Here is a 72089-nt window from a genome sequence, read left to right as displayed (position 1 = left end):
TTTGCTTTTTTGTATTTTTCTCTTGCTCTAACTTTTGCCTGGGCCGCCCTTCCGGGTTTTCGGCCCAGCGAGCCTCTCAAGGGGTAAAAGTGTAACAAGTCCATGCCAAATGGTTTTTGAAGTTGAAGCCTCTCTGTGTCTGGGAGAACGGCTGTTGCAATGATTTGTGGGAGAATCCATCATGGTTGCTCCATGAGCTTCTTCTGGCGAGATCTGATCTTCTTGATTCAATTTCGGCGCCTCTTGGTCGAGGGCTGCTCCTGATCTGGCCATACAGGCCTTGCATGACGTTTGATCGTTGAACTTTCTGAACGTTCTGAACGGGTTCAAAGTTTGAAAACGAACGGGTTGAATCTTGAGGCTGAGAGCGATCCTAGGCTGCGCAATCTCAAGAGCGGTTCCACACAGGTCTTCACAGGGCCGCGTAAAACATTTGTTTTTGAAAGTTTTTAAGAAAGCGACAAATCGCTCGCACCGAAGATAGTGTGGAACCAATCTGGATCAAGCCAGGATCCTTCTCAGTACTCACGCCGACAAGCATGGTTTCATTCATTAAAAGGCTTAGCACGCCTCTCTTTCTCTCAAAATGATCAAAGTTTTGCAAAACCCGAGGAATTCCTTCCTTTTCGTTTTTATCACCGCAGTGTTCAAAAGAGGTTTTTGAAAAGCTTAGGTTAATGCAATGAGCTTGGCGCGCGGGAGAGTAGGCGAGATGTTCTGTCAGCCCATTCAAATTCTCTGGCACTTATACTGAAAGCAAGCAGAAAAGTGAGGTAGCAACAGCTGTTTCATTCAGATTTGTTGGTGTAACTGGCCCCTTGGCAGAAACAGACTCAAAAACAAAAACAGGTAATTACAAGACAAAACGGTGTTCGAGGCAACAACCCCAGAATCACCTGGTATTCTATACAAAAGGGACTGACTCGCTACAACAAGACAGACCCTTAAGCAAAAAGACTGACTCAAGACAAAGAGATAGACTCAGAACAAAAGACTGACTCGATACCCAAGCCAGGATTTACAAAGCTAGCGTTCACAGCCACTCAAAAATGCGTGCCAGACGCCACATTCAAAATACATCCAGATGCCGCCCGCAGGTGGTTTACCTTCTGATTACATACTTGCAGTATCTGTGTCCTCAAAATCCAGTAGCTGGGTAGTAACGGACTTGGCTGAGGTAGGTGGGAGGATAACCTCGTTGTCAATCAAATCTTGGACCTCATGACGGAGGCGAAAGCAATTATCGGTTGCATGGCCTGTCTGCTGGTGGTACGCACAGTACTGAGCAGCATCATGCGTGGCAGGGAGATTCTTCGGGAGAGGCCGAGGCTCCAAGGGTTTAAGGTGCCCCCTCTCGGCAAGGATCTAAAGTGCCTTGGACAAAGGCATGTAGAGAGCATGAAAGGTCCTGCGCCCTCGGGGCAGGTACTTTGGAGTCTGAGCGCTCTTAGTAGCCGCACAAGCAAAAGGGTCGGCAGGCGCCACCTTAGCTTTTTTATCTTTCCCAAGTGCAGGGGCGGGAACAGGAGGAACTATTCTGGCATGACGGGGCCTATCCCGATTTTCTGACTGGCTTGAACTACCCTCGGGTGGAGTGGGGAAAGCATCCTCCACAGTTTTTGCCACAACTGCGGATATCTGTTGCTTGTTCATCCCTCCGGCTTTCAAAGCCTCGACTGCCCACAACAGTTGTTCAATAGGATCGGCATCTGCCTTCATTTTATCTTTTCCTCTGGCCTCAGCTTGATCGAGGGTTTGAGTTGATGTTGATACGTCATTACCATAGCTGGAGGTCATCTCCGGTTGGCTAAGTTCAATCACAATTCGCCCCAACAGCGGGGGCTCCTGGGGTACAAAACTCCCGGCATACGGTGCGGCTGGAGGTGAAGCTGACATTCCGTAGGCGAGATCCGCCACAGACCTTTGGAGATCACCTATCATCCCCATCAGTTCAAATGTAGTAGGCTCGCGAGCCTGGTATAACTGGGGAGCCCAAACCGGGTGCACAACAGGCGACCTAGGTAGATGTGACTCATCAATGCTGGCCTCACCTTGCAGGGTGATCCCCTGCTCTAATGCAGTTGTCATAACTACGATCTCTTCTGAATTCTGCGTCGTCATAAGCCTTGCCGCGGCAAGAGGGACACTGGCTATTCTGTACTGGTTCTGGACACTCTGAACTGAAAGGAGAAACAAACAGCATTTCAGCCCAAACAGATCAAACACTGGTGTAGCTAAACAACTGTACTCTACTGCTGATCACTGTTCGCAGAAATCACTGTCCCAAAAACTGAACCCGATACCCGCAGATAACTGATTCTCATAACTGACACTGATACCGGTGTCCTCAGGTCTGATACTCAAACTTGCAAACTGATATGTACTTTCCCTGTAGAAATACATTCTAAAAAGCACATAGCAAGTAAAGAGAGCCAAAACACCCCTATGTTGGGGTAGGATTTCCCTGTGCTATTTTGTCAGGAGCTAGGGTTTCACTATGCACACTGCGGTTTTCAAACAACCTAATCATCGGGTAAGCAACCTGTCTTAGTTTGGAATGGTCACTATGGATCCGAATATGCACTAGGTCGAATGGTCAAAAGGGTGCCCCGGTGAAAAACCGGGGTTTGTATTCCCATGTTGTCAGAGCCCATAACCGGTCAGCCTTATGGTCATGCCTTGACAAGACAAGCCTCCGGCAAACCATTCAGGAATGGCAGATGGCAAACACTGTGTTCCTAGGCGCACCAATGCACATGCAATGCAAAGAGACACATAAATGAAATCAAAATAGGATATCACAAGTTCGAGTCAAGCTCTCTAAATCCCTAGCGGAGTCGCCAGAAACTGTAGCCGTGAGGGGCCTTCGCTACAGTTCGGACTCGATTTGTGTCACGGTTCTTAATCTGAACCAAAGAGTCCAAATCCGGCAAATCGTTTTGAGAAAACAGATTTTTAGAAAAAGGAGTGCCAAACATGGACTGCTTTGCCAGATACAGAGTCGCCACCTAAATTTTTTTTATGGGGGAATTTAGGAAACCCTGACTCGGTGTCGAAGTCCGTCATCACCAGAGTTGCCTCAGCTCGGGAGCTAGGGTACGATTGGGGAAGGTCAGCTATGAGCACCCCCTCTCGCCCGATCCGAAGATCGGCCTCTACTAACCGTCATATCCGTTTTTGAAAACGTTATGTGTTCTTAAACCAATTATTAGCCTAGCGTTACTATGTTATGCGCGCAGCAAACAAGTATAGACTAGATTGCCTAATTTGGAAATAAGCATTGCATATCCGTTTGTCTAAAAAAAAAAGTACTTTGGAATTTGTTACTCGCAAGTAGGCTAAAACACGGATTTCAACGAGTGTTTCCAACTCAAACAATCCAACCTTCACCCACAGGCATTCAAACAGTAATATCACGTGAGCATTTAGCCGCATGGCAAACATACTGTCATGGCAACATTCACACGCATGCGAGATGCTAAAGCATAAATACTTACATAGTACTCCGAGCTAAAAACAGGAACATGTTAGTAATCAATGCATGATCCAAGTCCATGTTAAATGCCTAATGCATCGCATACAAAATGTCACTAGAGTAGGCTCGGCTATTCTATGAATGACATGTGAAAATGCACAATCAACATGTATTCAATTTGGAATTTGAAATACAGATGTAGTTAGCATGATGCGCCGAGCCCGGTGCATGCAAAACAAATGTATGAATGCACGCATGCATTACATGAGGTATGCTAATTTAGACGTGCCCTAATACTAACCATCAAAGCAGGTAAATAAAAGGGAAGAAAGAAGTGGGGATTGGAAGACATACACACTACTCACCCACACTTATTACAGATTTGCCCTCGCTCGGAGGGACCAAATAAATAATACAAATTAATTAACTACGCAAGCTAATTAATATTACAAATTGCCTAATTAATTAACAAATTAAATAAGATAAGAAAGGCAATAAACCGCCTCGGGAGGAGGGCCAGATGCAGCGCGTGCTTGGGTCTTGCTGGGAAGTGCACCGCCATGCATAAGCTGCCTCCATTTTCCTTCCTTTACTCCTCTGGAGGCTGCCAAAACCTCAGGACTGCTTCCTTGGACATTGGGGAATACCACAGGCTGAATGAAATTGCCACCGGCAGTGGGATGTAGCCACCGGCCATTGGTGAAGCTATCGGCAGAGAAGGAATTTCCGGTCGGCAATACATACTGCCGGTCGGCAGAGTATTCCTGCAGAATCTGCAATTGACAGCAACAGAGGGCAAGGCAGAGCATGGCAATACAATTCACGGCATATATGCACCAATCATGTCCCCTATCATGTTTGTGACTCAAAGGGACATGTGTCTCGATTCTCGGACCACCAACCACGCATTTCCATGCATGATGGCCCAAAGAATCAAGTATGCAACTTTCATGTCAAATGAAATGCAAGCCAAACACACAAATCAAGGCCCAATTCCTATCACCAAGTCAAGGAACAAGGCATGCATGCAAGATGCAAGGCAACCTAAGCATGCAAGCTAAGGATGTAACATGGCATGGCAAGGCACTTCTGCAAGCATACAAGCAAACATGAGGCAATGCAAACCGATAAAAAGATGGACTTATACATGATTTAGACAGCTCTAATTAGGCCTAAAACAGCGGCCAAAGTGCTATAATATGGGGGACCAAATACATACACACATGCACATAATTGAGAGCCAACACTTAAGCACAAATGGGGGCAACTCTCAAACACAATTGAAAGAGGCATAATGTGGACTAATGTCATGCAAAGTAAGCATTGTAAATCATGTTAGGATGATGTCAAACCAAGCAACAAGATGGGCTAAACATTAGCATGCAAATGGTCCAAGTACTTGAAGCAAGTCAAAGGGGCTTGAACCATGACCAAGCTAACCAAGCCTCACAAGGCTAAGGGGGCTTAGAATAGGTTCAAGGCAGACCTAGACCATGCAAAGGGGACCCCCTAGATGGCATCTAAGTGACTCAAAATCAAAAGCATATGCAATGGCCAAAACATGGAGCATACTACACAAGCTTCCAAAGCATTAAAGATGCATCCAAGGTAAACATCTAGGCATGCAAATGGGACTGAAATGACATGGTGGATGATTCCAAAACACCAAATCAATGCAAAAATGTCATGCTATACATTCACATACTTAAGGCCAACAAGTCGGAATACAAAGGGGCTATATGATGCATGCCAAATCCGACCCAAACAACCATGGACAGACCTAAAACATGGCACAATATGCACAAAACCTTCACAAGACTAAGCCTAAAACATGCTCTAACAAGGGCTAACAACCTAAGGCACATTGAGGCAATAACATGGCATTACATGGTAGGTATGCTAAGCATGCATGGTGTACCAAAACCAAGTAAAAACAGAGGCATATTATGACATATTAAGCACAAAAAACAACTAAGGCATGGTCAACATGAAGCTTAGCTAGATACTCCCTCAAGAGGCCAAAATGGTCCATTTTAAGGACAACAAGGAGAAGGGATGGCCCTCTCCTTTTGGAGACTTCAAGGCACCATCTCCACCACTGAAATCCCTCAAGATTTCAGTGGTGAAGAGGCCCAAACACCAAAGTCTTGAAACTTGCTCAAAATGGCTCAAAATAGGGCCTTTCAAGGCCTAAGAGGGGTCAAACACCCCCAAACCAAAAAACACTCTTAATAAACAATCAAGAGGACTAAAAAACATAACTTTTTTGTATTATACACCAAGCTCAAAAACGAATTTAAGACAGGTAAAAATACAATGCAAGATTGGGGTAAAAAGGGGTAAGATTCTTACCCTTGAAGACCTCTTCAACAATGGTGCTCCAATGGCCCTCCTTAGCTTGAATCCAACACCAAAACACTAAAACCAGTCCCTTAGAACCTCAGGAGGCAAAGGAAGGTGAAACACTATGTGTTTGTGTGCAACAATATGGACTAAAACACAATTTAACACACACAAGGGTAAAAAGAGAGATAGAAAGTGTATGGTTTCTAACCCTAGAACTCAAAACCCTAAGAATGGCTGTCTAAAAATATCCTAAGTCTCTCAAGTGTCTAACCCTAAGGCCAAGAGACAAGGCTCTCTCTTATAGAGCTTATTGTCTTGTAAAGCTTACAAGACAAGCTTCCAAGAGAGAGATCCCTCCATACACGTGTATAGAGGGGAGCCAAAAGCAAGACAGCTGTCTTAAAATATCTGCAAAAGCAGATGCACAGTAGTCGGCCGGCCAAAAATGCCATTTTGACAAAATTGAGTGCCGACCGGCAACAAATAGTGCCGACCGGCAATATACATTGCCGATGGCAGCAAAAACCAGCCGGTGGCCTCTAGCCACTGCCGGTGGTGTATGGGGATGCCTCACAAGGCATTCCCTGCCCCTCCAAGGCAAAACACAAGTGTTTGGTGCAAAACCAGACACTAAACAGTCAAGTTCGGAGATCTTGAGGCAAGGCGCGCGAGCCGAGACCTCCGGGAACTCCAAACGAACACAAACATGGATGATCACCGAGTGTTCAAACGGTGACGTCCAAGTCTTGAGGACGGTCAAAAATGGGTTGTCTACAGATCCTAACTATGTGAAAGATGCCTAATGCAACACATGCAAAAATGCAATTAATAGGCTCAACTGCTAATTATGGCATGTAAATCAATTTGATAGCAAGCAGTTTAAAACATGTATTCAACGAAGTAATAAACAACAATGCTTTGTTAGAATAATGAACCAAGCCTCGATTCACGCAAGACAAGTGGATGCAAATCATGAAAAATGCTAAACGAAACATGATATTCTAAGCTAACCATCATAAGCAAATAAATAAAAGGGAAAAAGACGAGGGGTTGGAAGACATACACAAATATTACACATTGGCCCTCGCTTAATAGGGTTCGAATAGATGCCCTTGCTAATTAAGCTAATTTCACAAGCTATTACAAACCAAATAACCAAACGAAATTAAGCAACTATACTAGCCAATTATTTACAAATTCAAATTAACTAACTATTACAAGCTCAACGGAGTCAACTAATTTAATTAACAAATTAATTAAGTGCATGTTGAATTCAAGCTGGAGCAATGAATTGAGCACACCAATGCAAATATCCTCCTGGAAACACCTCTGTTCTGCTGCCAGGACTGTTCTGCCTGCAGAAAAAGCTCCTGTTTTGCCACTGCTTTTGCTTTTCCTTGCAAGAAAACAACACTGTCTACTGACACAAAAGTGGCCAGCTGGCCAGAAGTAGTGGACGGCTGGGTAGTATTGGTGGCTGGCCGGTCACTAATGTAAACATGGCCATGCTGCAACAGAAGATGAAAAGAGCAGAAATAGAGTGTTTCCAGGGGATATTCATTCTCTCTGCCTCTCCTTATCATAAAATTCCTCAAAGGAGGGATAGAGTCGAGTCGCAAATTATCTACAATGCAAAGTTATTGCATGATGATCTATGGCTTGATTGAACAAAAGCTCAATGTGGGAAAATAGATAACCAACAAAGCCTTCTCCCTATCATGAGATTGATCAAGAGAAGTGGTTGACTTGGAATCTTGAACCATTTTTATCACCAATTAATATGAAATGCTTCAAGACTCAACGGGTTCAATTAATGTCCGATTGAACCCCAAACCATTTTATTATCTTATTCCATTTTAGCCCCAATTTTATTACTCCATTTTAATTACATTTCCATTCATTAGTCGATTAAGTCCAATAATGAAGATTAAGTCCACTGATGGAGAGAAGTATCAAACAAAGGGCTGTTTTGGGCATGAGAGAGATGTCATGGCATTGGTAATGAACCTCTGAGGAGATTAAACCATTAAGCACAATGATCTCTATCTCAAGCTTAAACAATTGATTTGTTGAAACAACTCTCAAGGTAACGAAAAGCCAAGAAATGAGAGAAGTGTAGAGGTGATTAAAGATGATCACAAGTATGGAAAGCACTAAATAATTGTTATCAATGCAAATAGGTTGGTGTCTAATGCCTAAACCACCAAACCTATGAGGACCATTACACTACAAGCATGCTATACAAAGCGTAAATGAAATTAACAACCAAAAATAGTCCTAAGATAGGTTCAAACAGTGCTGGAATTGAAGTCAAAAGAGCTAAAGGAGTAAGCTACAATAATGAAGAATTTAAGCTAGTAAACAAGCCAAGAGAGTGGTGGCTAACCCCTATATTTTTTGGACTTTAAAACATGATTTTTAGCCTCTAAAAAACTCTGAAAATCAGTGGGAAAAAGTCCAAAAAATGTTGATTAGAGGAAGGGAAACACGAGGGCAAAAGGCTAGGAACCAAGCTTCAAAGAAGGGTGGCCCACCCCTCTACCTTTAATGGCTTTTAACCATAAGTTTCAGCCCGAAAATACAGGTGAAAAATAGCCCAAAAATAGTAATAATACAGTAGATAAATAAGGGAAACAAAGCTAGGAATTATACCTTTTGAAGATGGGCATCCTTTTTTAATCATTAACCACTAATCCAACACCCTCAAGAGCTAAGATGCAAGCTTAAACACCTCAACAAAGAACCCTCCAAGTTTGGTTTAGAGAGTATAGGTAAAGAGTATGTAAGGTGCAAGAAAGAGAGAGAGAGAGAGAGAGAGAGAGAGAGAGAGAGAGAGAGAGAGAGAGAGATGTAGAAAGAGAAATATTTTCCAAACTTTGCTCCACAAATTTTTGTAAATTTTTCTAACCTCTATAACATAAGAGAGGGTCATCTATATATAGAAATATATGAAAGACCCTTGGAAATATCCAAACAAAATAGCTGGAATGATACATGCATCTGTGAAGACAACTAGCCAAAAAAATATATGGTTTTGCACAAGTGGCCGGCCGGCCACTAATAGGGGTCGGCCGTACACCATTAGTGGCCAGCCGGCCACTAGTGAGCTTGTAGGCCTCAGATGGTTAGTCTTGAAAAGCTACTGTTTTGGTCTAAAAAATGATGCAAAGTTGGCAAGTTTTTGAGGCTCAATGCTGAGGCTTCCTTGCTGAGGAATTCGAGCATTTGACAAGCATTTACAAATTCATCATCGTGTGATCAAATCAGTGGCACCCAAGTCTTAGGGTGGTAAAAAATGGGGTGTCTATAGCGAGCCACCACCGTGTCAAAATATCGCCAGAGGTAAACGAATGTCATGTCATAGCGACGCCGACGTCGGCATCTGCCATCATACCGCCATACGTAGGGCACAGCTGGTGATACCTCCTCCACCGGCACTGGGGTGAGGACCAAGAAATAAGCATAGACCTAAAGTGGTAAGGAAAAGATAAAGTGTGAATCATTATGTACGAACAGATAGTAAATAGAAAGCGCACAGTAGAAGGCACAATGTGTGATTAGTGATAAAAATAGAAAGGGCAAAACAAAAAGCACAATGCATGGACAGATAAAAAGAAAATGTTGTGCGTACCTCCCTGGCTTTCCAATAGCCTCCAACCTTGTTCCCCGTCTTGTAGAAACTGAAGCTCATGTAGCGGTAGAGAGTGGCAAGGCTAGCTCCATCCCAGTCATAAAACTGGACCCGAGCCAAGGTTACAAGGGTGCTCAATAGATACAAGCCCATGTTATTCCACCTATTCTCAAACAAGGTGTTACCAAGAAGGAATATCGAGAAGCCTTGGGTGTACTGCTCTACCTCCTCCTGAGTCTCGGGCTGACTCTTATAGAAGTGCTCGAGGAACCAACTATATCTGACCATAGCTAGCCTATCTAAAGGTGGGCTCGCTCCAAGCAGGTAGATCCAGGTCTCCTCACACTGGCCCATAGCCATATCCAACGGGATTGGATCACCCCTACTCCCAAGCCGGTGATCATCGAGAAATCATAGGGGGTCATTGTCATCTCCCCGGTGGAAGAGAAGTGCAAGGAGTTGGTGGTATCCCACCACCTCTCCACCAAAGCCCCGAGTACGGCCCAGCTGGCCATGTGGTATGAGAGCTCGGTGTAGAGTAAGCCAAAACCCGCCTCGTTGACAAGGTCTCAGATCGGAGGGGGCAGCTCGTGATACCAGTCCTTGGCCATCACCATCTCGTAACCTCTCCAGGAGCAAGAGTCCTCCTGTGACAAGAAAAGAGTGAGTCAAACAAAACACAGTCAGATGAAAGTGCATGAAAGCAAGTTTGTACCTCAGAAGCACCTTGAGAAAGGTGGGAGGTCTGCTCTCTCAGCAAAACATCCTCTGGTACGCCACTGACAAAATTATCAAACCGCAGCATGTCGCCTGAGGCCATCACATGCGTCTGTGGGTGGTAAGTGGCTAGATCAAATGGCCTCAGGCTCAGTGGCAGCAGCTCAGGCTCAGGCCCTGGTGGAAAGGTTGCCTCTACCTCGGCATCAAAATCAGTGGCGATATCCTCCGCCGCCTCACCGGCCTCAGCAATTGTTGGCTCCTCTACCTTGGTTATATGTAGAAGCACAAGTACCTCGGGAGGAGGGGCACCGTCATGTGGGACATGATCTGCCATCTGGAAAGTGGGTGAAAAATAGTGAAAGATGGAGAAAATGAGGAAAAAACTAAAAAACTTAAAAAGGTCAACCCTAGAAGAGAGAAAATATAACAGAAAGTCAAAACCCAGGGAAGTCTGCAAAACCCAAGAAAAACCTAGGGCAAATGAGCCCAAAGTGATGAAAACCTGAAAAAATCAATGAAAACAAAATCTGATCGGTTCAAAGTGTAGAGGACCAAAAGTGTTTTACGAATAAAGTTTGCATGGGGCATTGGAAAACGTGTACAAAGCACAAATCTAGAGAGAGGAAGCACCTAAAGAGAGAAGAAGAGTGTTTTTGGTGGTGTGGGTGAGTGGAAAATGATGTTTGGGCTGTGTATTTAAAAGACCCGACCCGAAATACCAAAATTGCCCCCGAATTACCACAAGTGGCCGGCTGTCCACTTGTTGGCCAGCCGGCCCCTTTTGTGGCCCAGTGCTGGTTTTTGTTGTCCACTTGCTCAAGCAGTGTATGGGAGGTCTTGTTTTGGGTTTGGGAAGAAAAATTGAGATATTTGAAGCTAGCACGGTTGTCGAGGATCTCGACATTTGTTCCGGTTGCACCGTTCTAATTTGCGATGTGTCTCCGATGCATGAATATGTCCCGATTTCAAATATGAGCAAGGTGTATCCTTTTTAAGCTCCGTGAAGAGCCTCCAAGTGGTAAGTCGAAGATTGTTGCAGAGTGTCTTTGAACACCGCTTTCTGTTTATTCTTTCAATTTTGCATACCTGTTTGCGTGGAACACAGAGCATGTCTTACTTCTTATTTTTGTTATTTGTTTTAGTGCATGAAGCATGCATTATCATGGTACTCGCATCACTTATATCGCACTGTGTTACGTTCATGTGCGTCTCACGTGAGTGTGATTTGGGTTTTCTTTCTATAACCTCGCCACACGAAAGTGTGGCTTGGTTTGTTTTGTTATCCTCTCTACGCGGAAGTGTAGTTAGGATCACTTTGCTATGCAGAAGTGTGGCTTGGTTTGTTTTGTTATCCTCTCTACACGGAAGTGCAGTTAGGATCACCTCGCTACGCAGAAGTGTGGCTGTTTTGTTTTGTTCTCCTCTCTACGTGGAAGTGTAGTTAGGATCACCTCGCTACGCGCAAATGTGGCTTGGTTTGTTTTGTTATCCTCTCTAAGAAAAAGTGTAGTTAGGATCACCTTGCTGTGCGGAAGTGTGGCTTGGATTGTTTTGTTATCCTCTCTACACGGCAGTGTAGTTAGGATCACCTTGCTCCACGAAAGTGTGGCTTGTTTTGTTTTGTTATCCTCTATATGCGAAAGTGTAGTGAGGATCACTGTGCTACATGGTAGTGTAGCTTGGTTGTCCTTGTTCCTCGTTACGCAGAAGTGTAGCTTGCTTTGTTCTTATACCCCTCTACGCGGTAGTGTAGTTCGGGTTGCTTTGTTCCTCTCTACGTGGAAGTGTAGTTTGGCTTGTTTCTTATTAACCACTCTGCATGGTAGTGTAGTTTGGTTTATTGTTTCTTACCTCTCTACGCGGAAGTGTAGTTGGCTCGTCTTGTTAACCTTTCTGCATGGTAGTGTGTTTTGGATTGTTTCTGATACGCGGAAGCATAGTTTACTCATTTATTATTGTTTATAATTGTTGCATTGCATTGAATTTCATTTTTTGGGCAATATGCTCGTTTGTATTTGCCTTGCATCATATGTATCATGTTGCATTTCTGCCCCTGAACTATGCTTGTTTAATTCCTTGCAAAGGGATATATAGGCAACCCTTGGGTTCAACCAATTAAATTTTATGTCTTGATTGTTTGCCCAAGTCTTACGACCTTGTCAAAATGGGTCATCTCTAGGCTTTGACATGCACTCACATCATTTCATGACTTCGAGCTCTATCAAAGAGGGGTAACTATAGACACCCCTTTTTTTACCACCCTTAAGACTTGGGCACCACCAATTGATCACCCAATGATGAAGTTTCACGCTTGTCAAATGCTCGATTTCCTTAGCAGAAAGGCTTAGTTTTGAGCCTCAGAAACCTACAAACCTTGCATCACTTTTGGACCAAAACAATTTTTTTCAAGCCTGACCACCCAGGCCACTTAGTGGCTGGCTGGCCACAAATAAGTGCACGACCGTCCCCTTAGTGGCCTGCCGGCTGGCCAGCCATCTGTTCCAGCAATACGAATATTTTCTGCCAACTGTGTCAACTGTCTCCATAGGTGCATGCACTGCACCAATTGTTTCTATACTGATATTTCCTAGGGAGTAACATAATTTTCTTTATATATTTGACCCCCTCTCATAAAATTAGGTTAGAAAAATTTTGGTGAAGCAAAATTCTTCAAAAAAAAAAAATCTCTCTCTTCCTTACAACCTATACACACCTCACCTAGGCTTCCTAAACCAAATTTTAAGGGTTCTTTGTTGAGGTTATTTATCTTGAATATTAGCTCTTGAGGGTGAGAAATGGCTGGTTTATAACTCCAAGGGGTTACTCCTCTTCACGAGGTATACTTCTACCTTCTTTCCCTTACTTACTTCCTATCTTTATTTGCTGTTTTTGAACTATTTTTCAACTATTTTTATGGGGTTAAACTTGTGGTTAAAAGCAATCCAAGGTAAAGGGGTGGACCACCTTTCTTTGTACCTTGTATTCCAAGCTTTTACCCTTGTATTTCCCATCTCTTCATCAACTTTTTTTGAGCTTTTTGCAACTGAATTTCAGAGGTTTTCAGAGGCTAAAAATGTGGTTTTAAAATCCCAAAAATTAAGGGGTTAGCCTCCCATCCTTGTGCTTGTTTACTAACTTCATGTCCTTGTTATTTTAGTTAACTTTTCAAGCTTTTCTCCTAGAATTTCAGCACTATTTTTAGCTATTTTAGGGCTGTTTTAGGTTATTCATTTCATTTATGCTTTGTGTAGTATGCTTGTAGTGTAATAGTCCTCATATGTTTGGTGTTTTAGGCATTAGACACCAACCTATTTGAGTCGATAGCCTTTATTTCAAGCTTTCCATACTTGTGTTCACCTCTAATCACCTCTGCAGCCTCCCTCTTTTCTTGGCATTTTCATTTCTTTGAGAGTTGTTTCAAATAAGTATTGTTTAAGTTTGAGAAAGAGAAATACGTGCTTAATGGTTTAATCTCTTTGGAAGTTCATTACCAAAGGCATGACCTCTCTCTCATGCCCAAAACAGTCCTTTGTTTGACACTCCTCTCCATTAGTGGACTTAATCTTCATTATTGGACTAAAATGACTAATGAATATAAAGGTAATTAAAAGAGGTAATAAAATTGAACTAGAGGTAACAAGATAATAAAAGGGTTTGAGGTTCAATTGGACGTTAATTGAACCCATTGAGTTTTGAGCCATTTCATACTCTCTTGTGATGATAATGGTTCAAAATATCAAGTCAACTACTTCACTTGATCAATATCATGATAGGGAGAGGTTTTTGTTGGTCTATTAGCTTTACTTATTAAGCTTTTGTCCCTTGATTCATAGACCATCATGTAATGTGTTTGTGTCAATTGATGGCTTATGAATCAAGCCTACCCCTCCTTTGATCTGTTTGATGATAAGGAGAGGTAGGGTGAACAAACATCCCTTGAAAATACTTTGTCTGTACTCTGTTTCATGTCTGTTGCATTACGGCAGTACCAAGCATTAGTGGCCAGCCGGCCACATTACCGTATGGCCGACCACTTCTTCTAGCCTGCCATCCACCTTTTTTTCAGTCAGGCAGTGTCCTTTTTTCCTGCAGAACAGAGCAGAGGCTGAGGTGAAAAAAAATAGTGCAATTTTCTGACTGCAAAATAGTATAATTTTGGCAGCCAAACAAGGGCATTTTTGGGTAGCAAATCCGCATTTCATGCATGAGCAATTCCTCCTTGTGACTCGTTAATTAGTGTCTTGTAATTATTTAAGTGTAGTTCCTTCGCACTTGTAATAGCTTAGTTAATTAATTTTGTGTTGTAATTAATTAACTGGTTCTAACTTGTAAATAATTAGCTAGAATAGTTGATTCATTTATTTTGGGTATTGTAATAGTTAGTTAATTTGTAGTAATTAGCTAGGACATTTATTCGGACCCTCTTGTGCGAGGGCAAATATGTAGTAATGCATGTATGTCTTCCAAGTGGATAATGTAGGACATCATGTTTCTTTTAGCATTTTCCATGATTTGCATCCATTTGTCTCACATACATAAGGTTCAGTTCATCATTCTAACAACATTGTCATTTATTACTTCGTTGAATACGTGTGCCACCGCATGCTATCAAATTGATTCACATGACATATTAAAAACCGAACCCCTTAGTTGCATTCTTCCATGTATGGTATTAGGCACTTGCATATTAGAGCATGCATTTTTCTAATTGTTTTATTTCTTTTGGCTTGCCTTGGAGTACTTGGTGAGCATTTATTGCTTTAGTATATTGCATGCGTGTGATTCTTGCCATATCAAGCATAATAACCTGAGGCTAAATGGTTAAGTGATATACTTGTTTGAATGTCTGTAGATGAAGGCTAATTGCTTAAACTTTGGATAGTTTGATTAATGTACATACGAGCCCACTTTTTCAAGTGGCACTTTCAAAACTCTTTTCAAAACAAACATGAAATCGAAGTGTTCTGACTTTTGCAAATTAGTCTATACTTGTGTGCATCACATAGTAAATTAGCCTAATAATCGGAACAAGAGCATATAATGTAAATAAAAATCACATCATGATTAGTAGAGGCCGATCTTTGATCGGGTGAATGGGGTGCTCAATTCATGACCTTCCCCTTTTATACCTAAGTTCTCGAGCCAAGACATTTTGGTGATGAAGGATAAGTGGCCTTTGGCATGAGTCACGGGTTTCCTAAAGTTTCCAAAAAACACATTTAGGTGGCGACTCTGTAATCTAGCAAAGCAATCCATTTTTGGCATTTTTGATTCAAAATCAATTTTCCAAAAGATTTGTTGGATTTGGACTCATTTGTGTTTATCTATTTCACATTGCACTTGTGAAATCAAAATCAGAACCACGGGAGTCCGAACTGTAGGACTATCGTATCCAAAAGGAGCACGAAAAGCAAGCTACAATGAGGCATGATATTGTGGTTCATTATCAAGGGTCTGTTGCTCACATTCTAAATGTAGACCCAGACAAGTATAACCATATGGATTTAATTGTTGATAGTTGTGAGGTTGCATTAAGTAATGTCCCCACAAGTCATGCGATTGCATTGGACTTATATGGTTTGGTTCCCAGCTCAAAAGTGAAGATTGAACTGAAATCTGACCAAGATATCCTTAGGATGTTTAGATTGTATATAGGAATTAAGGGGATTCCAATTTATTTTGAAGTTGAACAAACTTCAAGTCCTATAAGCTTGGATGACACAACTGCTATGGGCTTGGATGACACAACTGCTATGGGCTTCGATGAGACCCATAAGACTAATAGGCCTATGCAACATGGGAGTAGTAGTAGGTCTGCTATAGGTTTTCAATCTGGGCATACGATAGTTGATAAATTGTTTAGAGCTTTAGATGATTATACAGATGTGAATTGGAATGCGCTGGGTCATGATGACACTGTTGATTGTAAGGATGGTGAAGAAGAAGTTTATGTCTTTTCTGATTCTGAAAAAGATAAAGAATGGAATGGTGAAGAGGTGGATCAATGTTTGTTTATTATTTTTATTTGTAACAGATGGTAAGGAAAGCTACTATATGCCAACTGAAAATGAACAAGGAATGTCCCAAGACAGGGTATAATTTTTTTGTAAGTAACACGGTATATTTTTGTATAGGAGAACAAATTATATTTTCTATATTGGGTAAATGCCCCTTTATGGTTTTTATCAAGGGGAACAATGTATATTTTCTATATTTGGCAGATGCCCCCTTATGGCTTTTGTCAAGGGGAATAGGATCATTGTATGCTCATTTACTTTTGGCCATATAAGCATTAATTGTTAATTAACTATATGAAGATTATGAAAAACTTTTATATATTATAAATGAAGAAGTATCACCATTCACCCTACACATACACACATATAAAAAAAGGTCTCAGCACCAAATTTACTAAAGTGCTAAAGCCACAAATAGTGTGATAAGACAAAGACACATCATTACAAAGCTACCTAGAAACATAGTTTTTGTCATTTTTATCAATGCCTTTTACTTGTTGGCCTTGAACACTTGGTTGTTGTTACCCTTGCACAGTTGGTTATTGTTGCTCTCCACCAGTAGGTTTTCATTACTCAAAATGTGACACGCCGACCTCCATATTATTATATATATATATATATATATTATTTCATTGAGAAAATTTGCATGATTATGTGCTTAATTGATTCTTATCTATTTGTTTGTAAATTATCTATTAAAATACTGACTTAGAATTTGAAATTGAAAGCCCAAACGGAATCAGAAACCGAAATTGACTAGTTCAATTGCCTAATTGAAATATTTAGAACCATATGGCAAATTTAATTAAAAATTGTTTCGGATCAAAATAATTTGAATAAATTAATTAGACGTGTTTAGAATTAAGCTCAATTGATTAACCTTAATCTCATTTAATTAAATTGGCACTAATCTACCTACATATATGTTATATGAGCCGAACTAACTCATTCTACATCAATTCCTTGCGCTGAAAATTAGAGATAGAGAGAGAGAGAGAGAGAGAGTCAACACTTGTAGAGAGAGAAGAGGAATTCAAGGAATTGAAGAGAATTTGAAGGGATTAAGCTAATTTAATGCCAAATTCAAGTTGTAGGTATGATCCTTAACCATAATTCATGAAGGTAATCCATGTAGGAAGATGTATTCACTTAGTATAGAATCATTTTGCAACAATTTGAAGAGAGAAGAAAAAAAAAAGGAGTAAGAATCACCATGAATATAGTGAGTTTGAGTAAATTAAGTGCATGCATGCATAATTCTTCATCTTTTAATAAAGTTTTCTATAAATTCATACATGCATGGGACTTACACATGTTATTCTTAAGGTTCTTCATGATTTCACACTTAACATTTCATATGATCATGTCTTCTAAAGAAAAGAGTTGAATTTGACACATGCATGGCAAGAATATTGAATTTGGAGTTTTGTTTTGAAGGATTGAAAAAGTATTTGAGATCATGGTTGCATAATTTTCAAGAATCCATGTTTTATGAAGAGTTTCTAAGCTTTTGAGTCTAGCCACTCAGGCTTTGAACATGTAAGGCGTGTTTTTGAACTTCAAACTCAGTTCTGGAAAACCCATAATTCGTCCTGTACGCTCGAGCAAAGGATCAGTGGCTCGAGAAAACTTCGCATGCATCTAGTATTTTTGCAGACCTTGGCAGTTGGCTTCAACGACCAACTGTGCGCTCGAGCGAACTTAACTTTGTTCAGCAATTGGCTCAAGCGGCCATCGAGCCCACAGTGATAGCGTCCAGTACTTTTGCAATCAAGCCACATCGCTCGAGCGAAGAAAGGTGTGCTCAAGCGAAGACCCTATTTTCAACAAATTTTCACCAACACTCTTAGGTGCATAATTGCATCCTCATGCCCTTTTAGGCATTCTTTAGCATCATTTAGACATCTTAGTCATGAAATAAGCTAGACACATACGTAAGCAAATCAATTAAGATATGCCATTTGTTATGAACGTGTGTTTCAATATGTATCTATGTTATGTGTTTTGTGTAGGTAGTCAATCGAGGTCTAACATCAGTACCAGCCCACTATGAGTAGTATATTTGTAAAGATATGTTATTAAAGTGTATTTTGATTTACTGCAAGAACATTATTTTGAAAGGCTATTTTGATAAGAATAAATGATTGCCTCTTTTGAAATGCAGCTATGGCATCCTTAGTGTAGCCCTTACATGGGGGCAACAATACCATGGCCCTTTGCTATAAGACCCTTGCCCGGGGAAAACAATTTTGTGGCTCTTTGTTATATGTGCACAAAGATCTCTGATGCTGACTCAAGTGGTCCCTTCATTTAATCTTTATGGTCCATTCGTTAGACCTATGTGGTCCCTTTGCTATGCCTTCAGGCCTATTGCTGCACTATTGGATGTACCATATATGATTATGATTTGTGAACTTTGATACGACAATTATTCAGTTATGATTTTCTTCAAAACCTGTGTGATATGATTTTGTATTACAATCGACATCATTCATTTTACCTCTTTATACCGAAATTGACTAGTTCTATATATAGGTGAGCACATGGAGTGTCAAGTTTAAAGCAACCTCAGAAGTCCCCCCCTTTGTCAAGCTGCTTTGAAGTGCCTCTGTAATGAGGCGATCTTGGACTCTTGTGGAGCCAAGTTATGTCAACCCTACTGCTTAGTTTTCTTTTATTTTGGAACTTGTTATTTAAGGATATTTTGTATAAGTGTTTCAGATGTTTGAAGTAACTATGTGTTCGTATTTATAAGGAAGGTTAAAGTTCTAATTATGTATGGATTTTCATGTATGCACCGCTTGATGGACATGGTTGTATTTCAATATTGCTTTTGTAGTGCCCCGTTATTATTTTCAATTATTAGATTTGTCTTTGAGGCTACAGATAATCTGGGATTACTGGTCGGTCACAGCTTAAACCTCTAGGGGCGGGTTTGGTTCATGACAGTTTTAGTATTAGAGCACGAGTTATACCGCACTCACTATCTATTGAGCAATAATTTGTCTAGACATGACTTAAGGATTGCATTCCTTTGCATTTGAATATCAAAATGAGGCAACTTTTGAAAACGTGTATATGTATTTGTGTGGATACCATGTATTTGTTATAATACAAGTTTCATATATGTAATAATGAGAACAAGGGTGGATGAATTGGAGGAGTCTATCTCCAACCGACTTGACTGGATGGAAAGAATGATCCACGATATGGCTAAAAGCCTAAGGCTACAACAGCAATCACCACCCCTACCTTCGATGCCCGTACAACCGGTACAGGATCAACAAACAAATAGCCAAACCATTGCCCTCACTAGAGAATTCAAAAAGATGAAGCCACCCTTGTTTCATGGTGGAATTGGTCTATTAAAGGCTGAGGCTTGGGTGTTAGGAATTGAAAAATTATTTAAAGTATTTTCGTGCACAGAGACACAAAAAGTCCTATTGGCTACATTTACTTTAGAAGATGAAACGAGGAGATGATGGGTGTTGGTATGAGATACTAATAGGGGAATTAGTTGGACTCGGTTCTTAGAGATTTTCTATGAGAAATACTTTCTGCAATGTGTTCGGAATAGGAAAGTAACTGAGTTTGAACAGTTAAAGCAAAGGAATAAGTCACTGGCAGAATATGAAGCACAGTTTACTGAACTAGCATGGCTTGCACCGCATATGGTCGATACAGATAACAAAAAGCCCAGAAAGTTTGAAGGTCGTCTCTGCAATGCAATTCTTGACAGAATTAATGTGTTGAAACTACCCAAATATGTTGATGTTTTAGATAGGGCTCTCATGTCAGAGGCAAACCTGGCTACTTGTAATCAGAATTTTGAATAGAGAGGTAAAAGGCAGAATTTGAATGTGAACAAAGGGGCAACGTAACACCATCTACTACAAGGGATAATCAGAGACAAGGAAGGGTTTTTGCCCTTGTTCCAATGGACACCCAAAATGTAGAAACTATAGTCTCTGGTACACTCTCTATTTGTGGACAGTATGCGTATGTATTAATTGATTCAAGGTCTATCCATTCTTTTGTTTCTATGCAATTTGCTCCTAGATCGAATAGACCTTCAGAAACTTTGAGATATATATTATGTATGTCATCACTGTTAGAAAGATCTATGCTATGTTCATCCGTTTACCCAGCATGTGAAATTTTACTTGAGAATGTTGCATTGTATGTTGATTTATTACCCTTAGACGTGACTCACTTTTAAATTATTTTGGGTATGGACTGACTGTCTAAATATTATGCGACTATATATTGTGCTTCTAAACGTGTAATATTCCGACCTCCAGTACAAAACGAGTTTTTCTTTGAGGGGAGAGATGTAGTTCCCCCACCACACTTAATTTCTACAATGAAAGCACGTAAACTAATTAACAAGGGGTGTCAGGGGTATTTGTGTAGTACAATAAAATTTCAAACTTCAAATGCCATTCTAGATGATATACCGACTATGAAAGATTTTTCTGATGTGTTTCTGGAAGAGTTACTTGGGAAATTGGTTGACAGAGAAATTGAATTTGTAATTGATGCGATACTGGGTACTCAACCTATATCCAAAACTTCATACCGTATGTCTATTGCTGAAATAAAAGAATTAAACGTTAAGTTGCAGGAATTTCTTGATAAGGGATTCATCTGGCCAACCACATCACCATGGGGAGCACTTGTGTTGTTTGTAAAGAAAAAGGATGGAACACTTCTCTTATGTGTTGATTACTAAGAACTCAACAAGGTAATTATTAAAAATAAATATTATTTTCCTGGGATTAATGATTTTTCTGATCAATTATAGGAGGCTCATGTATTTTTGAAGATTAATTTGAGATTGGAATACCACCAGTTGAAAGTTTAAGCTGAGGAGATAGAGAAAACTACTTTTTGGACCAGGTATGGACACTATGAATTTTTAGTCATGCCTTTTGGAGTTATCATTGCTTCTGCAGCCTTTATGGATCTAATGAATCAAATCTTTAAACCATTTTTGGATGAATTTGTTATGGTTTTTATTGATGACATTCTAATTTATTCAAAGAGTAAGGAAGAACATGAACAGCACCTTAGAATTATCCTTCAAACACTTAGGGAGAAACAACTATTTGGGAAATTCAAGAAATATGAATTTTGGCTGAATGAAGTAACATTTTTGGGGCATGTCATTAATAAAGAGGGGATATCTACTGACCCACAAAAAATTGAGGCAATTATTAATTGGCCTACTCCAACTAACGTAACAGAAATTCGGAACTTTACGGGGTTTGGCAGGTTACTACCGAAGATTTGTTTGAAACTTTTTTTAGATTGTTGTACCATTGACACAATCGACCCAAAAAGGAGAACCATTCGTGTGGACGGATCAGAGGGAATTTGCATTCCAAGAATTGAAGATGAGATTGACTACAACTCCAATCCTTACCTTACCCTTAAGTATTGAAGGCTTTGTAATTTTTAGTAATGCATCTTATAGAGATTTCGTTTGTATTTAAATGTAGAATGGAAAGGTAATTGCTTACATGTCCCGATAGCTAAAACCTCATAAAAAGAATTTCCAGACGCATGATTTGGAATTTTCCACCGTTGGGTTCGCATTGAAAATCTGGTGCCACTACTTATATAGGGCTAAATTTGAAGTGTATACAGACCACAGAAGCGTGATGTGATAACCCTGGTCCGTATTATGTTAATTAATCTTAATTATGATTGTGATTATGTATTTGATATGATTTTGAGTGCCATTTATATAAATATATGTGGTTTTGAATTTCTATATGTTCACTGTAGGAAAACCTGTTTGATTATCTACTTCAGAATTTAAATTGAAGGCCTTACCAGCCACAAAACCCGAACTTGACCACGCCATTGTGATTGGCATAATTTTTAGACCCTGTGGTGAAAAACAATTAGAAAGTGATTTGGATCAAAACAATTAGATTCAGAATGATTAATTAAGCTCTATTATTTAACTCTAATCAATTTGATTAAAAGAGGGACTATAAAAGGGGGATTATACACCCACCTTCCTTTAGTTTTGAGCTCAAGATCAGATTTTAAACTCTAGAGAGAGAGGGAGAGGCCAACTCTAGAGAGAGAGAGAGAGAGAGAGGGAGAATTGTGTGTTTTGCTCAAAGTTGTGAAATTGGAAGGCTAGACTCAAGATTTAACTACAATTGTGGAAATTGAAGCCCTTAGGTGAGTAAATTCATGGATTTTAGTTTGTAACTTTGTGAATTCAAAGTTGAGTGGTGATCAAGAACATGAATTGAATTGATTATGACGAAATTAAGTTGGTTTTGATGAATTGGAAGTCGATGCACACATGCATGTAAGAAATTGCCATGAATTTGTATGTTGGAGCTTGAAATACATGATCCATGTTGAATTTTGATTGAAGTTCATGTTTTTGGTCATCTCTACATCATGTGAACTAAGAATGGGAGCTATATCTCACATGCATGTACAATTCACAAGAGTATGAGTTTTGGATACATGAAATTGTTATGTTGGAAATAAGTTTGGTGTGATTTGAGGCATGCATGTAATTAATTCATGAGATTGGAGCTTCATAATGAGATGAATTTGGTGTTGTATCGTGTTAGTAAATGTGTATGTGAAGTTCGAGTCATAATATGCAAGATACATGGGTTTGAATGCAAGTTGAGCTTCAAGCAGTTTGATGGAATTTCCAGAATCCAGCATGTCCGCTCGAGCGGGGTAATGGCTGCTTGAGCGTGAAATGCTGGTTCCCAGCACTTTTGCAGACATGGATGTCCACTCGAGTGGGGATATTCACACTCGAGCTGGGAGCCATGTAGTGTGACATTCAGCTTGAGCGTCCGAATTCACGCCCACGTGTAGAAGTGAGGTACCCAGACTATGAGGGTCCGCTCGAGCGTCGAAACCCACGCTCGAACCGGGACCGCTATTTCAGAAAATTTGTAAAGATGTTCTGTGTTTCATTTTTCGTTCTCTTTCACTTCTAAGTACTCTTAGGCATGCATTAAGCGTTATGAATGAATTAAAAGATTAAGAAAAAAGCCTAAGAAGGATGTATGAATTAAGAACAGATTGAATCAATTGTGACCCATATGTGTTATGTAATGTGTAGGGTCGAGCTCCAGGACAAATCCACCGGCAGAACACTGTGAGTAATATTTTAGTAAAGATATTTGAAGTATGTTATTTGTCCAAATGCTTATTTCCATATTAGTCTTATAAGCTTGTTAAATTGAATTGTGGACAAATATTTGTTATGCCATATGGTTGGGCCAAAGGCCGTTTGACATGAATGATTGGGCCAAAGGCCGTGGGACACCGTTTGACATGAATGATTGGGCCAAAGCCCGTTGGACACCGTTTGATATGAATGATCGGGCCAAAGGCCGTTTGACATGGACGATTGGGCCAAAGGCCATTGGACATCAATAATTTTGGCTTGAGGCCGTCTGTTAAGGACGTAGTGGGCCAAAGGCCATTTGATATGTTCAGGCTTGAATCGCCTAATGTGTTAAATAATGCACGAAATAGAATACTAAATGGGCCCAAGGCCGTTTAATATATGTGAATCTCATTCATGTATCTTCTTTGTTTGGTATTATTCACTGGGCTTTTGCTCACGCTCATTCATGTGTATGTAGGTGAACCAAGGGATGCCCAAACCGAGCCTCGGTGAAATATGTGAGAAACAGTTAAGGTTTTGAAGAGTCAGCCCAAACGTCTCACGCACGAGACTTGTCTTTGCCTATTTTGTTCTTTTGATATAGTTTTGTTATATCGGCGAAAACATTGGATTACTTTTGTATATAGAATTTGGATTTGACTAACTTAGACTTGAATGATCCTCTATGTACAGAACTTTGTGTTATTATCCCTTTGATGTGAGTTATTAATAGGTATATATATGGACTGTTATGATGTGCCATATAAGCACAGCTTTATGGACAAAAGTTTTAAATTTGCTTCCGTTGCCCCTTTACTCTGATGAGATATGTCTTGTTTGGTTTGAGGCCATAGGTAATCCCTTGATTACTGGCCGGTTATGTCCTTAACCCATAGGGGTGGGTTCGGGTCATGATAGAGTGGTATCAGAGCACGAGTTAATAACTCACACACTTGTCCAAAAAAGCAATAAGCATCTAGAAAAGATCTAGGATGCATTCATGTGATAAGTAGGAATTTGTAAACATTGAGACTGTGTTTAAATGCTTTGAAATAAATGATTATGTGCTATATGTTTGTGATTTACTTCCATTGCGAATTATGTGACTATGTATGCTCTTTAGTATATTCATACTTGTGAAACTTTTGTATATAGAATAATGCAAGTCTAATCAAATGGTGAGAACAAGAGGTGATGAAATAGAGGAGTCCTCTACTGCCAGAATGGATATGATGGAAAGATTGATTCAGGAAATGGCAGAAACACTGAGGCAACAGCAGCAGTGGCAACAACCACATCCTCCGCCTTCTTCTCCAGTACCACCTATGCAAGATAATCAGAATGATGACCGAATAATAGCCCTCACCAAAGAGTTTAAGAAAATGAAACTACCACAGTTTCATGGGGGATTAGATCCATTGAAGGCCGAGGCATGGGTTCTCGGCATTGAAAAGCTGTTTGAAGTGTTTCCTTGTTCAGAGACACAGAAATTACTTTTAGCCGCCTTTATGCTAGAAGATGAAGCAAGAAGATGGTGGATGTTAATGCGTGAGAATCATAAAGACATTAGTTGGGTGAGATTCCTGGAAGTTTTCTACAATAAGTACTTCCCTCAGTGTGTCCGTGATAGGAAAGTATCAGAGTTCATGGAACTGAAACAAGACAATATGACAGTAGCCGAGTATGAGGCCAAATTCACTGAATTGGCCAGGTTTGCACCACATGTGATCGATACCGACTATAAGAAAGCAAGGCATTTTGAAGGTGGGCTTCGAAGTGACATTTTAGAAAGGATGAATCTCCTCAAGCTGGAAACCTATATTGGGGTGCTAGACCAGGCCATAATATCAGAAGCTAACATAGCTAGACAGGCCAAATCGACAACTGACTGGAAAGGTAATGAAAGACAGGGCTTCTTCTTGAAGAAGAAATTTTCAAAGAAGCAAAATACAGGCTGCTCAAGTACTTCTAACTCTTCCCGAGATACCTCTCCAATGTGCAATATTTGTAGCAGAAGGCACCGTGGAGTTTGTTATCGCGTGTCAGGGGCTTGTTTTAAATGTGGTAAAACGGGGCATATGGCCCGAGATTACAATCAAAATAGTGGAAAGTTAGCTGCTAGCTCGACAGCGTCAATCCCAAAACCAGGGAATACTATGAGATCTACTACTACCGGAGATGCCGTGAGGCAAGGACGAGTTTTTGCGCTTGTTCCAGGCAATACACGGAATGCTGACGCCGTTGTCTCAGGTACTATTCCTATATGCAATCAGGATGCTTTTGTGTTAATTGACTCTGGATCAACGCACTATTTCGTAACTTGTGCATTTGCATCTAGACTGAGTAGACCTCTAGAACCATTACCATATTGCTATGTATGTGTGCTCCGTCCGGGGAATCTGTGTTGTGTGCATCTGTATATCGGTTATGCACATGCGTATTGGGAATGCTATTCCGTGTGTAGACTTATTGCCCTTGAACTTTAGACATTTCAATGTAATTCTGGGCATGGATTGGTTAACTAAATATTGTGCCACCATTGATTGTGTAACAAAACAAGTTGTGTTTAAACCACTGGAACAGGAAGAAATTGTGTTTGTGGGTAACGGGGTAGTGCCTCCACCTTACGTAATATCTGCAATGAAAGCATGTAAATTGATCAGGAAGGGGTGCCAGGGTTACCTGTGTTGTGTGTTATCTGAACAAATTGTGACTAATGAATTGAGTAGCATCCCTATTGTTAGTGAATTCCCAGATGTGTTTCCAAGTGAATTACCAGGAGAATTGGTGGATAGGGAGATAGAGTTTACTATTGAAATTGTGCCAGGCACTCAGCCTATTTCTAAAACTCCCTACAGAATGGCTACTGCTAAAATGAAAGAATTGAAGGAACAATTGCAACATTTGCTAGATAGACGGTTTATTCGACCTAGAACTTCACCATGGGGTGCACCGGTATTATTTGTGAAGAAGAATGATGGAACCTTGCGCTTGTGTATTGACTACTGAGAACTGAATAAGGTGGCAGTAAAGAATAAAAATCCCTTACCTCGTATTGATGACCTGCTTGACCATTTGTAGGGATCACAAGTATTTTCCAAAATTGATTTGAGATTCGGGTATCACCAGCTGAAAGTGAAAGCAGAAGATGTTGAGAAAACTGCATTTCGAACAAGGTATGGCCATTATGAATTTCTTGTTATGCCATTTGGAGTGACTAATGCTCTTGCGGCATTTATGGGCCTAATGAACCGAATATTTAAGACTTACCTTGATTTTGTTGTGGTCTTTATTGATGATATCTTGATATATTCAAAGAATAGACTTGAACATGAACATCATTTGAGAACTCTCTTGCAAACACTTAGAGAAAAGAAATTATTTGCCAAACTAAAGAATGTGAGTTTTGGTTAGATGAAGTTATTTTCTTAGGGCATGTTATCAACAAAGAGGGGATTTCAGTGGACCCACAGAAAATAGAGGCAATTGTGGATTGGCCTACGCTGGCAAACGTTACAGAAGTCCACTGTTTCATGGGCTTAGTTGGGTACTACAGGAGGTTTGTGAAAGACTTTTCGAAAATAGTTGTGCCTCTTACCCAACTGACAGGCAAAGGGCAACCGTTTAAATGGAATGACGAAAGAGAATCTACCTTTCATGAACTGAAAATGAGACTGACCACTGCACCAGTGTTGACATTGCCCACAGGTACGGAAAACTTTGTAATTTTTAGTGATGCATCTTATAAAGGTTTGGGTTGTGTATTAATGCAGAATGGAAGGGTAATGGCTTATGCCTCCCGGCAATTGAGACCACATGAGAAAAACTACCCAACACATGATTTAGAATTGGCCGCAGTTGTATTTGCTCTAAAAATCTAGCGGCATTATTTGTATGGGGCAAAGTGTGAAGTCTACATAGATCACAAAAGTCTGAAATACTTCTTTACACAGAAAGAGTTAAATATGCGATAGAGAAGATGGGTCGAATTGATAAAAGACTATGACCTTGAGATCCAGTATCACCCTGGGAAAGCCAATATAGTTGTTGATGCCTTGAGCAGAAAATCGATGGGGAATTTGGCTTGTTTGCTTACTGAATAGAAAGAAATCTTGCAAGATTTTGAGAAGTCCGAGATTGAGGTAGTATTGTGCGAATAGGGCGGACTGAGAGCCGTAATTTCAGCCGAACCGACAATCATTGATGAGATTAAACTGAAACAAAAAGAGGATGTATTCCTCAAGAAAGTGATTGATGAATTTGAGACAAGTCCGAAAGCAAAATTCAGCATTGAAAGCGAAGTGTTGAGGTTTCGAAACCGAATGTGTGTCCCAGATATTTCGGAACTAAAGAAAAGAGTTCTAGATGAAGCTCACAAGTCAGTGTTTGCTATGCATCCGGGCAATAACAAAATGTATCGGGATTTGAAACAAAGCTATTGGTGGCCTAAAATAAAGAAAGAAATTGCAGAGTATGTGTCCAAATGTCTTCAATGTCAGCTGGTTAAAGCTAAACATCAGAAACCAGGCGGTCTACTTCAACCTCTCCCTATTCCTGAATGGAAGTGGGAGCATGTGACTATGGATTTTGTTGTTCGTCTACCTCGGACTCGTCGGGGTATGGATTCTATTTGGGATGCAGTTGATAGACTGACTAAATCTGCACATTTTCTACTTGTTAGAACTACATTTGATGCTTATAAACTGGCTACTATATATGTTGATGAGATTGTTCGTTTACACGGTGTTCCGGTATCTATATTCTCGGATAGAGATCCAAAACTTGTGTCTAGATTGTGGAATAGTTTGCAAAGGGCTATGGGGACAAAATTGATGTTTAGTACCGCATTTCACCCACAGACAGACGAACAATCAGAACGAACCATACAGACCTTAGAAGACATGCTCAAAATGTGTGCTTTATATTTTCAAGGGAGTTGGAAAGACTATTTGCCACTAGTAGAGTTTGCATACAATAACAGCTTCCACTCCAGCATCGGTATGGCATCATACGAGTTTTGTATGGTCGAAGGTGTAGATCATCAATTTGTTGGACAGAAGTCGGGGATAGAGCTCTTCTTGGGCCCGAAATTGTGCAAGACACTTCTGAGAAAGTCCGAATTATTCAGCAAAGGCTCAAGATAGCACAGAGTCGACAAAAGAATTATGCGGATGTTCGAAGAAGACCTCTTGAATATGAGGTCGGTGATCATGTGTTTATTCGTGTGACGCCGATGAAGGGCTAAGTGGGATTTCGAAAAAAAGGTAAATTGTCGCCCCGTTACATTGGGCCATTTCAGATTCTGGAAAAACTTGGTCCAGTTACTTATAGAGTTGTTTTGCCATCGGGATTCGAGCAAATCCATAATGTGTTTCATGTGTCGATGTTGAGGGGTTATCTCCGAGATCCATTTCTTGTGATTGATTATTACTGGATAGCTCTTGATGAAAATATGGAATACGCAGAATGGACGCGACGAATCATTGACCGGCAAGTGAAATAGTAGAGAAGCAAGTCCATCCCGATGGTGAAAGTGGAATGGAAAGAACAATATGGGACGGATGCCACATTGGAAAAAGTAGACGAAATGTGACTACACGCTATCCAGATTTGTTTCCTAATGGAGGCAAATAAGTTTGGAGGACCAAACTTCCTGAAAGGGGGAAGACTGTGATAACCCTGGTCCGTATTATGCTAATTAATCTTAATTATGATTGTGATTATGTGTTTGATATGATTTTGAGTGCCATTTATATGAATATACGTGGTTTTGAATTTCTATCTGTTCACTGTAGGAAAACCAGTTTGATTAGCTGCTTCAGAATTTAAATTAAAGGCCTTACCGGCCACAAAACCCGAAATTGACCACGCCATTGTGATTGGCATAATTTTTAGACCCTGTGGTGAAAAACAATTAGAAACTAATTTGGATCAAAACAATTAGATTCAGAATGATTAATTAAGCTCTATTATTTAACTCTAATCAATTTGATTAAGAGAGGGACTATAAAAGGGGCATTATACACCCACCTTCCTTTAGTTTTGAGCTCAAGATCAGATTTTATGCTCAAGAGAGAGAGAGAGAGAGAGAGAGAGAGAGAGAGAGAGAGAATTGTGTGTTTTGCTCAAAGTTGTGAAATTGGAAGGCTAGACTCAAGATTTAACTACAATTGTGGAAATTGAAGCCCTTAGGTGAGTAAATTCATGGATTTTAGTTTATAACTTTGTGAATTCAAAGTTGAGTGGTGATCAAGAACATGAATTGAATTGATTATGACGAAATTAAGTTGGTTTTGATGAATTGGAAGTCGATGCACACATGCATGTAAGAAATTGCCATGAATTTGTATGTTGGAGCTTGAAATACATGATCCATGTTGAATTTTGATTGAAGTTCATGTTTTTGGTCATCTCTACATCATGTGAATTGAGAATGGGAGCTGTATCTCACATGCATGTACAATTCACAAGAGTATGAGTTTTGGATACATGAAATTGTTATGTTGGAAATAAGTTTGGTGTGATTTGAGGCATGCATGTAATTCATTCATGAGATTTGAGCTTCATAATGGGATGAATTTGGTGTTGTATCATGTTAGTAAATGTGTATGTGAAGTTCGAGTCATAATATGCAAGATACATGGGTTTGAATGAAAGTTGAGCTTCAAGCAGTATGCTGGAATTTCCAGAATCCAACATGTTCGCTCGAGCGGGGTAATGGCCGCTTGAGCGTGAAATGCTAGTTCCCAGCACTTTTGCTGACATGGATGTCCGCTCGAGCGGGGATATTCACGCTCGAGCAGGGAGCCATGTTGTGTGACATTCAGCTCGAGCGTACGAATTCACGGTTGAGCGTAGAAGTGAGGTAACCAATTTTTTTGCAGACCATGAGGGTCCGCTCGAGCGTCGAAACCCACGCTCGAACCGGGACCCCTATTTTAGAAAATTTGTAAAGATGTTCTGTGTTTCATTTTTCGTTCTCTTTCACTTCTAAGTACTCTTAGACAGGCATTGAGCGTTATGAATGAATTAAAAGATTAAGAAAAAAGCCTAAGAGGGATGTATGGATTAAGAATAGATTGAATCAATTGTGACCCATATGTGTTATGTAATGTGTAGGGTCGAGCTCCAGGGCAAATCCACCGGCAGAACACTGTGAGTAATATTTTAGTAAAGATATTTGAAGTATGTTATTTGTCCAAATGCTTATTCCCATATTAGTCTTATAAGCTTGTTAAATTGAATTGTGGACAAATATTTGTTATGCCATATGGTTAGGCCAAAGGCCGTTTGACATGAATGATTGGGCCAAAGGCCGTCGGACACCGTTTGACATGAATGATTGGACCAAAGGCCGTTGGACACCGTTTGATATGAATGATCAGGCCAAAGGCCGTTTGACATGGACGATTGGGCCAAAGGCCATTGGACATCAATAATTTTGGCTTGAGGCCGTCTGTTAAGGACGTAGTGGGCCAGAGACCGTTTGATATGTTCTGGCTTGAATCGCCTAATGTATTGAATAATGCACGAAATAGAATACTAAATGGGCCCAAGGTCATTAGATATATGTGAATCTCATTCATGTACCTTCTTTGCTTGATATTATTCACTGGGCTTTTGCTCACGCTCATTCATGTGTATGTAGATGAACCAAGGGATGTCCAAACCCAGCCTCGGTGAAATATGTGAGAAACAGTCAAGGTTTTGAAGAGTCAGCCCAAACGTCTCACGCACGAGACTTGTCTTTGCCTCTTTTGTTTTTTTGATATAGTTTTGTTATATCGGCAAAAACATTGGATTACTTTTGCATATAAACTTTGGGTTTGACTGACTTAGACTTGAATGATCCTATATGTATAGAAATTTGTGTTATTATCCCTTTGATGCGAGTTATTAACAGGTATATATATGGACTGTTATGATGTGCCATATGAGCACAACTTTATGGACAAAAGTTTTAAATGTGCTTCCGTTTGGCCCCTTTACTATGATGAGATATGTCTTGTTTGGTTTGAGGACGTAGGTAATCCCTTGATTACTGGCCGGTTAGGTACTTAACCTGTAGGGGCGGGGTTCGGGTCATGACAGAGTGGTATCAGAGCACGAGTTAATAACTCACACACTTGTCCAAAAAAGCAATAAGCCTCTAGAAAAGATCTAGGATGCATTCATGTCATAAGTAGGAATTTGTAAACATTGAGACTGTGTATAAATCCTTTGAAATAAATGATTATGTGCTATATGTTTGTGATTTACTTGTATTGTGAATTATGTGAAAATGTATGCTCTTTAGTATATGCATACTTGTGAGACTTTTGTGTATAGAATAATGCAAGTCTAATCAAATGGTGAGAACAAGAGGTGATAAAATAGAGGAGTCCTGTACTGCCAGAATGGATATGATGGAAAGATTGATTCAGGAAATGGCAGAAACACTAAGGCAACAGCAGCAGTGGCAACAACCACATCCTCCGCCTCCTTCTCTAGTACCACCTATGCAAGATAAACAAAATGATGACCGAATAATAGCCCTCACCAAAGAGTTTAAGAAAATGAAACCACCACAGTTTCATGGGGGATTAGATCCATTGAAGGCCGAGGCATGGGTTCTCGGCATTGAAAAGCTGTTTGAAGTGTTTCCTTGTTCAGAGACACAGAAAGTACTTTTAGCCACCTTTATGCTAGAAGATGAAGCAAGAAGATGGTGGATGTTAATGCGTGAGAATCATAAAGACATTAGTTGGGTGAGATTCCTGGAAGTTTTCTACAATAAGTACATCCCTCAGTGTGTCCGTGATAGGAAAGTATCAGAGTTCATGGAACTGAAACAAGACAATATGACAGTAGCCGAGTATGAGGCCAAATTCACTGAATTGGCCAGGGTTGCACCACATGTGATCGATACCGACTATAAGAAAGCAAGGCATTTTGAAGGTGGGCTTCGAAGTGACATTTTAGAAAGGGTGAATCTCCTTAACCTGGAAACCTATATTATGGTGCTAGACCGGGCCATAATATCAGAAGCTAACATAGCTAGACAGGCCAAATCGACAACTGACTGGAAAGGTAATAAAAGATAGGGCTTCTTCTCGAAGATGAAATTTTCAAAGAAGCAAAATACAGGCTCCTCAAGTACTTCTAACTCTTCCCAAGATACCTCTCCAATGTGCAATATTTGTAGCAAAAGGCACCGTGGAGTTTGTTATCGCGTGACAGGGGCTTGTTTTAAATGTAGTAAAACGGGGCTTATGGACCGAGATTACAATCAAAATAGTGGAAAGTTAGCAGCTAGCTCGACACCGTCAATCCCAAAACCAGGGAATACTATAAGATCTACTACTACCGAAGATGCCGTGAGGCAAGGACGAGTTTTTGCGCTTGTTCCGGGTGATATACGGAATGCTGACGCCGTTGTCTCAGGTACTATTCCTATATGCAATCAGGATGCTTTTGTGTTAATTGACTCTGGATCAACGCACTATTTCATAACTTGTGCATTTGCATCTAGACTGAGTAGACCTCTAGAACCATTACCATATTGCTATGTATGTGTTCTCCGTTCAGGGAATCTGTGTTGCGTACATCTGTATATCGGTTTTGTCACATGCGTGTTGGGAATGCTACTCTGTATGTAGATTTATTGCCCTTGAACTTTAGACATTTCGATGTAATTCTGGGCATGGATCGATTAACTAAATATTGTGCCACCATTGATTGTGTAACAAAACGGGTTGTGTTTAAACCACCAGAACAGGAAGAAATTGTGTTTGTGGGTAACGGGGTAGTGCATCCACCTTACTTATTATCTGCAATGAAAGCATGTAAATTGATCAGGAAGGGGTGCTAGGGTTGCCTGTGTTGTGTGTTATCTGAACAAATTATGACTGATGAATTGAATAGCATCCTTATTGTTAGTGAATTCCCAGTTGTGTTTCCAAGTGAATTACCAGGAGAATTGGTGGACAGGGAGATAGAGTTTACTATTGAAATTGTGCCAGGCACTCAACCTATTTCTAAAACTCCCTACAGAATGGCTACTGCTGAAATGAAAGAATTGAAGGAACAATTGCAAGATTTACTAGATAGAGGGTTTATCGACCTAGAACTTCACCATGGGGTGCATCGGTATTATTTGTGAAGAAGAATGATGGAACTTTGCGCTTGTGTATTGACTACCGTGAACTGAATAAGGTAACAGTAAAGAATAAATATGCCTTACCTCGTATTGATGACGTGTTTGACCAGCTGTAGGGATTACAAGTGTTTTCCAAATTTGATTTGAGATTTGGGTATCACTAGCTGAAAGTGAAAGCAGAAGATGTTGAGAAAACTGCGTTTTCGGACAAGGTATGGCCATTATGAATTTCTTGTTATGCCATTTGGGATGACTAATGCTCCTGCAGCATTTATGGGCCTAATGAACCGGATATTTAAGACTTACCTTGATGATTTTGTTGTGGTCTTTATTGATGATATCTTGATATATTCAAAGAATAGACTTGAACATGAACATCATTTGAGAACTGTCTTGCAAACACTTAGAGAAAAGAAATTATTTGCCAAACTAAAGAATGTGAGTTTTGGTTAGATGAAGTTATTTTCTTAGGGCATGTTATCAACAAAGAGGGGATTTCAGTGGACCCACAGAAAATAGAGGCAATTGTGGATTGGCCTACGCCGGCAAATGTAACAGAAGTCCACAGTTTCATGGGCTTAGTTGGGTACTACAGTAGGTTTGTGAAAGACTTTTCGAAAATAGTTGTGCCTCTTACCCAACTGATAGGAAAAGGGCAACCGTTTGAATGGAATGACGAAAGAGAATCTACCTTTCACGAACTGAAAACGAGACTGACCATTGCACCAGTGTTGACATTGCCCACAGGTACGAAAAACTTTGTAATTTTCAGTGATGCATCTTATAAAGGTTTGGGTTGTGTATTAATGTACAATGGAAGGGTAATGGCTTCTGCCTCCCAGCAATTGAGACCACATGAGAAAAACTACCCAACACATGATTTAGAATTGGCCGCAGTTGTATTTGCTCTAAAAATCTAGCGGCATTATTTGTATGGGGCAAAGTGTGAAGTCTACACAGATCACAAAAGTCTGAAATACTTCTTTACACAGAAAGAGTTAAATATGCGATAGAGAAGATGGCTCGAATTGATAAAAGACTATGACCTTGAGATCTAGTATCACCTTGGGAAAGCCAATACAGTTGTTGATGCCTTGAGCAGAAAATCGATGGGGAATTTGGCTTGTTTACTTACTGAACAGAAAGAAATCTTGCAAGATTTTGAGAAGTCCGAGATTGAGGCAGTATTATGCGAATAGGGCGGACTGAGAGCCGTAATTTCAGCCGAACCGACAATCATTGATGAGATTAAACTAAAACAAAAAGAGGATGAATTCCTCAAGAAAGTGATTGATGAATTTGAGACAAGTCCGAAAGCAAAATTCAGCATTGAAAACGAAGTGTTGAGATTTCGAAACCGAATGTGTGTCCCAGATATTTCGGAACTAAAGAAAAGAGTTCTAGATGAAGCTCACAAGTCAGTGTTTGCTATGCATCTGGGCAATAACAAAATGTATCGGGATTTGAAACAAAGATATTGGTGGCCTAAAGTGAAGAAAGAAATTGCAGAGTATGTGTCCAAATGTCTTCAATGTCAGCTGGTTAAAGTTGAACATCAGAAACCGGGCGGTCTACTTCAACCTCTCCCTATTCCTAAATGGAACTGGGAGCATGTGACTATGGATTTTGTTGTTGGTCTACCTCAGACTCGTCGAGGTATGGATTCTATTTGGGTTGTAGTTGATAGATTGACTAAATCTGCACATTTTCTACTTGTTAGAACTACATTTGATGCTTATAAACTGGCTACTATATATGTTGATGAGATTGTTCGTTTACACGGTGTTCTGGTATCTATTGTCTCGGATAGAGATCCAAAATTTGTGTCTAGATTGTGGAAAAGTTTGCAAAGGGCTATGGGGACAAAATTGAGATTTAGTGCCGCATTCCACCCACAGACAGATGGACAATCAGAATGAACCATACAGACCTTAGAAGACATGCTTAAAATGTGTGCTTTAGATTTTCAAGGGAGTTGGGAAGACTATTTGCTACTAGCAGAGTTTGCATACAATAACAGCTTCCACTCCAGCATCGGTATGGCACCATACGAGGCTTTGTATGGTAGAAGGTGCAGATCACCAATTTGTTGGACAGAAGTCGGGGATAAAGCTCTTCTTGGGCCCGAAATTGTGCAAGACACTTCTGAGAAAGTCCGAATTATTCAGCAAAGGCTCAAGACAGCACAGAGTCAACAAAAGAATTATGCGGATGTTCGAAGAAGACCTCTTGAATATGAGGTCGGTTATCATGTGTTTATTCGTGTGACGCCGATGAAGGGCCAAGTAGGATTTCGAAAGAAAGGCAAATTGTCGCCCCGTTACACTAGGCCGTTTCAAATTCTGGAAAAACTTGGTCCAGTTACTTATAGAGTTGTTTTGCCATCGGAATTCGAGCAAATCCATAATGTGTTTCATGTGTCGATGTTGAGGGGTTATCTCCGAGATCCATTTCTTGTGATTGATTATCACCGGATAGCTCTTGATGAAAATATGGAATACGCAGAATGGCCGGAACGAATCATTGACCGACAAGTGAAACAGTTGAGAGGCAAGTCCATCCCGATGGTGAAAGTGGAATGGAAAGAACAATATGGGATGGATGCTACATGGGAAAAAGAAGACGAAATGTGACTACGCTATCCACATTTGTTTCCTGATGGAGGTAAAATAAATTTGGAGGACCAAACTTCCTGAAAGGGGGAAGACTGTGATAACCCTGGTCCGTATTATGCTAATTAATCTTAATTATGATTGTGATTAGGCGTTTGATATGATTTTGAGTGCCATTTATATGAATATATGTGGTTTTGAATTTCTATCTGTTCACTGTAGGAAAACCTGTTTGATTATCTGCATCAGAATTTAAATTGAAGGCCTTATCGGCCACAAAACCCGAAATTGACCACGCCATTATGATTGGCATAAATTTTAGACCCTGTGGTGAAAAACAATTAGAAACTGATTTGGATCAAAACAATTAGATTTAGAATGATTAATTAAGCTCTATTATTTAACTCTAATCAATTTGATTAAGGGTGGGACTATAAAAGGGACATTATACACCCACCTTCCTTTAGTTTTGAGCACAAGATCAGATTTTATACTCTAGAGAGAGAGGGAGAGGTCGACTCTAGAGAGAGAGAGAGAGGGAGAGAGAGAGAGAGAGAGAGAGAGAATTGTGTGTTTTGCTCAAAGTTGTGAAATTGGAAGGCTAGACTTAAGATTTAACTACAATTGTGGAAATTGAAGCCCTTAGGTTAGTAAATTCATGGATTTCAGTTTGTAACTTTGTGAATTCAAAGTTGAGTGGTGATCAAGAACATGAATTAAATTGATTATGATGAAATTGAGTTGGTTTTGATGAATTGGAGGTCAATGCACACATGCATGTAAGAAATTGCCATGAATTTGTATGTTGGAGCTTGAAATACATGATCCATGTTGAATTTTGATTGAAGTTCATGTTTTTGGTCACCTCTACATCATGTGAATTGAGAATGGGAGCTGTATCTCACATGCATGTACAATTCACAAGAGTATGAGTTTTGGATACATGAAATTGTTATGTTGGAAATAAGTTTGGTGTGATTTGAGGCATGCATGTAATTAATTCATGAGATTTGAGCTTCATAATAGGATAAATTTGGTGTTGTATCATGTTAGTAAATGTGTATGTGAAGTTCGAGTCATAATATGCAAGATACATGGGTTTGAATGCAACTTGAGCTTCAAGCAGTTTGCTGGAATTTCCAGAATCCAGCATGTCCGCTCGAGCGGGGTAATGGCCGCTTGAGCGTGAAATGCTGGTTCCCAGCACTTTTGCAGACATGGATGTCCGCTCGAGCGGGGATATTCATGCTCGAGCTGGGAGCCATGTAGTGTGACATTCAGCTCGAGCGTCCGAATTCATGCTCGAGCGTAGAAGTGAGGCAACCAATTTTTTTTGCAGACCATGAGGGTCCGCTCGAGCATCGAAACCCACGCTCAAACCGGGGCCCCTGTTTTAGAAAATTTGTAAAGATGTTCTGTGTTTCATTTTTCGTTCTCTTTCACTTCTAGGTACTCTTAGGCATGCATTGAGCGTTATGAATGAACTAAACGATTAAGAAAAAAAAGCCTAAGAGGGATGTATGAATTAAGAACAAATTGAATCAATTGTGGCCCATATGTGTTATGTAATGTGTAGGGTTGAGCTCCAGGGAAAATCCACCGGCAGAACACTGTGAGCAATATTTTAGTAAAGATATTTGAAGGATGTTATTTGTCCAAATGCTTATTTCCATATTAGGCTTATAAGCTTGTTAAATTGAATTGTGGACAAATATTTGTTATGCCATATGGTTGGGCCAAAGGCCGTTTGACATGAATGATTGGGCCAAAGGCCATTGGACACCGTTTGACATGACTGATTGGGCCAAAGGCCGTTGGACACCGTTTGATATGAATGATGGGGCCAAAGGCCGTTTGACATGGACGATTGGGCCAAAGGCCATTGGACGTCAATAATTTGGGCTTGAGGCCGTCTGTTAAGGATATAGTGGACCAGAGGCCGTTTGATATGTTCAGGCTTGAATCGCATAATGTATTAAATAATGCACGAAATAGAATACTAAATGGGCCCAAGGCCGTTTGATATATGTGAATCTCATTCATGTACCTTCTTTGTTTGATATTATTCACTAGGCTTTCGCTCACACTCATTCATGTGTATGTAGGTGAACCAATTGATGTCTAAACCCAGCCTCGGTGAAATATGTGAGAAACAGTTAAGGTTTTGAAGAGTCAGCCCAAACGTCTCACGCACGAGACTTGTCTTTGCCTCTTTTGTTCTTTTGATATAGTTTTGTAATATCGGCGAAAACATTGGATTACTTTTGTGTATAAACTTTAGGTTTGACTGACTTAGACTTGAATGATCCTGTATGTACAGAACTTTGTGTTATTATCCCTTTGATGTGGGTTATTAACAGGTATATATATGGATTGTTATGATGTGCCATATAAACACAGCTTTATGGAGAAAAGTTTTAAATTTGCTTCCGTTTGGCCCCTTTACTCAGATGAGATATGTCTTGTTTGGTTTGAAGCCGTAGGTAATCCCCTGATTTCTGGCTGGTTATGTCCTAACCCATAGCGGCGGGTTCGGGTCATGACAGAGTGGTATTAGAGCACGAGTTAATAACTCACACACTTGTCCAAAAAAGCAATAAGCATCCAGAAAAGATCTATGATGCATTCATGTGATAAGTAGGAATTTGTAAAGATTGAGACTGTGTTTAAATGCTTTGAAATAAATGATTATGTGCTATATGTTTGTGATTTACTTGTATTGCGAATTATGTGAATATGTATGCTCTTTAGTATATGCATACTTGTGAAACTTTTGTATATAGAACAATGCAAGTCTAATCAAATGGTGAGAACAAGAGGTGATGAAATAGAGGTGTCCTCTACTGCCAGAATGGATATGATGGAAAGATTGATTCAGGAAATTGCAGAAACACTGAGGCAACAACAGCAGTGGCAACAACCATATCCTCCGCCTCCTTCTCCAGTACCACCTATGCAAGATAATCAGAATGATGACCGAATAATAGCCCTCACCAAAGAGTTTAAGAAAATGAAACCACCACAGTTTCATGGGGGATTAGATCCATTAAAGGCCGAGGCATGGGTTCTCGGCATTGAAAAGCTGTTTGAAGTGTTTCCTTGTTCAGAGACACAGAAATTACTTTTAGCCGCCTTTATGTTAGAAGATGAAGCAAGAAGATGGTGGATGTTAATGCGTGAGAATCATAAAGACATTAGTTGGGTTAGATTCCTGGAAGTTTTCTACAATAAGTACTTCCCCCAGTGTGTTCGTGACAGGAAAGTATCGGAGTTCATGGAACTGAAACAAGACAATATGACAGTAGCCGAGTATGAGGCCAAATTCACTGAATTGGCCAGGTTTGCACCACATGTGATCGATACCGACTATAAGAAAGCAAGGCATTTTGAAGGTGGGCTTCGAAGTGACATTTTAGAAAGGGTGAATCTCCTCAAGTTGGAAACCTATATTGGGGTGCTAGACCGGGCCATAATATCAGAAGCTAACATAGCTAGACAGGCCAAATCGACAACTGACTGGAAAGGTAATAAAAGACAGGGCTTCTTCTCGAAGAAGAAATTTTCAAAGAAGCAAAATACAGGCTCCTCAAGTACTTCTAACTCTTCTCAAGATACCTCTCCACTGTGCAATATTTGTAGCAAAAAGCACCGTGGAGTTTGTTATCGCGTGTCAGGGGCTTGTTTTAAATGTGGTAAAATGGGGCTTATGGCCCGAGATTACAATCAAAATAGTGGAAAGTTAGCAGCTAGCTCGACAGCGTCAATCCCAAAACCAGGGAATACTATGAGATCTACTACTACCGAAGATGCCGTGAGGCGAGGACGAGTTTTTGCGCTTGTTCCGGGTGATACACGGAATGCTGACGCTGTTGTCTCAGATACTATTCCTATATGCAATCAGGATGCTTTTGTGTTTATTGACTCTGGATCAACGCATTATTTCGTAACTTGTGCATTTGCATCTAGACTGAGTAGACCTCTAGAACCATTACCATATCGCTATGTATGTGTGCTCCGTTCGGGGAATCTATGTTGTGTGGATCTGTATATCGATTTTGTCACATGCGTATTGGGAATGCTATTCTGTATGTAGACTTATTGCCCTTGAACTTTAGACATTTCGATGTAATTCTCGGCATGGATTGGTTAACTAAATATTGTGCCACCATTGATTGTGTAACAAAACGGGTTGTGTTTAAACCATCGGAACAGGAAGAAATTGTGTTTGTGGGTAACGGGGTAGTGCCTCCACCTTACTTAATATCTACAATGAAAGCATGTAAATTGATCAGGAAGGGGTGCCAGGGTTACCTGTGTTGTGTGTTATCTAAACAAATTGTGACTGATGAATTGAGTAGCAACCCTATTGTTAGTGAATAACCAGATCTGTTTCCAAGTGAATTACCAGGAGAATTGGTGGACAGGGAGATAGAGTTTACTATTAAAATTGTGCCAGGCACTCAGCCTATTTCTAAAACTCCCTACAGAATGGCTACTACTGAAATGAAAGAATTAAAGGAACAATTGCAAGATTTACTAGATAAAGGGTTTATTCGACCTAGAACTTCACCATGGGTGCATCGGTATTATTTGTGAAGAAGAATGATGGAACCTTGCGCTTGTGTATTGACTACTGAGAACTGAATAAGGTAATAGTAAAGAATAAATATCCCTTACCTCATATAGATGACATGTTTGACCAGTTGTAAGGATCACAAGTGTTTTCCAAAATTGATTTGAGATTCGGGTATCACCAGCTGAAAGTGAAAGCAGAAGATGTTGAGAAAACTGCGTTTCGGACAAGGTATGGCCATTATGAATTTCTTGTTATGCCATTTGGGGTGACTAATGCTCCTGCAACATTTATGGGCCTAATGAATTGGATATTTAAGACCTACCTTGATGATTTTGTTGTGGTCTTTATTGATGATATCTTGATATATTCAAAGAATAGACTTGAACATGAACATCATTTGAGAACTGTCTTGCAAACACTTAGAGAAAAGAAATTATTTGCCAAACTAAAGAATGTGAGTTTTGGTTAGATGAAGTTATTTTCTTAGGGCATGTTATCAACAAAGAGGGGATTTCAGTGGACCCACAGAAAATAGAGACAATTGTGGATTGGCCTACGCCGGCAAATGTAACAGAAGTCCGCAGTTTCTTGGGCTTAGTTGGGTACTACCGGAGGTTTGTGAAAGATTTTTCGAAAATAGTTGTGCCTCTTACCCAACTGACAGGCAAAGGGCAACCGTTTGAATGGAATGACGAAAGAGAATCTACCTTTCATGAACTGAAAATGAGACTGACCACTGCACCAGTGTTGACATTGCCCAAAGGCACGGAAAACTTTGTAATTTTCAGTGATGCATCTTATAAAGGTTTGGGTTGTGTATTAATGCAGAATGGAAGGGTAATGGCTTATGCCTCCCGGTAATTGAGACCACATGAGAAAAACTACCCAACACATGATTTAGAATTGGCCGCAGTTGTATTTGCTCTAAAAATCTAGCGGCATTATTTGTATGGGGCAAAGTGTGAAGTCTACATAGATCACAAAAGTCTGAAATACTTCTTTACACAGAAAGAGTTAAATATGCGATAGAGAAGATGGGTCGAATTGATAAAAGACTATGACCTTGAGATCCAGTATCACCCTGGGAAAGCCAATATAGTTGTTGATGCCTTGAGACAAGTCAGTGTTTGCTATGCATCTGGGCAATAACAAAATGTATCGGGATTTGAAACAAAGCTATTGGTGGCCTAAAATAAAGAAAGAAATTGCAGAGTATGTGTCCAAATGTCTTCAATGTCAGCTGGTTAAAGCTAAACATCAGAAACCGGGTGGTCTACTTCAACCTCTCCCTATTCCTGAATGGAAGTGGGAGCATGTGACTATGGATTTTGTTGTTAGTCTACCTCGGACTCGTCGGGGTATGGATTCTATTTGGGTTGCAGTTGATAGACTGACTAAATCTGCACATTTTCTACTTGTTAGAACTACATTTGATGCTTATAAACTGGCTACTATATATGTTGATGAGATTGTTCGTTTACACGGTGTTCCGGTATCTATATTCTCGGATAGAGATCCAAAACTTGTGTCTAGATTGTGAAAAAGTTTGCAAAGGGCTATGGGGACAAAATTGAGGTTTAGTACTGCATTCCACCCACAGACAGACGGACAATCAGAATGAACCATACAGACCTTAGAAGACATGCTCAAAATGTGTGCTTTCGATTTTGAAGGGAGTTGGGAAGACTATTTGCCACTAGCGGAGTTTGCACACAATAACAGCTTCCACTCCAGCATCGGTATGGCACCATACGAGGCTTTGAATGGTAGAAGGTGTAGATCACCAATTTGTTGGACAGAAGTCGGGGATAGAGCTCTTCTTGGGCCCGAAATTGTGCAAGACACTTCTGAGAAAGTCCGAATTATTCAGCAAAGGCTCAAGACAGCACAGAGTCGACAAAAGAATTATGCGGATGTTCGAAGAAGACCTCTTGAATATGAGGTCGGTGATCATGTGTTTATTCGTGTGACGCCGATGAAGGGCCAAGTAGGATTTCGAAAGAAAGGTAAATTGGTTCCCCGTTACATTGGGCCCTTTCAGATTCTGGAAAAACTTGGTCCAGTTACTTATAGAGTTGTTTTGCCATCGGGATTCGAGCAAATCCATAATGTGTTTCATGTGTCGATGTTGAGGGGTTATCTCCGAGATCCATTTCTTGTGATTGATTATCACCGAATAGCTCTTGATAAAAATATGGAATACGCAGAATGGCCGGAACGAATCATTGACCGGCAAGTGAAACAGTTGAGAAGCAAGTCCATCCCGATGGTGAAAGTGGAATGGAAAGAACAATATGGGACGGATGCTACATGGGAAAAAGAAGACGAAATGTGACTACGCTATCCAAATTTGTTTCCTGATGGAGGTAAAATAAGTTTAGAGGACCAAACTTCCTGAAAGGGGGAAGACTGTGATAACCCTGGTCCGTATTATGCTAATTAATCTTAATTATGATTATGATTATGTGTTTGATATGATTTTGAGTGCCATTTATATGAATATATGTGGTTTTGAATTTCTATCTGTTCACTGTAGGAAAACCTGCTTGATTATCTGCTTCAGAATTTAATTTGAAGGCCTTACTGGCCACAAAACCCGAAATTGACCACGCCATTGTGATTGACATAATTTTTAGACCCTGTGGTGAAAAGCAATTAGAAACTGATTTGGATCAAAACAATTAGATTCAGAATGATTAATTAAGCTCTATTATTTAACTCTAATCAATTTGATTAAGAGAGGGACTATAAAATGGGCATTATACACCCACATTCCTTTAGTTTTGAGCTCAAGATCAGATTTTATACTCTAGAGAGAGGGAGAGGCTGACTCTAGAGAGAGAGGGAGAATTTTTTGTTTTGCTCAAAGTTGTGAAATTGGAAGGCTCGACTCAAGATTTAACTACAATTGTGGAAATTGAAGCCCTTAGGTGAGTAAATTCATGGATTTTAGTTTGTAACTTTGTGAATTCAAAGTTGAGTGGTGATCAAGAACATGAATTGAATTGATTATGATGAAATTGAGTTGGTTTTGATGAATTGGAAGTCAATGCACACATGCATGTAAGAAATTGCCATGAATTTGTATGTTGGAGCTTAAAATACATGATCCATGTTGAATTTTGATTGAAGTTCATGCTTTTGGTCATCTCTACATCATGTGAATTGAGAATGGGAGCTGTATCTCACATGCATGTACAATTCACAAGAGTATGAGTTTTGGATACATGAAATTGTTATGTTGGAAATAAGTTTGGTGTGATTTGAGGCATGCATGTAATTAATTCATGAGATTTGAGCTTCACAATGGGATGAATTTGGTGTTGTATCATGTTAGTAAATGTGTATGTGAAGTTCGAGTCATAATATACAAGATACATGGGTTTGAATTCAAGTTGAGCTTCAAGCAGTTTGCTGGAATTTCCAGAATCCGGCCTGTCCGCTCAAGCGGGGTAATGGCCGCTCGAGCGTGAAGTGCTGGTTCCCTGCACTTTTGCAGACATGGATGTCCGCTCGAGTGGGGATATTCACGCTCGAGTGGGGAGCCATGTAGTGTGACATTCAGCTCGAGCGTCCGAATTCACGCCCGAGCGTAGACGTGAGGTAACCAGCATTTTTGCAGACCATGAGGGTCCGCTCGAGTGTCGGAACCCACGCTCGAGCGGGGACCCCTGTTTCAAAAAATTTGTAAATGTGTTATGTGTTTCATTTTCCGTTCTGTTTCACTTCTAAGTACTCTTAGGCATGCATTGAGCATTATGAATGAATTAAAAGATTAAGAAAGAAGCCTAAGAGAGATGTATGAATTAAGAACGGATTAAATCAATTGTGACCCATGTGTGTTATGTAATGCGTAGGGTCAAGCTGCAGGGAAAATCCACCGGTAGAACACTGTGAGTAATATCTTAGTAAAGATATTTGAAGTATGTTATTTGTCCAAATGCTTATTTCCATATTAGTCTTATAAGCTTGTTAAATTGAATTGTGGACAAATATTTGTTATGCCATATGGTTGGGCCAAAGGCCGTTGGATACAATTGACTAGGCCAAAGGCCGTTTGACATGAATGATTGGGCCAAAGGCCGTCGGACACCGTTTGGCATGAATGATTGGGCCAAAGGCCATTGGACACCGTTTGATACGAATGATTGGGCCAAAGGCCGTCGGACACCATTTGACATTAATGATTGGGCCAAAGGCCGTTGGACACCGTTTGATATCAACGCTGGGGCCAAAGGCTATTTGACATAGACGATTGGGCCAAAGGCCGTTGGACATTAATGATTTGGGCTTGAGGCCGTCTGTTAAGGATGTAGTGGGCTAGAGGCCGTTTGATATGTTCGGGCTTGAATCGCCTAATGTATTAAATAATGCACGAAATAGTATACTAAATGGGCCCAAGGCCGTTTGATAAATGTGAATCTCATTTGTGTACCTTCTTTATTTGATATTATTCACTGGGCTTTCGCTCACGCTCATTGATGTGTATGTAGGTGAACCAAGGGATGTCCAAACCCAGCCTCGGTGAAATATGTGAGAAACAGTTAAGGTTTTGAAGAGTCAGCCTAAACGTCTCATGCACGAGACTTGTCTTCGCCTCTTTTGTTCTTTTGATATAGTTTTGTTATATCGGTGAAAACATTGGATTACTTTTGTATATAAACTTTGGGTTTGACTGACTTAGGCTTGAATGATCCTGTATGTACAGAACTTTGTGTTATTATCCCTTTGATGTGAGTTATTAACAGGTATATATATGGTGTAATGCCCTCAAAATAAACCCATAATATCATACATTCAAGATATAGGAAAGAGATATTATATTACAATCATCAGAGTGTTCTTAAAAAATGTATTATATATTGACAATAAAAGTAATCGCCCTATGGGCTTACAACTTCCCAAGACAACGCTTGGTTGCAAAAAGAGAGTGTAAACTCTATACAAAGAAAGCCCTTGGCTTGATATACATGTAATACAACAAAAGGTGGTCTAATAGCCTCAAGCCTTCCAAGCTACGTCCTTGGAGGTGGCATAACACCTGTACCTGAAAATGATGTCCCATATAGGGTGAGCCAACGCCCAGTAGAGATATGTTAAACATAGTATGAACAGTAACCAAAACGTTAGCAATTGATAAACGTTTAACTCTTACACAACAACTTATAACACATTACAATCCCATGACTAATATGTCCATGTTCTATTCTAGTTTCCATTTCTTATCAAATTCTCAATTCATAACTATGACTCATAACTTGGTCAATCAATTTAAACGAGATCACATCTCATATCAACAGTATTTCTATTTCAGGCGAGATAATAACTCATTTTAAACATTTCATACCTCATAATAGATATACATTTTAGTACTGTATCAATCTCAGACAAAAACATTTCCATACTTCACAAATGATACACATTTTAGTACTGTATCAATCTTAGACAAAAACACTTCCATACTTCACAAATGATACACATTTTAGTGTTGGATCAATATCAAACAAAAACACTTCTATACTTCACAAACGATACACATTTTAGTGCTGTATCAATATCAAACAAAAATCCGGTTTAGAGGTCCATCCCCCATCTTCCAATAAACCGTGGAGTACATCCCTCATCTCCTCCCACACAAAACAATGTATATAAGCGATTATCATGTACAAATTCGATCAATCAATACAAAATTTTGATGTATTATACCAACCGCCATATTCAATAGCATACTCAACTGATTAGTTTTAGTTTGCCTAATCACCATGCATTGTCTACAACCCTCAAGACTACCCTCCACCGGTAGCCCAAAACAATTATTTCTAAGCAGGTAATAATTGTTATAACAGATAAATTGTCATTATTTTTAAAACTGAATGATTAATGTAATCCAACTCCACCGTTCCATCTCATAATGAGCAAATTTCATTATATTCAACACAATTTCATATTTCCATATCTTCCAAAATTTATTATATAAATTAATTTATCAAAAATTAGGGCTTTTCTCCCCCCTTTTTCAATATTGACCCAAAGGCTCAAATATTACTAACAACATCAACAATCTCTATTTTAGACCCAAAACATGTATGGATGAGTCAAATAAACAAAACCCCTCTTTTCAAAATAGCACATCTCAAAACCCTAACTTTCCAAATCAAACCATTTAAACAAAAGCCCAACATCTAGGTTAAAGCTCATAAAGATGAGTAGGAATCCCTACCTCGAAGTGAAGAACTCAAACGGAGATGATGACCAAAGACCAACGTGCTCCAAATCCCAAGTTTCTTAGATTAAAACGAAGCCCTCAACCCACTCTATCTTTTTAATCAAGGACTAAGGTTAGATACTCACCCTAGGTAGATCAATTCTTAGAGAGAAGACAAGTTTAGAGAGAGAGAGAGAGTTGGCTCTAGGGTTTCAAAAGAAAAGATGATGAAAAAATGATGTTTAACCCGTTGCTGCCTACAGATATATAACAGGCTATTAGGATCTTATAGTTACACCAAAAATAATGACCATTAAACAAGAAAATGGTTACACCAAAATAATGACCATTAACCAAGTTCATGAATTCTATTTAACCTCTATTTATGACCAAGAGGTTACCAAAGTAATGAAACCCCATAAATAAATATAAGATATTAAGGATTGGTCGCTATAATGGACCACTAATAAGGATAGTAACTGAACCACTAATAAGGATATTAAATGAACCACTAATAAGGATATTAGATGAACCATTATGAAAATTTAATGGACACTAACCCTTGGTTTCCAAACACAACCAACCTGTTTTAAACCTACCCAACACGACCCAAGACTCATATACAAAGAGTAAAGGATGGAAACGGGAAAAAGACAACAACACATCCACGGAACCGAGTCTGAAATACAATTAAACAATGAAGGGAAAATCGGGATCGCTATATATGGGCTGTTATGATGTGCCATGTAAGCACAGCTCTATGGACAAAAGTTTTAAATTTGCTTCCGTTTGGCCCCTTTACTCTGTTGAGATATCTCTTAATTGGTTTGAGGCCATAGGTAATCCCTTGATTACTGGCCGGTTATGTCCTTAACCCAAAGGGGCGGGTTCGGGTTATGACAAAGTAATTCTTTACCCTAAAAGAACTAAATATGTGACAGAGATGATGGCTCGAATTGATCAAGGATTATAACCTGCAAATTTATTATCATCCGGGTAAAGATAATATCGTAGTTGATTCCTTAAGCAGAAGAAATACGGGAACCTTGACATGTCTACTTGCTGATCGAAAAGAACTTTTGGAAGATCTAGACAGACTTGAGATAGAAGTTGTGTATCATAGGTAAGATAGTATCTTGGCCGCAATGTCCGCACAACCCGCTATCATTTAAAAGATCAAACAGAAATAGAGAGAAAACCAATTTCTTAAGAAAATGTATGATGAGTTTGAAACTAAGCCTAGACTAGGATTCACTATTGAAGAACAAGTAATGAAATTTCAAGGAAGACTTTATGTTCCTAATGATGCATAATTAAAAAGAAGAATTTTAGAAGAGGCTCACAAGTCAATATTTGCTATGCATTCGGGGAATACCAAAATGTATCAAGACTTGAAACAAGTATACTGGTGGCCAAACATGAAGAAGGAAATTTCAGTCAACAAGTTAAAGCTAAACAACAAAAATTGGTAGGGCTACTTCAGTCATTTCTTATTCCAGAATGGAAGTGGGAACATATAACTATGGACTTCATTATCGGTCTACCTAGAAGAGCTAGAGGTATAAATTCTATTTGGATTATTGTTGATAGATTGACGAAATCTGCTCACTTTCTTACAATAAAAACTCCATTTAATGCTTACAGACTTGCCACTATTTATATTGATGAGATCGTTCGATTACATAGGATTCCAGTATATATTGTGTTAGATAGGGTTCCAAAATTTGTTTCTAGATTCTGGCAAAGTTTGCAACAGGCAATGGGCACATATTTGAGATTCAGCACTGCCTTTCATCCACAAACTGATGAGCAAACTGAGAGAACTATCCAAACATTAGAAAATATGCTTCATATGTGTGTCTTAGAATTTCAAGGTAGCTAGGAAACTTACCTACCATTGGCTAAGTTTGTTTATAACAATAGTTTCCATTCAAGTATCGGCATGGCACCATATGAGGCGTTGTTTGGAAAGAAGTGTAAGTCTCCAGTTTGTCGGACAGAAGTTGGTGATAGAGCTTTGTATCGGTCTGAACTTGTGCAAGACACAACCGAGAAGATAAAAATCATCCAACAGAGGCTCAACAGTGCCCAAAGCCGGCAGAAAAGCTATGCTGACCAAAGAATGAGGAATTTGAAATATGAAGTGGGAGATCATGTATTTATCAGAGTAACACTAATGAAAGGGAAAACAAGGTTTGGCACAAAAGAAAAATTGACTCCATGCTACATCAGGACAATTCATATTCTAGAAAGGCATTGCCCTGTTGCTAATCGTATTGCTTTACTGTCAAGAATGAAGGAGATGCACAACATATTTCACATATAAATGCTTTGCAGATATCTTAGAGATCCATTCCATGTCATAGATTACCACCGAATATGATGACATGATCTATGAAGAAAAACCAATTCAGATTATTGATCGACAAGTCAAACAGTTGAGGAATAAATAGGTTTCTATGGGGAAAGTTGAATGGAAAGAACACTACGGAAAGGAAGAGATGAGACAACACAACCTAGAGTTGTTTCTGAATTGAGGTAACTGAAAGTTTCAAGGACCAAACTTCCTAAGGGGGGGAGACTGTGCCAATCCTAACCTCTATATTATTCTTATATATATTATTTCATTGAGAAAATTTGCAAGATTATGTACTTAATTGATGCTTATTTGTCTATTGTGAATTATCTATTAGAATACCAACATAGACATTGACTAGTTCAATAGGGTAATTGAAATATTTAGAACTATATGGAACATTTAATTAAAATTTGATTCAGATCAAAATAATTAGAATAAATTAATTAGACTTGTTTGGAATTATGCTTAATTGATTAGCCTTAATCTCATTTAATTAACTTGGCACTATTCCACCTATATATATGTTATATGAGCCTAATTAACTCATTCTACATCAATTCCTTGAGCTGAAAATTACTGATAGAGAGTCAACACTTGTAGAGAGAGAAGATGAATTCAAGGGAAATAAAGAGAGTTTGAAGGGATTAAGCTAATTTAAGGCCAAATTTAAGCTCTAGGTATGATCCTTAACCATAATTCATGATGGCAATCCATGTTGGAAGATGAATTCACGTAGTATAGAATCATTTTTCATGAATTTGAAAGAAAAGAGTAAGAATCACCATGAATATAGTGAGTTTGAGTAAATTAAGTACATGCATGCATAATTATCCATCTATGAACATAGTTTTCTATAAATTCATCTATTCATGGGACTTACACATGTTATTTCTTAAGGTTCTTCATGATTTCGCACTTAACATTTCATATGATCATGTTTTGTAAAGAAAAGAGTTAAATTTGACACATGCATGGCAAGAATATTGAATTTGGAGTTTTGTTTTGAGGAATTGAAAAAGTATTTGAGATCATGATTGCATACTTTTCAGGAATCCAAGTTTTATGAAAAGTTTCTAAGCTATTCAGTCCAACCATGCAAGCTTTGAGCATGTAAGGTGTGTTTTTGAAATTCAAACTCAGTTCTGGAAAACCAAGAATTCATCCAGTTCACTCGAGCGAACTTCGCATGCATCTAGCATTTTTTCAAACCTTGGCAGTTGGCTCGAGCAATAGAGTGTGCGCTTGAGTGAACTCAAATTTGTTCAGCACTTGGCTCGACTGACCATCGAGCGCACATTTCTAGTATCTAGTACTTTTGCAATCAAGCCACACCGCTCAAGCGACCAAAGGTGCGCTCGAGCGAAAACCTTGTTTTCAGCAAATTTTGACAAACACTCTTAGGAGCATAATTCCATCGTCAAGCCCCTTTGGGCATTCGTACGCATCATTTAGACACCCTTAGTCATGGAATAAACTAGAAACACATGTAAGAGTGTCAATTAAGATACACCATTTGTTACGAACGTGTGTTTCAATGTGTATCTGTGTTATGTGTTTTGTGTAAGTGGTTAACCGAGGTCTAACATCAGAACCAGGCTGCTGTGAGTAGTATCTTTGTAAAGATTTGTTGTTAAAGTGTATTTTAATTTACCATAAGAATATTATTTTGAAATGCTATTTCTATAAGATTCAATGATTGTCTCTTTTGAAATGTAGTTGTGGCATCCTTAGTGTAGCCCTTGCCTAGGGGTAACAATACCGTGGCCCTTTCTATAAGACCCTCACATTGGGGTAACAATACCATGGCCCTTTGCTATAAGGTTCTCGCTCGAGGGAAACAATACCATGGCCCCCTTTGTTATATGTGCACAGAGATCTCTAATGTTCACCCAAGTGGTCCCTTTGCTTGACCTATATGGTCGTTTCATTAAACCCATGTGGTCCATTCGCTATGCCTTTGGGCCATTTGTTGCATTATTAGATAGACCACATATGATTTCGATTTATGAACTTTGACACAACAAGTATTCAATTATGATTTGCTCCAGAACCCATATGATATGATTTTCTTTTACAATAGACATATTCCATTTAACCTCTTTATACTGGTATTACTCACTGGGCTTTGGCTCACCCCATTTCCCTATATATATATATACAGGTGACCACATAGAGCATCAAATTTAAAGCAACCTCAAAAGTCCACCCCTCTATCAAGCCGCTTTGAAGTGCCTTTGTAATGGGGTGATCTTGGACTCATGTGGAACCAAGTTATGTTAACCCTACTTCTTTGTTTCCTTTTGTTTTGGAACTTGTTATGTAAGGATATTTTGTATAACTGTTTAAGATGTTTGAAGTAACTATGTGCTCGTATCTATGAGAAAGGTTGAAGTTTTAATTACTTATGGATTTTTATTTATGTACCAGTCGATGAACATGGTTGTATTTTAATATTGTTTCTGTAGTGCCGCGTAATTATTTTCGATTATCAATTTTGTCTTTGAGGCCGGAGGAAATCTTGGATTACTGGCCGGTCACGGCCTAAACCTCTAGGCACGGGTTTGGTCTTGACAGTTTTGGTATCAGGGCACGAGTTATACCTTACTCACTGTCTATTGAGCAATAAGGTGTCTTGAAATAACTTGAGGATTGCATTCATATGCATTTGAATATCAAAAATAGGTAACTTTTGAAAATGTGCATATGTCTATGTGTGCATACCATGTATTTGTTATAATACAAGTTTCATATAGATAATGGTGAGAACAAGGGGGGAAGAATTTGAGGAGTCCACCTCCAACTGACTTGACCAGATGGAAAGAATAATCCACGATATGGATGAAAGCCAAAGGCAGCAACAATAACCACCACCCCACCTCCGGTGCTCGTACCACCAGTACAGGATCACCAAACAGATGGCCGAACCATTACCCTCACCGGAGAATTCGAAAAGATAAAGCTGCCCTTGTTTCATCGGGAAATTGATCCGTTAAAGGCTGAGGCTTAGGTGTTAGGAATTGAAAAATTATTTGAAGTGTTTTCGTGCACAGAGACACAAAAAGTCCTGTTGGCTACCTTTACTTAGAAGATGAGGCGATGAGATGGTGGGTGTTTGTACGAGATACTAAGAGGGAAATTAGTTGGACTTAGTTCTTAGAGATTTTCTACTAGAAATACTTTCCGCAATGTGTTCGGGATTGAAAAGTAACAGAGTTTGAATAATTAAAGCAAGTGAATAAGTCAGTGGCAAAGTATGAAGCCCAATTTACTGAACTAGCATGGTTTGTGCCGCATATCGTTGATATAGACTACAAAAAGGCCATAAAATTTGAAGGCGGTCTCTGTGATGTAATCCTTGACAAAATTAATGTGTTGAAACTACCAAAATATGTTGATGTTTTAGACAGGGCTCTCATGTCAGAGGCAAACCTAGTTGCTCATAATCGGAATTTTGAATGGAGGAGTAAAAGGCATAATTTGAATGTGAACAAAGGGGCAACCTCAGCAACGGCTAAGAAAGCAAAGTCGGGAAATTCAAGTATTTCAAGTCAGAGTGGTAATTCAACACCGGTTTGTCGAGATTGTGGAAGAACGAACAGAGGTGTATGTTATCAGACAACGGGAGCTTGTTTTCTATGTAGGAAGACGGGACACATAGCGAGGGAATGTCCACAACCATGATAACGTGATAACCGCGGTGCTACAAGCTCAACTAGGTCAACATCGAATGTAAAGGCCAATGTAACACTGTCTACTACAAAGGATAATCATAGGCAAGGAAGGGTTTTTGCTCTTGTTCCGGGGGACACCCAAAATGCAAAAGTTGTAGTCTCAGGTACACTCTCTAATTGTAGACAATATGCGTATGTATTGATCGATTCAGGATCTACCCATTCTTTTGTTTCTATACAATTGGCTCCTAGATTAAATAGACCTTCGGAAACGTTTAGATATTTATTATGTGTCCCATCACCATTAGAAGGATCTATCCTACGTTCATCCGTTTACCCTGTATGTGAAATTTTACTTGAGAATGCGACATTGTATGTTGATTTTTTACCCTTAGACATGATTCACTTTGACATTATTTTGGGTATGGACTAACTCTCTAAATATTATGTGACTATGGACTATGCTTCTAAATGTGTAATATTCCAACCTTCAAGACAAAGCGAATTTTACTTTGAGGGGAGAGGTGTAGTTCCCCCACCATACTTAATTTCTACAATGAAAGCATGTAAACTGATTAACAAGGGGGGCCAGGGGTATTTGTATAGTATACTGAATGTTTAAACTTCAAATGCTGCTCTAGATGATATACCAGGTGTGAAAGATTTTTCTAATGTGTTTCCGGAAGAGTTGACTAGGAAATTGGTGGATAGAGAAATTGAATTTGTAATTGATGTGATATCGGGTACTCAACCTATATCCAAAACTCCATACCGTATGTCAACTGCTCAGAATGAAAAAATTGAAAGTTTAGTTATAGGAATTGCTTGATAAGGGGTTCATCCGTCCAAGCACAACACCGCGGGGTGCACCTATGTTGTTTGTGAAGAAGAAGGACAGAACACTCCGCTTATGTATTGATTACCGAGTACTCAACAAGGTAACTATTAAAAATAAATATCATTTGCCTCAAATTAATGATTTGTTTGATCTGTTACATGGGGCTCAGGTATTTCTGAAGATTGATTTGAGATCGGGATACCACCAATTGAAAGTTTTGGCTGAGGACATAGAGAAAACTACTTTCTGGACTAGGTATGGACACTATGAATTTTTTACAGTTATCAATGCACCCACAGCCTTTATGGATCTAATGAATTGAATCTTTATACCATTTTTGGATGAATTTGTTATGGTTTTTATTGTTGACATTCTGATTTATTCAAAAAGTAATGAAGAACATGAACAACACCATAGAATTATCCTTCAAACACTGAAGGAGAAACAACTATTTGGGAAATTTAAGAAATGTGAATTTTGGCCGAATGAAGTAACATTTATGGGGCATGTCATTAATAGAGAGGGGATATCAGTTGATCCATAGAAATTGAGGCAATTGTTAATTGGCCTACTCCAACAAATGTAATAGAAATTTATAGCTTTATGGGTTGGGTAGGTTACTATCGGAGATTTGTCAAATAATTTTCTAAGATTGTTGTACCATTGACACAATTGACCGGAAAAGAAGAACCACTCGTTTGGACGGATTGGATGGAATCTACATTCCAAGAATTGAAGACAAGATTGACTACAGCTCCAATCCTTACCTTATCGTCAGGTACTGAAGACTTCGTAATTTTTAGTGATGCATCTTATAGAGATTTGCGTTGTATGTAAATGCTGAATCGCAAAGTAATTGCTTACCCATCCCAACAGCCAAAACCGCATGAAAAGAATTACTTGACACATGATTTAGAACTTGCTGTCGTTGTATTCGCATTGAAATTCTGGCCCCAATACTTATATGGGCCTAAATGTGAAGTGCATACAGACCACAAAAGCTTGAAGTATTTCTTTACTTAGAGGGAACTAAATATACGACAGAGACATGGCTCGAATTGACCAACGATTATGACCTGCAAATTTATTATCATCTGGGTAAAGCTAATACAGTAGTTGATGCCTTGAGCAAAAGGAATATGAGAACCTTGGCATGTCTGCTTACTAACCGAAAGAAACTTCTACAAGATCTAAACAGACTTGAGATAGAAGTTCTGTACCATAGGCAAGACAGTATCTTTGTTGCAATGTTCGCACAACCAGCTATCATTGAAGAGATCAAACAGAAACAGAGAGAAGACCAATTTCTTAAGCAAATGTATAATGAATTTAAAACTAAGCCTAGACTGGAATTCACTATTGAAGAACAAGTAATGATATTTCAAGGAAGACTTTATGTTCCTAATGATACAGAATTGAAAAGAAGAATTTTATAAGGGGCTCACAAGTCAATATTTGCTATGCATCCGGGGAATACCATTTGTATCAAGACTTCAAAACAAGTATGCTGGTGGCCAAACATGAAGAAGGAAATCACCGACTACAATTCTAAATGACTTCAATGTCAACAAGTAAAAGTTGAACACCAGAAACTGGCACAGTTACTTCAATCACTTCCTATTCTAGAATGGAAGTGGTAATATATAACTATGGACTACATTGTCAGTCTACCTCGAAGAGCTAGAGGTATGAATGCTATTTGGGTTATTGTTGATAGATTGACGAAATTTGCTCACTTTCTTGCTGTGAAAATTTCATTTAATGCTTATAGACTTGCCACCACTCATATTGATGAGATCGTTCGATTATATGGGGTTCTAGTATCTATTGTGTCAGATAGGGATCCTAAATTTGTTTCTAGATTTTGGCAAAGTTTAGAACAGGCAATGGGCACAGAATCGAGATTCAGTACTACCTTTTATCCACAAATTGGTGGGTGAACCAATAGAACTATCCAAACATTAGAAGATATGCTTTGTATGTGTGTCTTAGAGTTTCAAGGTAGCTGGGAAACTTACCTACCATTGGCTAAAATTGCTCATAACAACAGTCTCCATTCGAGTATCGGCGTGGCACCACATGAGGCGTTGTACGGAAGGAAGTGTAGGTCTCCAGTTTGCTGGACAAAAGTTGGTGATAAAGTTTTGTATAGGTCAGAACTTGGGCAAGAAACAATCGAAAAGATAAAAATCATCAAACATAGGCTCAAGAGTACCCAGAGCTGGCAGAAAAGCTATGCTGACCAAAGAATGAGAATTTGAAATATGAAGTGGGAGATCATGTGTTTATGAGAGTAACACCAATGAAAGGGCAAACAAGGTTTGGCACAAAAGAAAAATTGACTCCACGCTACATTAGGCCATTTCATATTCTATAAAGGCATTACCCTGTTGCTTATCGTATTGCTTTACCGTCGGGAATAGAACATGTGCACTTTGTATTTCACATATCAATGCTCCACAGATATCTTAGAGATCCCTTCCATGTCATAGATTACGCTAAATAGCACTTGCTGATGACATGATCTATGAAGAAAAGCCAATTCAGATTATTGATTCACAAGCCAAATAGTTGAGGAGTAAATTGATTTCTATGGTGAAATTTGAATGGAAAGAACACTACGGAAAAGAAGTTACATAGGAAAATGAGGATGAAATGAGAAAATGCAACCCAAAGTTGTTTCCGAATGGAGGTAACTCAAGTTTAGATGACCAAACTTCCTAGGGGGGAGACTGTGATGACCCCGACCTCCGTATTATTCTTATATATATTATTTAATTGAGCAAATTTGCATGATTGTGCGCTTAATTAATTCTTATTTGTCTATTTGTGAATTATCTATTAGAATACCAGCTTATAAATTGACCAGTTCAATAGGCTAATTGAAATATTCAAAACCATATGGCAAATTTAAATAAAATTTGATTCAGATCAAAATAATTAGAATAAATTAATTAGACCAGTTTAGAATTAAGCTCAATTGATTAGCCTTAATCTCATTTAATTAGCTTAGCACTAATCCACCTATCTGTATGTTATATGAGCCTCATTAACTCATTCTACATCAATTCCTAGCTAAAAATTAGAGAGAGAGAGAGAGAGAGAGAAGAGGAATTTAAGGGAATTGAAAAGAGTTTGAACGAATTAGGCTAATTTAAGGCCCAATTCAACCTCTAGGTATAATCCTTCACCATAATTCATGAAGGTAATCCATATAGGAAGATGAATTCACTTAGTATAGAATCATTTTGGATGAATTTGAAAGAAAAGAGTAAGAATCACCATGAATATAGTGAGTTTGAGGAAATTAAGTACATGCATGCATAATTTTCCTTCTATGAACATAGTTTTTTATAAATTCATACATGCATGGAACTTGCACATGTTATTTCTTAAGGTTCTTCATGATTTCATACTTAACATTTCATATGATCATGTTTTGTAAAGAAAAGTGTGGAATTTGACACATGCATGGCAAGAATATTGAATTTGGAGTTTTGTTTTGAGGAATTGAAAAAGTATTTGAGATCATGGTTGCATAATTTTCAAGAATCCATGTTTTATGAAGAGTTTCTAAACTTTTGAGTCTAGTTATGCAAGCTTTGAACATGTAAGGTGTGTTTTTGAACATCAAACTCAGTTATGGAAAACCAAGAATTCGTCCAGTTTGCTCGAGCGAAGGATTTGTAGCTCAAGTGAACTTTGCATGCATCCAGTATTTTTGCAGACCTTGATAGTTGGCTTGAGCGACTGAGTTTGTGCTCGAGCGAACTCAACTTTGTTCAACACTTAGCTCGAGTGACCATCGAGCGCACATTTCTAGCATCCAGTACTTTTGTAGTCAAGCCACACTGCTCGAGCAACCAAAGTTGCACTCGGGTAAAGACCCTATTTTCAGGAAATTTTAAATAACACTCTTAGGAGCATACTTGTATCCTTATGCCCTTTTAGGCGTTCTTAAGCATCATTTACACATCCTTAGTCATGGAATAAACTAGAAACACACATAAGAGAATCAATTAAGATACGCCATTTGTTTTGAACATGTGTTTCAATATATATCTGTGTTATGTGTTTCGTGTAGGTAGTCAACCGAGGCCTAACATCAGTACCAGCCCACTGTGAGTAGTATCTTTGTAAAGATATGTTGTTAAAGTGTATTTCAATTAACCGCAAGAATGTTATTTTGAAATGCTATGTCTATAAGAATGCATGATTGTCTCTTTTGAAATGTAGTTGTGGCATCCTTAGTGTAGCCCTCCCCTGGGGGTAACAATACCATAGCCCTTTGCTATAAGACCCTCGCATGGGGGTAACAATACCATGGCCCTTTGCTATAAATCCCTCGCCCCGGGGAAACAGTATTGTTGCCCTTTGTTATATGTGCACAGTGATCTCTGATGTTGACCCAAGTGGTTCCTTTGTTCGACCTATATGGTCCCTTTATCAAACCCATATGGTCTCTTTGCTATGCCTTCAGGCCCTTTGTTGCACTATTAGATGTACCACATATGATTATGATTTTTGAACTTTGAAACGACAAGTATTCAGTTATGATTTGCTTCGAAACCCATGTGACATGATTTTGGATTACAATAGACATCATTCATTTAACCTCTTTATATTGGTATTACTTACTGGGCTTTAGCTCACCCCCTTCCCCTATATATATGTAGGTGAGCACATGAAGCGTCATGTTTAAAGCAACCTCGAAAGTCCACCCCTCTATCAAGCCGCTTTGAAATGCCTCTATAATTGGCTGATCTTGGACTCATGTGGAGCCAAGTTGTGTCAACCCTGCTGCTTAGTTTTCTTTTGTTTTAGAACTTGTTAGGTAAGGATATTTTGTATAAATGTTTAAGATGTTTGAAATAACTATGTGTTCGTACTTATGAGGAAGGTTGAAGTTTTAATTACTTATGGATTCTTATGTATGCACCGCTCGATGGACATGGTTGTATTTTAATATTGCTTCCATAGGCCCTGTTATTATTTTCAATTATTTGTTGTCTTTGTAGCCAGGGGTAATTTGGGATTACTGGCCGGTTACGGCCTAAACCTCTAGGGGCGGGTTCAGGTCGTGATAGTTTTGCTATCAGAGCACGAGTTATACCTCACTCACTGTTAATTGAGCAATAAGGTGTTTAGAAAAGACTTAAGGACTGCATTCATATGCATTTGAATATCAAAATTAGATAAATTTTGAAAATGTGTTTATGTATATGTGTGCATACCATGTATTTGTTATAGTACAAGTTTCATAGGGATAATGGTGAGAACAAGAGGGGATGAATTAGAGGAGTCTATCTCTAACCGACTTGACCGGATAGAAAGAATGATCTACGATATGGCTGAAACCTTAAGGCAACAATAGCAACAGCAACCACCACCCCCACCTCCGATGCCCATACCACCGATACAGGATCACGAAACAGATGGTCAAACCATTGCCCTCACTAGAGAATTCAAAAAGATGAAGCCGCCCTTGTTTCATGGAGGAATTGATCTGTTAAAGGCTGAGACTTGGGTGTAGGAAATTCAAAAATTATTTAAAGTGTTTCCATGCACAGAGACGCAAAAAGTCCTGTTGGTGGACTTTACTGTAGAAGATGAAGCGAGGAGATAGTGGATGTTGGTTCGAGATACTAACAGGGAAATTAGTTTGACTCGATTCTTAGATATTTTTTACGAGAAATACTTTCTGTAATGTGTCCGAGATAAAAACGTAACAGAGTTTGAATAGTTAAAGCTAGGGAATAAGTTAGTGGCCAAGTATGAGGACAAGTATGAAGCCCAGTTTACTGAACTAGCACGGTTCGCGCCATGCATGGTCAATATAGTCTACAAAAAGGCCAAAAACTTTAAGGAGGTCTCCACGATGCAATTCTTGACGGTATTAATATGTTGGAACTACCCAAATATTTTTATGTTTTAGATGAGGCTCTCATGTCAGAGGCAAACCTAGTTGCTCGTAATCGAAATTTTAAATGGAGGGATAAAAGGAAGAATTTGAATGTGAACAAAGGGGCAACCTTAGCAACGGTTAAGAAAGCAAAGTCGAGAAATTCAAGTAGTTCAAGTCAGAGTGGAAATTTAGCACCTGTTTGTCCATATTGTGGAAGAAAACACTAAGGTGTGTGTTATCAGACTACGGGAGCTTGTTTCTGTGCGGGAACATGGGACATATAGCAAGGGAATGTCCACAACCATTACAACGAGATAACCGGAGTGCTACAAGCTCAACTAGGTCATCACCGAATGTAAGGGCCAATGCAACACTGTCTAGTACAAGGGATAATCAAAGACAAGGAAAGTTTTTTGCTCTTGTTCCGGGGGCACACAAAATGTAGAAACTATAGTCTCAGGTACACTCTCTATTTGTGGACAGTATGCGTATGTGTTGATTGATTCAGGGTCTACTCATTCTTTTTTTTCTATGCAATTTGCTCCTAGATTGAATAGACCTTTGGAAACTTTGAGATATTTCTTATGTGTGTCATCACCATCAGAAGGATCTATCCTACGTTCATTCGTTTACCCTGTATGTGAAATTTTACTTGAGAATGTGACATTATATACTGATTTATTACCCTTAGACATGGCTCACTTTGACATTATTTTGGGTATGGACTGTCTCTCTAAATATTATGCAACTATAGACTATGCTTCTAAACGTGTAATATTCCAACCTTTGGGACAAAATGAATTTTACTTTGAGGAAAGAGGTGAAGTTCCCCCATCATACTTAATTTTTGCAATGAAAGCATGTAAACTCATTAACAAGGGGTGTCAGTGGTATTTGTGTTGTATACTAAATGTTCAAAATTCGAATGTTGTTCTAGATAATAGTTGTGAAAGCTTTTTCTGATGTGTTTTCGAAAGAGTTGCCTGGGAAATTGTTTGATAGAGAAGTTGAATTTGTAATTGATGTGATACCAGGTACTCAACCTATATCCAAAACTCCATACTGTATGTCAACTGCTCAAATGAAAGAATTGAAAGTTCAGTTACAGGAATTGCTTGATAAGGGGTTCTTCTGGCCGAGCACATCACCGTGGGGTGAACTTATGTTGTTTGTGAAGAAGAATGATGGAACACTCCGCTTATGTATTGTTTACCGAGAACTCAATAAGGTAACTATTAAAAATAAATATCCTTTGCCTTAGATTGATGGTTTGTTTGATTAGTTACTAGGGGCTTAGGTATTTTCAAAGATTGATTCGAGATCGGGATACCACCCGTTGAAAGTAAGGCCGAAGCCAAAGAGAAAACTATTTTCCAGACCAAGTATAAACACTATGGATTTTTAGTCATGCCTTTTGGAGTTACCAATGCACCTGTAACATTCTGATTTATTCAAAGAGTAAGGAAGAACATGAACAGCACCTTAAAATTATCCTTCAAACACTCAAGGAGAAACAACTGTTTGGAAAATTCAAGAAATGTGAATTTTGGAGATATGAAGTAACATTTCTAGGGCATGTTATTAATAGGGAGGGGAAAATGTTGATCCAGAAAAAATTTAGGCAATTGTTAATTAGCCTCCTTCTAATAATGTAACAGAAATTCGTAGTTTTATGAGTTTGGTAGGTTACTACCAGAGATTTTATCAGAGACTTTTCTAAGATTGTTGTACTACTGACACAATTGACCAAAAAGGGAGAACCATTAGTGCAGACAAATCAGAGGGAATCTGCATTCCAAGAATTGAAGTCGAGATTGACTACAGCTCCAATCCTTACCTTATCGTCGGGTACTGAAGGCTTTGTAATTTTTAGTAATGCATCTTATAGAGATTTGGGTTGTATTTTAGTGTAGAATGGCTAGGTAATTGCTTACGCGTCCCGACAACTAAAACCACATGAAAAGAATTGCATGACGTATGATTTGGAACTTGCCGTTGTTGTACACGCATTGAAAATCAGGCACCATTACTTATATGGGGCTAATGTGAAACTAGAGTAATTTATCTACAAACTCACGTAAGGCCAGGTACTTAGGGCTGATAAAAGTATTTTTTCCATAATTATTTTCCAACTAGTTCAAATTTGAAATTCTGGAAATTTGTGTTAATATGCTCTTAATTGGTTTGGAACTCTTATGTGCTACGTTTCTTGAATGTTTAAGTCTTGATATGTAAACTACAATAAATAATGAATTTGTTTTACCATGCACAAATTACTTTATGTTTAGTTTGGATTTGTAATTATCTTGACCATGCTTTGCTATAACCCAGAACATAATGCACTTAATAAAGTGAAAATCAAATGGGATAGTAAAGGGTTGTGATCATTGTAGTAAATTTTATGAGATAATGAACAATGGATTCAAGAGTATAATATAGTGGAATGTGTTCCATTTTTTGAGGTCTTGCGCAAGTGTGTTCTCGAACCCTAACATGGCATGAGAGGTATTCTGGCTGCTTAACAGAATTGGGAGGCATAAGGGTGGCAGTAAGGGTCTCACATAGGAAGAGTATCCCTGGAAGCCCATTCCCTTGGAGCAGACCGTGATGTCACCATTCAAGTATGTAACATAGGTGCGTGGGCATCATTGGTAATTGCGCAGTAAGCGATGCACTTTTGGTTATGCGGTAAGCGATGCATTGGTATTGTATTAACCAAGAGGGAGCTAGAATTGACCGTGGCTAATGTTAGTGGTTAGGCAGGAATGACATTCCACAGGGAGTTGCCTAGAACTAACTTAATTGACTATTATTCTTACGAATCGAAATTTAATTATAAGCTCTGCTTAATTCTTGCTTTCGCTGTATGTTATGATTGTGCTGTTATTTTACTTGTGTATTTGGAATAGGGAAAAGGATGGGGTGTGTGTAGTCAAGTTGACTTGTCTATGCAATTTGGTAAATTACTTGGTATCTCATATCGAATCATTTGTGCCATGTCGTAAATTATTGGATCCCTATTAATTTCTAGATTTGCTCCACACCTGAAAAATAAATTAATTTGAGATGTATACGATATGATAGGAATAACAATGCTCGGATATAGAATAAATCAACAGGGATCCAACAATTTACGACATGGCACGAACAATTAGATGTGAGATACCAAGCAATTTACCAAATTGCACAGACAAGTCAACTTGACATATGATAATTTATCCAGAACCAAATACCAGGTCCTACTCAGTACATGACCAGTGACCGGCCACACCCACCACACCTAAGCACAACCGCTTATCCGGACTATTGGTCTAAGCTATTGGAAAGGTCCACTAGATCTATGTATAGAGTATTTCCACGTCATTTAGCCAGACAAATTAACACTAACTACACAGAATAACTTCACAAAATTTATCAAATGACTAGAATAATCAAACGCATCAACAAGAATGATTCCAAAAAATTCAACATATGACCATGATAATCAAGAGGAGTACAAATGTGAAGTAATTAAGACAAAAACTATTTGCAAAGAGATTTAGATGAAGCATATTGTATACCACCCAAATTACCTCAAAACAATTCCATGACCACTTGATACAAAATCCCTCAAACACCAATGCTTTTAATCATATGTTATATCACCATAAATCTCCAAAGGTTGTGGATTGAAAAGGTATGTAAAGTTTAACAAAATCTACAACTCTCCTCTTAAACAAAATGCTAACTCTCACTCTAAATACTTTTATTCCTGTCATATCGTATACTTCCTGAATTAATTTATTTTTCAAGTGTGGAGCATTTCTAGTGGCAATTGGAGTTGAAGCATTTAAAGGATTATTGAGTTGGAGATTTTGGGCCCACCACTATATATTATTTTTGGAGATTTGTATAAATTATAAATTATACACATTTGTGTAATTATTTTGGAGCCAATTTGTATTTTTTAGGTTGAATTTTAAATTTGAGGTTGATTTGAGGTTAATTAGTTTGAATTTTGGAGAATACTATATATTTTGGAGACGTTTGTATAATAATATTTTTGGGGGAAATTTTTGATTATAATTAAGGTTGATTTAATGTATTTAACGACTCAGAAGTTGGGGTGTTACAAAATGGTATCATAGCATAAGGATTAGGTCTTACATGGGATCTATTGTTGGAGATTTTCGGGCCCTCCACTATATATTGCTTTTGGCGATTTATATAAATTATAAATTATAGACATTTGTGTAATTATTTTGGAGCAAATTTGTATTTTTGAGGTTATTAATTAGTTAGAATTTTAAATTTGAGATTGATTAGTTAGAATTTTGGAGAATACTATATATTTTGGAGACATTTGTATAATAATATTTTTGGGGGGGAAATTTATATATAATTGAGGTTGATTTAATGTATTTAACGGCCCAGATGTTAGGGCATTACATAACCACAGGGGTGGGAATGTAATTTCTAGAACGTTAGGAGGTGGGATGTAATCAGACCAAATCTCAGGGAGTGTCAGTGTGATTTGCCCTTATTCTTAGTACTTTTTTGCCTCAATCAATGTGAGAGATTCACTTAATCAAGGAACTTCCTCCACCATTATTTTGCATTAAGGTCCTATCACAAAAGAACATTTAGAAGAGAATGTTAGTTATAGACCAATAATAGAGATGGTGATGGACTCGCAATAGAGAACATGGTAAACCGGCAATGAGCAATCATTCTTTTGTCACTGTTACACATAAACCATAGTCTCTTTATCAATTTGTTTAGCTATCGATATTGTGTCGTTTATTCATCGGTATTATACTGGTGTTGATTATATGCAAATTTTTCTAAAAATGTGCGTCAATATATATGAATTATAGATGATTTATATATATATATATATATATATTTAACGATATTTTGTATATTGTTTGTTACTATGTTTGTTTTTTAAATAATCATTTTTTGTTGCGCCATTAAACAATCAGAATAGTCTTTTTTTTTTCCTTTCAATTTTGTTTTATATTTTCATGTTGCAGTGTGAATGTTGTTCACGGGAAAATTACATATACCCCCCTTGAGGTTTAGCAAAATTATAGATTCCCCCCTGAGGTTTGAAAAATTACAGATACCCCCCTGAAGGTACTATTTGCATAACAAATTATGGGGCAAATTGTTATGAAAATATAAATCTCAGGGGGCAATTTGTTATAAAAATATAAACCTTAGGGGGGTGTCTGTAATTTTCAAAATCTCAGGGGGGGTATCTGTAATTTAGCTAAACCTTGAGGGAGGTATATGTAATTTGCCCGAATGTTCACATTTGTATGAATTCATTTTTTAAATCTAGTTATATGTTAATTGTAAATTGTGAATATTCACATTGTACTTTGGTATGTGTTTTTTTTATTTTTAAATATTTTTTTTTCATAAGTTAGTTGTATATTTGTTGTTTTTGTTATTATACTTGTTCGTTAAACGATCATTTTTGTTACCATTAAATAATCGAAATAGTCGATTTTTTTTTTCTCTTCAATTTTGTTTTATATTTTCATGTTGCAGTGTGAATGTTCAGATTGGTATTAGTTTATTTTTTTTTAAGACTAGTTGTATGTTAATTGTAAATTGTAAATGAAATTGTATTTTGTATGAGTTTTTTTTTTAAAAAAAAAAAGTTTTTTTTGAAAGTTAGTTGTATGTTTGTTATTTTTGTTAATATGCTTGTTGGTTGAACAATCATTTTTGTTACCATTGAACAATTGAAATGGTCGATTTTCACGTTTTTCAACTTTATTATATATTTTTACATTGCAGTGTAAATGTTCACGTTGGTATGAGTTTATTTTTTTTAAGGCTAGTTGTATATTAATTGTAAATTGGGAACATTTACATTGTATTTTGGTGTGAGTTCTGTTTTTTTGAAGGTTGGTTGTATGTTTATTATTTATTGTGAACATTCACATTGTACTTTAGTATGTATTTTGTTTTTTCAAAAGTTAAATATATATTTGTTGTTTACTTTAAACATTCACGTTGTATTTTGATTTTTCTTCAGATTTTTTTGTTGCGTTATTTTTAAAATTTTCACATTATAAAAACGTTAAAAATTCATAATTTGAGATTTTCTCATTAGAATAAAGGAAAGATATTATTCTATCCATAAAATAAGGGAGAGATTTTCTCCTTAGAACATAGAAGATATTTTTTTCCAAATAATGAGGGACTATTGTTATTTTTTATTGTCTATTAGTTTCAAAATGAAAACATGGGCAAAAAATTAGAAAGGTAATTTGGTCATATTACATTAAATAGGACATAATGGAATGCTTAAAAAGAGGATGTGTTAAATGGAATAAAACACTTAGAAAGATAATTTATCAAAAAATGACCCATTTCAAATAATTACTTTATATAATTATTTCAAATCCATCATAACAAAATTTGTTTAATCAATCTTGAAATTCATAGATAAATTAGGTATTATCATTAAATGATTAAGATCAAATTTTCTTATTTGAAATTCACATCTATCTGAATAGGCACCAAACCTATTTCTTTGACATGATCTAAAAAGAAAAAAAAAATTGATTTTTGTAGCACTCTGTACTTCCTGTTATAATGAAATTATATTTGACATTTTGATTATCTTGATTGTGAACCTTCTTAGTTGATTTTTGAACCTTGGTTGAGGTGTTACCATAGTGGTTGGGTGAGATTGAATCAAAAACTCCAAATTCGAATAGTTGTTATTGAGTAGTCTTCACTCTTTTATCATTTTTTCTCTCCACACTTTGAATCTTGATATCAGACTAGAACTATTGAAAAGCTTACTTCTGGGGCTTCAATTTGGACACAATAACAACCCTAAATGGAGTCCGGACAAAAGAGTTATACCTGTTTGAAATTTGCGAATTTGTGCTATGAGCATAGTGTGCTCGAGCGTACTGCGCAAAATAAGGTCTTTAAAAACCACTTTTTGGATCAAATCTCTTCATTTTTTGCTTCCTTTTCTTTCTCCTTCCGCCATTTTTGGTTTCTTAATCTTTTTAGGCTTCATTTCATCTATTTCTATACATCTTTGACCCCTAGTTTCACATACCAAAACGTAGAGCATGACAAGAGGTTCCATTTATTCTCAACGGATCATCGTTTCATCATCGGTAATTTTTTTGACTTGTTTCCTTCTTGCTTCAAGAGGTAGGGTCTATTTCTTAAACTCAATATAAGTTCAGTAGTGTATTTATAGTGTATTTTAAATATATAGATTCCATTGTTCTTGGATCGACAATTTAAAAATTTATTTTGTAAGTGAGGGTTTGTTCCAAATGGGATTGTTGAGCTATGGTTTAGCCGCAAAAGTTTATTTTCCACTTACAAAAATGCATATGAGTTTTTCAAAGCCCTAACTTGGAGAAACCCTAAAATGTTGATCTTTTGGGAAAATTGCTGGATTATTAAATCAAAAATGTAAATGAGGGGTTTTCAAATGTTTTCTTGAAAAAGGTTGTGATTATGAAATTAGAGTTGATATATGTTGAAATCAGATATTTCTTGCATTGAAATGGATTTTCAAAGAGAAAGAGGGTTATGCCCTAAAATGTAATTGTTGAGGTTGTAAAGAGGTAATGGAATAAATGTTGAGGAATGTGAAATTGAAATGAAGATTAATAATGATGGTGGAGTTGGATATATATTATCACTCCCATTTGAGATTTTAGAAAAGTGTATCTTTAATGAAATTTATTTATCTATTTGGAGATATTTGTTTTGGGCTATCGGTGTCTAGACACCCGATTTTTGACCGCCTTTAAGACTTGGGCGCTACTGATTGATGTAGACGCGCCCCGCGAAGGAGCCTTCGCTACAGTTCGGACTCGATTTTGTGTCACGGTTCTTAATCTGAACCAAAGAGTCCAAATCCGGCAAATCGTTTTGAGAAACAGATTTTTTTGAAAAGAAGTGCCAAACATGGACTGCTTTGCCAGATACAGAGTCGCCACATAAATATTTTTTATGGGGGAATTTAGGAAACCCTGACTCGGTGCCGAAGGCCACATGTCCGTCATCACCGGAGTTGTCTCGGCTCGGGAGCTTGGGTACGATCAGGGAAGGTCAGCTGTGAGCACCCCCTTTCGCCCGGTCCGAAGACCGGCCTCTACTAACCATGATATCCGATTTTGAAAACGTTATGTGCTCTTATTCCAATTATTAGCCTAGAACTACTATGTTATGCGCACAGCAAACAAGTATAGACTAGATTGCCTAATTTGGAAAAAACATTGCATATCCGTTTGTTTTGAAAAGCGCTTTGGAATTTGCTACTCGCAAGTAGACTAAAATACGGATTTCAACGAGTTTCTCCAACTCAAACAATCTAACCTTCACCCACGGGCACTCAAACAGTAATATCACGTAAGCATTTAGCTGCATGGCAAACATACTGTCATGGCAACATTCACACGCATGCGAGATGCTAAAGCATAAATACTTACACAGTACTCCGAGCTAAAAAATAGGAACATGCTAGCGATCAATGCATGATCCAAGTCCATGTTAAATGCCTAATGCATCGCATACAAAATGTCACTAAAGTGGGCTCGGCTAGTCTATGAATGACATATGAAAATGCACAGCTAACATGTATTCAGTTTGGAATTTGAAATACAGATGCAGTTAGCGTGATGTACCAAGCCCGGTGCATGCAAAGCAAATGTATGAATGCACGCATGCATTGCATAAGGTATGCTAAATTAAACATGCCCTAATACTAACCACCAAAGCAGGTAAGTAAAAGGGAAGAAAGAAGTGGGGATTGGAAGACATACACACCACGCACACACGCTTATTACAAATTTGCCCTCACTCAGAGGGACCAAATAAATTATACAAATTAATTAACTACGCAAGCTAATTAAATATTACAAAATTACCTAATTAATTAACAGACTAATTAAGCAGTAAACTGCCTCGGGAGGAGGGCCAGATGCAGCGCATGCTCGGGTTTCGCTCGGAGTTGCACCGCCATGCATAAGCTGCCTCTGTTTTCCTTCCTTTGCTCCTCTGGAGGCTGTCAAAATCTCAAAACTGGTTCCTTGGACACTGAGGAGTGCCACCGGCTGAATGGGACTGTCACCGGCAGTGTGTTATGGCCATCGGCACAAAATGAAGCTGTCGGCAGAGAAGGGATTGCCGGTCGGCACTTGACACTGCCGGTCGGCAAAGTGTTCCTGCAGAATCTGCAATTGACAGCAACAGAGGGCAAGGCAAAGCATGGCAGCACAATTCAAAACATATATGCACCATTCATGCCCCTTATCATGTTTGTGACTCAAAGGGACATGTGTCTCGATTCTCGGACCACCAATCGCGCATTTCCATGCATGATGGCCCGAAGAATCAAGTATGCAACTTTTATGTCAAATGAAATGCAAACCATACAAACAAACCAAGGCCCAATTCCTATCATCAAGTCAAGGAACAAGGCATGCATGCAAGATGCAATGCAACCTAGGCATGCAAGCTAAGGATGCAACATGGCATGGCAAGGCACTTATGCAAGCATACAGGCATACATGAGGCAATGCTAATGGATGGAAAGATGGACTTAAACAAGATTTGGGCAGCTCTAAATAGGCCCAAAACAGTGGCCAAAGTGCTAAAATGAGGGACCAAATACATACACACATGCACATAATTGAGAGCCAACTCTTAAGCACAAATGGGGGCAACTCTCAAACACATTTGAAAGGGGTATAACATGGACTAATAGCATGCAACATAAGAATTAAAATCATGTTAAAACATGGTGCTAAACCAAGCAATAAATCAAGCCAAACAATGGGACAAATGGCCTAAGTGTTCAAAGCAAACCAAAGGAGCATTGAACTACACTTAGCAAGACCAAACATGGCATGAAAGGAAGGACCAAAATCAGAGGTTTAGCATGTTAAAACAAAGCTAAGAATACAATGACATGACATCCTAAGGGCCTAAACATGGTGGCATGCATGAAGGCACAAACATGGAGCATGAGATGACAACCTTACAAGGCATTAAAGGGACATCAAATGCAAACTTATAAGCATACAATGAGGTCTGAAATGACATGGTAGATGGTCCCAAATCACCAAATCAATGCAAAAGTGCCATGCTATACATGCACAAACTTAAGGCCAACAAGCCAAAATGCAAAGGGGCTATATGATGCATGCCAAAATTAACCCAAACACTTATGGACAGACCTAAAATATGTCAAGATAAGCACAAAAGCTTCACAAATGTAAGCCTAAAACATGCTAGAAACAAAGGCACATAACCTAAGACATGTTAAGGAATCACAAGGCATTACATGGCAACTATGCTAAGCATGCATGGAGTACCAAAACCAATTTAAAACCATGTTATATTATGGAAATATAAGCATGAAAAACAGTCTATACAAGCTCAACACACACTCAAACATAGGCCCCCTTTAGAGGCCAAAACATGCCCTTTTCAAGGACAATAAGGAGAGGGGGTGGCCCTCTCCTTTTAGAGACTTCAAGGCACCATCTCCACCACTGAAATCCCTCAAGATTTCAGTGGTGAAGAGGCCCAAACACCAAAGTCCCGAAACTAGCACAAAATAGCACAAAATGAGGCCTTTCAAGGCCTAAGAGGGGTCAAGCACCCCCAAACCAAAAAACACTCTTAATAAACAATAAAGAGGGCCTAAAAACAGAACTTTTAGTATTATACACTAAGCTCAAAAACGATTTTAAGATAGGTAGGAATACAATGCAAGATTGGGGAATAAAAAGGCTAGATTCTTACCCTTGAAGACCCCTTCACAAATGGTGCTCCAATGACCCTCCTTGGCTTGAACCCAACACCAAAACTTCAAAATCAGTCCCTTAGAACCTTAGTTTCAAGAGGAAGGTGAAACACTAGGTGCTTGTGTGTAATAGTATGGACTAAAACACACACAAGAGTAATATAGAGATAGGATGTGTATGTAACTCAAACCCTAAAACTAGAGCTTGGTCTGTGTTTTTCTCTCCCTAAAATGTCTAAACTTTCTCCAACCTCTGCAACAAGAGAGAGCCCTTCTCTATATAGAAGCTTTTGTCTTGTAAAGCTTACAAGACAAGCTTCATAAGAGGGAGATCCCACCATACACGTGTATGGAGGGGAGCAAAAGCAAGATAGCTGTCTTAAAATATCTGTAAAAGCAGATGCACAGTAATCGGCCGGCCAAAAATGTCATTTTGGCCAAAAATAGTGCCGACCGGCAGAAAATAGTGCTGACCGGCAACAAATAGTGCCGGCCGGCAATATATATTGCCGGTGGAAGCAAAAACCAGCCGGTGGCCTCTAGCCACTGGCGGTGGTGTGTGGGGATGTCTCACAAGGCATTCCCTGCCCCTCCAAGGCAAAACTCAAGTGTTTGGTGTGAAACCAGACACTAAACGGTCGAGTTCGGAGATCCTGAGGCAAGGCGCACGAGCCAAGGCCTTCGGGAACTCCAAACGAACACAAACATGGATAATCACCGAGTGTTCAAACGGTGACGTCCAAGTCTTGAGGACGGTCAAAAATGGGGTGTCTACAGTTGCCCCTCTTTGACAGAACTCGAAAGTCATAACAATGACGGGAGTGAATGTCAAAGCCCAGAGACGACCCATTTTTGACAAGGCCGAAGACTCAGACAAACATGCAAGACAAATAAGGTATGCGCCCGAAGGCAGGGGCAAAATGCAAGACAATGCACGAAGCCGGACATAACTTATGATCATGCAAAGAAAGCTATAATGAAGCAAACATGCGACAGTTTTAAGCTAGCGTACACCGAACTACACTACAATGCAGAAAGGATGTAAGAGAATTATGCAATTCTCAATACGTCTCACTCGGAGGATACAATACCTGTGCGGCTCGTCTGGTTGCACCAGTCTCAAACGAACCGTACATACAATATCGTGCCTGAAAAGAAAACAAACTTAACAGATACAATATTGTCAGCAACATGCATGACAATGCAAGAATGGATGCAAGATGATATGCAATATATACAAAACAATGTATAAACAATGCAAATGAAGATGCAATGTAATTGAAACAATGCAAACTACATGCAAAGCAATTGAATCACGATCCAATCACGAGTGGTTCGAAACCACACCTACGTCAAATAGATTGATGGAGGTAACAAGTCTGTCTACCATAGAACGGTCAACTGAACTATGAGCATTGTAGACAGGCACAAGAACAAGTATTGGGGGGGATTGACATAAGTGGGGAAACGACCCGCTGGAGAAAGGACAATGATCCTAATGCCGGATGCAAAAATTACACTACAATGTAATAGACATGAATATGGCACGCAGGCCAAACCAAATCTTGCCTAGGTAGGGCATGTACGCATACAAGCCACGTGTAACATAGAACGGTCTACTGAACTATGTTTTGACATGAGA

At 38.7% G+C, this 72089-nt stretch overlaps 1 protein-coding gene across 1 annotated transcript; it reads left to right on the top strand.

Annotated features, from left to right (window-relative positions):
- The first annotated feature begins 32071 nt into the window (after positions 1–32071).
- On the top strand, positions 32072–61571 carry LOC145795954 (uncharacterized). Its single transcript, XM_082880906.1, has 6 exons — positions 32072–32423; positions 32676–32777; positions 53557–53688; positions 59689–59855; positions 60596–60886; positions 61344–61571. The coding sequence occupies exons 1-6, from the start codon at positions 32072–32074 to the stop codon at positions 61569–61571; spliced, it is 1272 nt and encodes a 423-aa protein (XP_082737032.1).
- Positions 61572–72089: the final 10518 nt, after the last annotated feature.

This window comes from Camellia sinensis, chromosome 7 (genome assembly GCF_055761805.1).
Source record: "Camellia sinensis isolate YWXY chromosome 7, ASM5576180v1, whole genome shotgun sequence".
NCBI classification, from domain to species: Eukaryota; Viridiplantae; Streptophyta; class Magnoliopsida; order Ericales; family Theaceae; genus Camellia; species Camellia sinensis.
This window is presented reverse-complemented; position numbering and strand designations above follow the sequence as displayed.

Coding starts and splice junctions, on each gene's coding strand:
- LOC145795954 (XM_082880906.1), top strand. CDS start 32,072: ATGCGTGAGAATCATAAAGACATTAGTTGGGTGAGATTCCTGGAAGTT. Junction 53,689..59,688: donor TATATCCAAAACTCCATACC/GTATGTCAACTG, acceptor TTTATGTTTTAG/ATGAGGCTCTCATGTCAGAG. Junction 59,856..60,595: donor AGAGTGGAAATTTAGCACCT/GTTTGTCCATAT, acceptor ATGTTGTTCTAG/ATAATAGTTGTGAAAGCTTT.